Source organism: Mercurialis annua, linkage group LG1-X (genome assembly GCF_937616625.2).
Source record: "Mercurialis annua linkage group LG1-X, ddMerAnnu1.2, whole genome shotgun sequence".
Taxonomy (NCBI): Eukaryota; Viridiplantae; Streptophyta; class Magnoliopsida; order Malpighiales; family Euphorbiaceae; genus Mercurialis; species Mercurialis annua.
The window spans coordinates 18,049,364-18,121,452 of record NC_065570.1 but is presented as its reverse complement, the minus strand read 5'-3'; the positions used below and the strand labels follow the sequence as shown (position 1 = coordinate 18,121,452).

At 34.1% G+C, this 72,089-nt stretch overlaps 5 protein-coding genes, 1 non-coding gene and 1 pseudogene across 9 annotated transcripts; 5 read left to right on the top strand and 2 right to left on the bottom strand.

The window, feature by feature from the left end:
* Window positions 1-9,358, top strand: part of LOC126667829 (protein SIEVE ELEMENT OCCLUSION B-like) — a 9,504-nt pseudogene extending 146 nt beyond the window's left edge.
* Window positions 9,359-24,908: 15,550 nt separating this feature from the next.
* LOC126680194 (uncharacterized) lies at window positions 24,909-34,229 on the top strand. Of its 4 annotated transcripts, XM_050375259.2 has the most exons (12): window positions 24,909-25,150; window positions 26,805-26,891; window positions 27,077-27,179; window positions 29,734-29,805; window positions 29,896-30,131; window positions 30,209-30,418; window positions 31,249-31,341; window positions 31,486-32,055; window positions 32,145-32,216; window positions 32,400-32,478; window positions 32,747-32,820; window positions 33,803-34,229. In XM_050375259.2, exons 4-12 carry the CDS (start codon window positions 29,739-29,741, stop codon window positions 33,869-33,871), a joined length of 1,470 nt encoding a protein of 489 aa, XP_050231216.1. In that variant the 5' UTR covers window positions 24,909-25,150; window positions 26,805-26,891; window positions 27,077-27,179; window positions 29,734-29,738; the 3' UTR covers window positions 33,872-34,229. The 4 variants fall into 4 exon arrangements, with proteins under 4 accessions (XP_050231216.1, XP_050231211.1, XP_055962183.1 ...); XM_050375254.2 differs by lacking the exons at window positions 24,909-25,150; window positions 26,805-26,891; window positions 27,077-27,179 and adding an exon at window positions 29,267-29,560; XM_056106208.1 differs by lacking the exons at window positions 24,909-25,150; window positions 26,805-26,891; window positions 27,077-27,179; window positions 33,803-34,229 and adding exons at window positions 29,267-29,560; window positions 32,551-32,625.
* Window positions 27,393-29,180, top strand: LOC126666401 (uncharacterized). Its single transcript, XM_050359393.1, has one exon. The coding sequence runs from the start codon at window positions 27,393-27,395 to the stop codon at window positions 29,178-29,180; it is 1,788 nt and encodes a 595-aa protein (XP_050215350.1).
* A 5,232-nt stretch (window positions 34,230-39,461) lies between the features above and the next one.
* Window positions 39,462-39,568, top strand: LOC126666367 (small nucleolar RNA R71). The gene has a single exon (XR_007637871.1). It is a non-coding gene; the product is annotated as a small nucleolar RNA R71 (small nucleolar RNA).
* Window positions 39,569-42,268: 2,700 nt separating this feature from the next.
* On the bottom strand, window positions 42,269-49,047 carry LOC126665286 (protein SIEVE ELEMENT OCCLUSION B-like). The gene is made up of 7 exons (XM_050358044.2): window positions 48,886-49,047; window positions 48,646-48,795; window positions 47,839-48,302; window positions 47,680-47,771; window positions 44,539-44,681; window positions 43,087-43,578; window positions 42,269-42,920 (listed from the first exon to the last, which is right to left on the bottom strand). The coding sequence occupies exons 1-7, from the start codon at window positions 49,036-49,038 to the stop codon at window positions 42,312-42,314; spliced, it is 2,103 nt and encodes a 700-aa protein (XP_050214001.2). The 5' UTR covers window positions 49,039-49,047; the 3' UTR covers window positions 42,269-42,311.
* Window positions 49,048-60,196: 11,149 nt separating this feature from the next.
* On the bottom strand, window positions 60,197-60,881 carry LOC126669275 (NAD(P)H-quinone oxidoreductase subunit 2 A, chloroplastic-like). Its single transcript, XM_050362709.1, has one exon. It carries the CDS (start codon window positions 60,809-60,811, stop codon window positions 60,197-60,199), a length of 615 nt encoding a protein of 204 aa, XP_050218666.1. The 5' UTR covers window positions 60,812-60,881.
* A 2,640-nt stretch (window positions 60,882-63,521) lies between these two features.
* LOC126669284 (uncharacterized) lies at window positions 63,522-64,805 on the top strand. The gene is made up of 2 exons (XM_056106207.1): window positions 63,522-64,145; window positions 64,237-64,805. Exons 1-2 carry the CDS (start codon window positions 63,897-63,899, stop codon window positions 64,573-64,575), a joined length of 588 nt encoding a protein of 195 aa, XP_055962182.1. The 5' UTR covers window positions 63,522-63,896; the 3' UTR covers window positions 64,576-64,805.
* The last annotated feature ends 7,284 nt before the right edge of the window (window positions 64,806-72,089 follow it).

Genomic DNA, 72,089 nt, shown 5'->3' with positions numbered 1-72,089 from the left:
CAAAATCAATAGCAATGCTGAAGCAGGTATTAACACACCTCAATTAATGGTGGATCCACAATCAGAGCAAGAAGAAGATTTGGAGTAATAAGGTTGTTAGGAGAAATAAGGATGCACAAAATCTTCATAATTAATCATTAGAGATTTGTTTGAGTGATATGATTGACTTGAGAACAGCTCAATCACAATCAAAGGGATCATTATAGCTTGATTGCAGGGATTATTTTTCTAGCTTGATCAAAGGGATTATAGTCTAAGTTTCTATATTTATTCCTTGTTTTCCATTATAGTTTCTGCATTATTTTTGTATAAAAGGCTGAACAAGCCTTGTTTTATAAACCATCAATATAACAAAAATATTCATCTTATATCAAATTTTCTCTTGGTATCAAAGCAGGTGTGAGAAACACAATATCAAAAAAATGAGTTCTCTCTCACACAACGTAAGCAACTTCATCACTCTCAAATTAAAACAAAACAATTACCCATTATGGCGAGAACAAGTTCTAGCTCTTGCAGAGAGTCAAGACCTGATCACACATCTCACCGGCGAAACCAATACACCAGCAACTGGTGAATCTGCAACAGGTGGTGACTCTACAACAGCAACTGAACAAAATCAATCATGGAGACAATCAGATCGACTCCTTCGTGGATGGCTTATTGGCACCCTCTCTGAAGAAGCACTCGGTCTTGTCATAGGCCAAGATTCAGCCAAATCCGTGTGGGATGCTCTTAAAGAAGCCTATGCTCAAGACTCTCAAGAAAGAGAATTTACTCTGCGTCAACAGTTGACGTATCTCTGCAAAGAGGACAACGTCACAATCGGTGAACATATTCGAAACTTCAAAAGCATCTGCGACAGTCTAGCAGCAATAGGGAGTCCAGTCAATGACAAAGTTAAGGTTTTTTCTCTTCTCACAAGTCTAGGACCAAAGTATGAATCATTCACTACAACCATGTTAAAACCCCCACGCCCCTGCTACAATGAACTGGTGTCCTTATTACAAGGATACGAGCAGCGGCAAAATTGGTTTACAACAAATTCTTCAACTCACCAACTTGCTTTTTATGGACAAAAACAACAATCTAGTTACACCAATCGCAAATCTCCAAACAACTTCAGTTCCAACGGTCGTGGCTTTCAAGCACACAATCAGAGAAACATCATCCATGGTGAACAAACAAATCACATTAACAGTAACCAAGAATCAGGAAATCGCAGACCACCTCCACCGGGACAGCGACGAATGACAACCGCTGAAAGGGAAATGTATCGAAATGAGACTTGCCAAATCTGCGGAGTCATGGGACATATTGCAAAAATATGTTGGCATCTGTCTAAGCATCTACAAACTCAGGATACAGTTCCAAAGGCATTAGCTGCACTCACTCTGGACAACACAGTCTTTGACACTGAATGGACTTCTGACACCGGAGCCTCTCAACACATGACAGGTAATGCTGGTATGTTAAACAATACTCGCCCATATTTTGGTAATGACTCTGTACTTATTGGCAATGGCTCAATGTTAGGAATTAGATCTGTTGGTGATGCTAACATTAAAAATGGTAATCAAGTTCTTCATTTAAAAGATGTTTTACATGTACCAAACTTAAATAGAAACTTGTTATCTGTCAGTCAGCTTACAGATTATTATCCTGTCAATTGTGAATTTTCTAATAAGGATTTCTGTGTTAAGGAAAGGGAAACAGGTCGCAAGGTGATGATGGGACAACGGAAGGGTGATCTTTATGTTATTCCCAATTCTCTTGAATTGCATTTCTCTCATAGGTTCAAATCTGGCACTGCTGAACTGTGGCATCAGCGGCTGGGGCATCCTCAACCATCTACTCTAAGGTTGCTGCAACAAAAAGGGTTGATCGCTGTTCAAGGATCCAATAAGTAACTCTCACTTTGTGATAGTTGTCAATTAGCTAAACTTAGTAGATTACCTTTCTTTCCTTCAGAATCCATTAGTTCATTTACTTTTAACAAAATACATTGTGATTTGTGGGGGCCATCGCCAATTTTATCTATGGGAAAATTTCGTTATTATGCATGTATTGTTGATGATTTTTCACGTTATACTTGGCTTATTCCTCTTAAGACAAAATCTGAATTTGTTGATGCATACTTAGCTTTTGAACAATATGTTGCAAGACAATTTGACAAAAAAATCAAAATTTTTCACTCTGATGGTGGTGGTGAATTTGTTAATTCAAGACTTAGCTCTCACTTTCAAGCACAAGGGATTGTTCATCAAATTTCATGCCCACATACTCCAGAGCAATCAGGTATGGTTGAACGTCGTCATCGGATAATTCGCGAATTGGGTATGGCTATATTATTTCATAGTGGTACTCCTTTATATTTATGGGTAGAAGCCTTTACAACAGCGGTATTTCTTATTAATCGTTTACCATCCACCGCTCTTAATTTAGATACACCTTATTTCAGATTGCAGGGTGCTCATCCAAATTACTCAATACTAAGGGTGTTTGGTTCAAAATGCTTTCCATATACATGGGATACTCGCAAAAATAAGTTTGATCCAAAGTCAATTCCATGCGTCTTCATTGGTTATAGTGATCGGCATAAAGGCTATAAGTGCTTTCACCCGTCCACACAAAAAATTATTATTTCACGACACGTAGTATTTGATGAGACCATATTTCCTTTCAAAAAACACACTCGTACCTCTAATGTCTCACATGAACGATTGATGAGCATTTTTGATTCATGGACTGTTCCTAGTTCTTCTAATGACATGTCTTCTCCACAGGAAATAATGGCTTCTGACCCATCTCTTCCTTCATCAACACCGCAACAACGACAAGCCTCTCTCGCAGCCAATATAGAAGATGTGCTTCTTAATACTGACTCACCTTCCATTTCTGCACAAGACCATCTGAATTATGTGCATGTTGATCCTGCGATCCTTGAAAATTTACATACGACATCTGGTTCACCTAATTCAGATCAAGAAAATTCAGTTGAAGAACCATCTCCTGTTCAATTTCCTGAACGTTTAGAATCATCATCTGATGAGACTGAGCACACTTCTCAACCTGAACCCCAACATCAGCCCATGGTCACTCGCTCTCAATCTGGCATACACAAACCAAATCCAAAGTATGCACTTATGGTTGTCAAACAAGAAATCCCAAGTATACCGAAGTCCATCAAAGCTGCTCTCCAACATGATGGATGGAGAGCAGCTATGCATGAAAAAATGGAAGCTCTTCACTATAATAATACTTGGCAGCTGGTTCCTCGTGCCCCTACGATGCATGTTATTGGGTCTAAATGGGTTCTCAAACCGAAACTTAAACCAGATGGGACTCTTGCTCGTTTAAAAGCACGTTTGGTCGCGAAGGGTTACCACCAAATAGATGGAATTGATTATATTGACACCTTCTCACCGGTTATTAAACCCGGAACCATACGCCTTGTTCTTAGTCTTGCTTTAGTTCAACATTGGGATGTTCGACAGTTAGATGTCAAAAACGCATTCCTCCATGGTCTACTTACAGAGGATATTTACATGGAACAACCACCCGGCATGATTGATCCACATTTTCCCCAACATGTGTGCAAATTACGCCGTGCTCTTTATGGTTTGAAGCAAGCGCCTCGTGCTTGGTTTGATCGATTTAGTACTTTTCTTTTAAAACATGGTTTCTTTTGCAGTCTTGCTGATCCTTCTTTATTTATATTACATTGTTCTCGTGGTACTCTAATTCTTCTTTTGTACGTTGATGATATGCTTCTCACAGGTTCGAATTCACAACTTCTAGCTTCTTTTATTCAGCTCTTACACACTGAGTTTGCTATGAAAGATCTTGGACATGTTCATCATTTTCTTGGCATCAAAATCACGCAGACACACTCCGGATTACACCTGTCACAATCTCAATATGCTCTCACCATTCTCGAGAAAGCCGACCTAGTCGATTGCAAGCCTATGAGTACACCACTTGAAGCTAAATCAAAAGAACATGGCAATATTGCTCCACTTACTAATCCTACTCATTATCGCAGCATTGTTGGTGCTCTTCAATACCTCACACTCACTCGTCCTGATCTCGCATACAGCGTCAACTTTGTGTCTCAATTTATGCATGCTCCCAACCAGTCACATCTTAAAATGGCTAAACGCATTCTGCGCTATGTCAAAGGGACAATCAACCTTGGTCTCGATCTTACCTCTACTACTACACTTGATCTTTATGCCTTCTCAGATTCAGATTGGGCAGGCTGCCCTCTCACTCGCCGCTCGACTACTGGGTACTGCACTTTTCTTGGTCAAAATCCTATTTCTTGGTGTGCAAAAAAACAACATACGGTATCCCGCTCTAGCACAGAAGCTGAATATAGAGCTATGGCACACACTACAGCGGAGGTTACATGGTTAACATATCTTCTTAAAGATCTTGGTATTCCACTGTCTCAACCCCCAGTTCTGTTTTGTGACAATATCAGTGCTTTACATATGACTATCAATCCCATTTTTCATGCCCGTAGCAAGCACATCGAGCTTGATTATCACTTTGTACGTGAACGAGTTGCTCTTGGTCTTTTAGTCACTCAACATATCTCTAGTCCTTCTCAAGTAGCAGACATTTTCACTAAGCCTATGCCTAAAGCTACACTTGCTCTTCATCGTCTCAAACTTCGCCTCCAGCCCCGGCACAGTTTGCGGGGGAATATTAACACACCTCAATTAATGGTGGATCCACAATCAGAGCAAGAAGAAGATTTGGAGTAATAAGGTTGTTAGGAGAAATAAGGATGCACAAAATCTTCATAATTAATCATTAGTGATTTGTTTGAGTGATATGATTGACTTGAGAACAGCTCAATCACAATCAAAGGGATCATTATAGCTTGATTGCAGGGATTATTTTTCTAGCTTGATCAAAGGGATTATAGTCTAAGTTTCTATATTTATTCCTTGTTTTCCATTATAGTTTCTGCATTATTTTTGTATAAAAGGCTGAACAAGCCTTGTTTTATAAACCATCAATATAACAAAAATATTCATCTTATATCAAATTTTCTCTGCAGGTACCTACGATCTGGCAGCACGCTCATGCTTCGTCGAATCCTATATTCGATGCGATCAAGTTGGCGATTAGAGTCATGAGGGATGTGACTATGTGCGTAGTTAAGGCCGGAGGGTTATCCTTTCGAGTGCCTGCATTTTCAACAATTGAAGACCTCATTCCGAGAGCTATCTATTGGACCATAAGAAGTGTCATGGCTTGTGCTACCGCCTTGGCATTGTGAGTATATTTTATGTTCGCACACAACAAACATACATTCTTCACTGTTCGATATAAAAATTTGAGCGTTAGCATTAGTTGGTTCGGTAAAAATATTAAACGATCGCTTTTTTAAAGACTGAACTTGGACTAATCATGCAGGCTTAATACTACAGACCATACAGAGGAGCTATCTACCTTGGCTGACCAAAACCAACACATACATGATCTTCTAAGGAAACAACTGACTATTTGCTACCAAGAAATAGGTTTGGTTTAGAGAAAAAGAATTCAGAATGCAATAAATTAATTAATTAAGATTTGAAGAGATGCAAGTTTATTGTTTAATTTGCAGATGAGAAGAAGTATGAAATGCTGTTGGGTCTTTTCAGAAGCATCCATATGGACAACATAAACACCCTTAAGGCCCTCTTTAATTGCAACACAATTTATGATTGTCGTACCCAGACACAGGTTCGCTCTTTCTATACGTAGTTTTGATATATTTTATCAAAATTACATAGTTTTGTTAAACCTATATAAATTGATTTAATTATAAATCAGTTCGCGAACACCTCATTGATTTTTTACACGAGATTGCTCGCGACTTATATATCTATTTCACGAACTTTTAATCGAACTCATTCACGACCTACTAATCGAGCTCGTTCACGAACTACTAATTGAGTTGTTCGTGAACGTAATAGTCTTTTTGATAATATTAGCAAATTTGAATCCTATTGAACTCATAAAATAATTTAATTTTTATTGAACGCATTAGAATCTCAAAATCTTAAAAATTCATGTTGCTGATTTTTTTTTTTTACATAGATTCAATAGGAATTTTGAATTTTTAATAAGTTAAAAAGGATTCCACCTATATCCATGTCATTGAATGGACTATTAAGTTAAGTGACACATTATAAATTAAGGTACGAATTAAACTTGGCCTAATGGTGCCGAAAAAGTTAAATCTTATTGTTTTTGGAATTCTATTAAAATATTTAAAAGTTGTAAATTTATTTCAATCTCGTCAATTCGGTAGAAATCTATCCAATTTTATAAAATAAATTTGATAATTTTTAAAATAAATTTATTCAAACCAAGAAGCGTCCTTATTGATATCTCTTTTTTTTCAAACTTTTTAAGAAATTAAACATTCAATTACCATATAGATAAAATTAAATGAATTTTGAAAAAGGGACAGATTTTCAGCAAATTGGTTAAATTTGAATAAATTTACAACTTTTAAAAAATTTGGATAGATTATAAAAAATCAAAAAAGTTTTACTTTTTGACACAATTACACTATTAGAATTTAAAAATTACCATGTAGATATTATAAATTTATTTTGCCACAATTAATTACTGCATACAATTTGGATTCAAAATTTAAGTGGTACCAAATTTTTAATTGAATATTTTAAGGATTAAATGAACCAAAAAATCACCAACTTTCATATGGTATTTAACATATTCTTTTAAATTTGACATGTTTAACATGGACTTTCTAACTTTTTGCAATTAAGACCACGTGTGTTTTTTTTTTTTTTTAAATAGTGTCATTTTACATCCAAACGGCATCGTTTTAATCTAAAACGATGTCGTTTTACATCCAAACAGTGCCGGTTTCTTTAATTGCAAAATTTGAAAAGTTCATTTACTTTTTTGCCAAAATTAAAAGATTATGTTACATATTAAAAACATGCGAAAATTGGTGATTTTTGGTGCATTTAAGACATATTTCAATTCGGTACCAAAATATTTATTTGAAAATTTTCAAATGGTCCATAAACTTTCAATTTGTCAATAAATAAGTCCTGGAGTAATTAACCAGTGATTCTATTTATATGTCCTTGAAACAGAAGAACTCATTAATTGTTATGAAGCACTCAAAAATTTTATAGGCATCACTATTTGAAGAAAATATTGGACTAGATTTCAAACTTTGAAACAATTTTTTTTAATTTCGCCATAATTAATGAGTGCTTCTATTCGTCACTATATACTAGAAAAAATACTAGAATTAGCAGCGAACATTATTGCTGCTAATAGTGTTAAAATTGTTACTATTAATATATCGTAACAAAAATAAATTGTGTTATGTTGCTGCTAATAAAACATTGCCTTAAGTAATTGGTAACAAAATTTTCTGTAAAATGCCGCTATAACTTAACTAATGACAGCAACTTTCAAAATTAATGCTGCAAAATATTTTTTAGCAGCAAAAAAAAATTAGCTGCAAAAGTATTTGTTGCTAAATACAGAATTTCTTATAGTGGGATAAATCTTGAAATAATTAATGAGTGCTTTTATTTATATGGGTCCTCTATATCTAAAGTCAGTAAAAAGTTTAAAAAAAATTGAGCATGTACTAAAGTCAATCACTGGCTGCCATTGCTCTTAATTATAGGTTGGCCTTGATGTGCTGAGGAAGAAGAATGTACTATTGCTCATTTCGGGTCTCGACATTTCTAATAATCAGGATGAGCTTTCTATTCTCGAACAAATTTACAGCGCGTCACTATAATATCGTCCGAAGACCAGAGACGGTGGCCATCCATATGAGTTAGTTTGGGTTCCAGTTATGGATCCCACCGTTGAGTGGAACGATAGTATGCAGAAGCAGTTTGAGGAACTACGACACACAATGCCATGGTTCACAGTGATTAGCCCAGCACTACTCGGCAGGGTTGTTATTCGGTTCATTAGAGAGGTCTGGCATTTTAAGAACAAACCTATACTGGTTGTTCTTGACCCTTAAGGCAGCGTGGTTTACCCTAATGCGCTGCATATGATGTGGATTTGGGGAAGCAATGCCTTCCCTTTCACTACCTTGAGAGAGGAGGCTCTATGGAGAGAAGAGATGTGGAGACTTGAGATTCTTATTGCTGGCATTGATCCAATTAGTTTCAACTGGGTAAGTAATATTCAGTTCTTTTTATGTCACCTTTAGGAGTAAATGATTTTGGAGGTCACTGTACTTTTCAAAAAATTTAAAATTGTGACCGAACTTCAAAACGTAACATTTTAGTTACTATACTATTTGCTTATGTTAAGATAGAAGGATTTTTGGTCACTGAAGAAAAATATTTCGAGTCGATTTTTTGTTGATTGTGTGTATATATGAAATATAAACAATCAAAATTTGATTATTACATATGTATAATTTGACCGTAAAACACATAAAAATCTCCTGAAATCACATATTTAAAAGTTTAGTAACCATTTTGTTACGTTTTGAAGTTCAGTCACCATTTTGCAATTCTTGAAAAGTACAGTGACCCCTAGAATCAATAACCCCATATTTAGAAAATAAATAATGTCTCAAGTGTTGATATGAATGTCAGATTAGGGAAGAAAAATACATTTTCTTGTACGGAGGGGACGATATAGAGTGGGTGAGAAAATTCACAAAAATGGCACGAACAGTTTCGGAGGCAGCTGGGATAGCTATCGAGATGGTGTATCTCGGAAAGAGCTACAAGAGAAATAAAGTGCGCGGGGTGATATCAACAATAATGGAGGAGAAGCTCTGTCACTACTGGGAAATGATAATTATATGGTTCTTTTGGACTCGACTTCACAGTATGCTCCTTTCCAAGATTCAGTTGGGCAAGATTGACGAATACGATCCTTTGATGCGAGAAATCAAGAAACTGCTTAGCTATGACAAAGCCGGTGGATGGGCTTTACTTTGCAAAGGCTTCAATATTTTTGTGAATGGCCACAGCAGCACTGTTATGCGTACTCTGACGGAGTTCCAGAAATGGAGAGAGCAGGTGCTGGAAAAGGGATTTGATTGGGCGTTTAAAGAGTATCACGATAATCTTCTTCAAGATGCCGATGAACCTTGCTGCCGATTCGAGTTCCCTAGCACCATTGGTGAAATTCCTGAGAACCTCAAATGCCCCGAATGTGACAATACAATGGAGAAACATATTGCTTTTCGTTGCTGCCATGATTGAGTTTTAACTTACAAGTCGCAAGTTTGAGGGTCCTTATTATATAGGGGTACTAAACAATTGTCTTTAATTTTGTTTTGATACTCAACTTTTCATTCCTATCCCATATGTACCCTAATAATTTTATATCCTCATAAATTTAAGCAGATGCATGCTTATATGGTATTCCAACATAAAATATTAATTTAACTAGGCCTACTATTTTTTAAAAACCTGACCTTGTAATCCCTTTTCGATCCTATCCTGATTGTCTTGGTCAGGATGTCTGACCAACGATAAGAAGAAGAGCGAGCTGCCGCTGCAACACGAAACATTATAGAAGGGGCACATAATGTTCACCCAGAAGCTCAAGATGAGTCTTCTGTTCACGGCGGAGGTGGTGGCCAAGAGGCCCAGGCACAGGCACCCAGAGTGCAAGCGCAAGCCCAGCAACCTAATATTGTGGGTTTTAATCTGAACCAGTTTCTTACAGGAATTGCAGCTATGCAAGCCAATCAGGCTGTGGTGCAGAATATGCATCATGAACAACTACAGCAGCAACAACTACGCAATGTTGCTTTTACTGATCGAGATATCGTCTAGGCTTACATGAGCCTCAAACCAACTAAGTTTGATGGCTCAGGTGATGCTCTAGATTTCCTCGAAGAAGTAGAACGTAACGCTTTGCAAGCTAACGAGAGACAGACCATCATTATGGTGGAAATGTCAATGAGAGGGCCTGCGAAAGACTGGTTTCAACAGCATATTCACCCAACCATGGACACCATGACTTGGGCTGAATTTGTGAATCGCTTTAGAGAATTTTTCTTACCGTATGCGGTGACAGAGAGTTATCGTAATCAGTGGCTGACCCTGAGTAGAGGCAATTGGTCTGTCCAAGAGTTTGTGACAGAGTTTACTAGACCTGACCGCAGACCCAGTCAGAGTAAACTCGAGGTTTGTGGAAGGTTTAGGAGCAAAATTTGTGAGTCTGAACGTCTTATATCGGAAGAACTTTTTGTGCAACAAATCGACAGCGCTAGGCAAATGGAAGTTTCTCTGTTCCGTTTTGGGAAGATTCCCGATCCTTCTAATGTTGCACCTATGAGGAGTAATATGTTCCGCAGCGTACAGAGTGCACCTACCCAGTCATACGTTGGAAGTCATTCTTGACCCACATCACGTCAGCAGAGAAATAAGAGAGCTCGATATGGAACTAGAGTTAGTACTTCAGGCACCGGATTTAGTGCCAGATCCATGAGTGATATGGGAGGTGGAGCACCAATTTGTCTGAATTTCAATAAGAGGCATTATGGAGTGTGTCATAGTGTTACTGGGGCGTGCTTCAACTGTGGCCAACAGGGTCACTTTGCTAGAGATTTCCCGAGACAGATGCCTCAAGGCTCCATGACTATTGTAGTACATCCTTCTTATCAGCAATAGAGGACTGCGCATCAGGCAACTTTAGGATATGATCAAGACGGGGAGTACCTTCACTGGCCAGAGAGGCCATGGTTACACAAATCAAGGAGGACAGAACGACGGAGGTCGTGGTACTGGTCAGACTTCGCAGGCTGGTGGGAGTTAGGCCAGGGTCTTTGCACTGAATCCTCGGGAGGCTCAGGCTTCCAATGCGGTGGTGCAAGGTACCTTTCCTATCGCTTCTCAAGACGCATTAATTTTGTTTGATCCAGGCGCTACGCATTCGTTTGTTTCGCCTAGCTTCGCTAGTAAGTTAGGAGTACAACCGGCGTATCTTAGGAATCCTTTGTCAGTAGCTACCCCAGTCGGCGAGAGTATAGAAGTTAGTATCGTTTACCCATCCTGTCCTGTGAAAGTTCAAGGACGAGATTTATTAGTGGATTTGATTTTGCTCGAAGTATTAGTTTTTGACGTTATACTTAGAATGGATTGGCTAGCGCAACACTATGCCAATGTGGATTTTCGAAAGAAGACGGTGACGTTCAACATGCTTGGAACTGAAGCTGTTTCAATCCAGGGTGACAAGATGGGATCTTCTACGAGTATTATTTCGGCTATTAAATCTTGTCGTATGTTAAAGAAGGGATGTCAGGATTCTTAGCTGTAGTACGAGACGTGGAGAAGAAGAGCGTAAATATAAGTTATGTACCAGTTGTATCGGAGTATCCAGATGATTTTCCAGAGGAATTACCTTGATTACCCCTAGACCATGAGATTGAGTTTTGTATCGAATTGGCTCCTGGCATGAAGCCGATATCGATACCTCCTTATTGAATGGCGCCAGCAGAGCTCAAGGAACTTAAGGATCAGTTAGAAGAATTGTTTGATCGCGGTTTCATCAGACCGAGTGTATCCCCGTGGGGTGCACCACTATTGTTCGTGAAAAAGAAAGATGGATCGCTTCGACTATGTATCGACTATCGACAGCTGAACAAGGTGACGATCAAGAATAAATATATGTTACCTAAAATTGACGATTTATTCGACCAGTTACAAGGAGCGAAGTACTTCTCTAAGATCGATCTGAGATCAGGCTATCATCAGCTAAAGATTCGCAATGATGATATTCAGAAGACTGCTTTTGGAACTCGTTATGGACATTACGAGTTTCTTGTTATGTCATTCGGGTTGACTGATGCGCCAGTAGCCTTCATGGATTTGATGAATAGAGTATTCAAACCGTACTTAGATGAGTTTGTGATTGTGTTTATCAACGACATTTTGATTTATTCACGTTCAGAAGAAGAACATGCACATCATCTACGGATAGTACTACAGACATTAAGAGAGCATCATCTTTACGTCAAATTCTCTAAATGTGAATTTTGGCTAACGGAAGTGACGTTCTTAGGTCATGTAGTTTCACAAAGCGGTATCAAGGTTGACCCAAAGAAGATCGAAGCTGTGATAGAATGGAAGCGGCCTGAATCAGTTACGGAAGTTCGGAGTTTCCTTGTTTAGCGGGATATTATAGACGATTCGTACAGGAGTTTTCGAATATCACTGTACCCTTGACAAAGTTAACTCAGAAGAACGCGAAATTCAACTGGACAGACCAGTGTGAACTCCGTTTTTTGAAACTTAAAGAGTGTCTGACGACGGCACTAGTCTTAGGACTACCAGAAAGAACTGAAGGATTCACAGTTTACTGTGATGCGTCAAGAGTTGGACTAGGATGCGTCCTTATGCAACATGATCGAGTAATTGCATACGCTTCCCGACAGCTTAAGAAGCACGAAATAAACTACCCGACGCATAATCTGGAGTTAGCAGCGGTGATTGATTCATAAATAAGTTAGATACCGTTATCGGAATTTACGTGAGAAGCACGACGGTTAATGAGAGTTCAGTGTGTCGAGTCTTGAGTCTAGAGTCAATCTTAGAATAGAATTCTGATTTGAGTCAAATATTTTAAAATTGTTTTAGATCCAGCGAGGCAAGAAGCAGCTGGACCAGGAGCTCGGGAAGCTTGACGTTTTAAGCCCCGAAGTATTTTTGGATAAGCGTTTTCTATGAGTTTATACGATTTGCTTTTAAAGTATTTACACAATTAATTATTTTACATTGCTTTATGTTTGATTTGCATGTTTATAGTGCGGAATTTTTATATGAATTGCACATATGCTTGATTTGAAACCAGTATTGATCCGATGGAACGTGCTACCTATTGAGCGGCAATAGGACTGTGTGATCACCAGTTTGATTTGATACAGCTGTGAGATTAATTAGGAGTATGAATTTCGAAGTTGGATATATATGAATTTGATACGAGTGAGCACTCGGTTACGGTGTAACCTGGAGTCCCCGTATGTAATGGGTTGGACTCATCAGTGAGTTGGACTCACAACTTGAGATTAAATGATTGGATTGGACGATATATAATTAGTATGTTTGAGGATTAGGGTTTCAATCGGATCCTGTACTAGGCTGCATACGTTTTGAATGCTATGGCATTATTTTATGATTTGTTTGAATACTTATTGGTAAATGTATAAACTCACTCAGTATATCCCCATATACTGACCCCTCACAGATTTCCTTTCAGGTGAAAAACGCTTTGAAGCAACAGACTTCTATCCTACTTCCAGAAGTCTGTATTTTTGAAAGTATGAAAAGAAACAACACTTTACTCTTAGAGCTGCAGTAGCTAGCTAGATGTTATGTATCAAATAGTTTTCTGTATATATATTACCTTATATTTTTAAAGTATAAATGCTTTATACTTACTGCGTTTTAAATGATTTTGATTGCCAGAGGATATGTATACCTGGCTTGTGTGTTCAACATGACACGTGTTTATGTATGTCATGCATGACATTTATATTTGCAAAAAAATATTTTACGTTTTTAGGCTTGCTACGGGTTTCGGAGCAACTACTCCCATTCCCTAGCGCCGGTCTCGGCCCATGAGATTGGGTCGTGACAATTGTTGAGATTGGTTGAGTTAGGTTTTTGCCATGGATTTGTTGAATTAGGTTTTTGCCATGGATTTGTTAAGTCAGGGTTTTGTTTCAGGGGGAAAGAAATATTATTGATCAGTTAGCCATTCGTTTCAGGGAGGAGAGAAATATTTTTGATAATATATTTGATAAATCATAAGAAAACGACAACACCATTTGTGTTTTGCAGTTAATAAAACACATCGGTCACAAATTCCGCCACAAATTTGTGAGGGAATTGTGACAGACAATCACAATTCAATATTTTGTGACGGTCGTATCCGTCACAAATATTTATGACGGATATATCCTTCACAATTCCGTCATAAAAAAAGATTTGTGATGGATAATAAATCCGTCATTAAAATTCCGTCACAAATTCGTCATCGTTATCTTCCAAAAAATCTCGCAAACAAATTTTTTTCCGTCAATAATTCCATAACAAAAATATAAATCCTTCACAAATCCGTCAAAAATAAGTGACGGATGTTTCCGTCACAAATTTCTGTCACAAAATCATTGTTTTTTAGTAGTGAAGCAATGGACCAATTATTGTCGAATGCATAAAAACCCATATCAAAACATGCGTAAATCCTGCCATCATCTTCTCCAATTAGAAATTTGGAAAGTCTGGAAGCGGTTTCTGTTGATCCTAACAAAGGTCCTCCATTTTGAATCGGATTACAAATTGCTCGACCCGGACCAAAATCCCAGTCAATGGCTCCCTGTAGTGAGTGGTCATCTGCAATATTCTTCGCTACAAACTATAGATCTCTTCGTGCAACGCCGCTGCCGTTTTTGTATTCCTGCTGCTGCTCGGCAAAAATAATATGGCAGATCCGGTGAGAAAGAAGCTGAGCCATTTGTCCGGCCAATCGGACGTGGAAATAGAAAAAATTTAGAAGATAATTGTAGAAATTGAAAAGATATAAAGGATTATCTGTACAAGTAGAGACATGGACATTTTATATAAAAAATTAGAATAAGTGGCGTATAGTGTAAAAAAAATGGATATTAAATGTAAAGAATCACATAAGTATGTAATTTTGTAAACAAATAGCGTGTTTACAATATTTGAGTAATTTTCTCTTTTTTAAATAGCATTTGATGTTATAAATCAAATACAAACGTTTTCTTCCCCATAAATTAAAATAATAATATAATAAGGGACGATGACAAAAGTACCTAAAATTTTAAAAATATTTATAAAAGTACTTGTAAATTTTTTTTATTTACAAAAATACGACTGATTTAAAATTAATTATAAAAGTATCAAAAAATGAAAATTAATTACAAAAGTACGATTTGTATAATGTCGGTATAATTATGATATAATTTTGGAATACTAAAACTATAAATCAGATAATTTAAAAATAATATTTGTTTTATTATTGGTATAATTTTAGTATATTTTTGGTATATATCGATTATAAATTTTTATATATATTTTCTAGTTGATAATATGTATATTTTTTTAAATGTACTTTTTACTATAGTTGGTAATGAATTAGAGAATTTGTATATTTTTGGTATAATTTTAGTATATTGTTAGGTTAATATTTAGTATGCGATGTGGTGTAATGTTGATGTAATAATAAAATTTCAGTATATTTTGATGTGTACACTTTTGGTATACTGTTAGTATAATTTTGATATATTATTAATTCAATTTTTAGTACACGATTTGATGTAATTTTGGTAAATTTTCAGTTAATAGTAATAAAATCTCAGTATGTATAATGTCGGTATAATTTTGGTATAATGTTAATATAATGTTAGTTTATTAGTATACTGACATTATACTCACAGTATACATCGTATGTTTGATATTATTTTTTATTTTTTTGTACTTTTGTAAATATTATTAATATTTTTGTAAATGAAAAAAGTCAACATGTAGTTTTGTAATTATTTTCATTTTTTTGGTAAATTGTGTAATTTTCTCATATAATAATTAATCGTATTTATTTTTTTATGTTTATTCCTACATTTGAACGACTTCGTCGCCGCCCTGCTCCTCATATGTCTTCGCTGTATTCGACCCAATAAATTAATATATCATTAAATAATTTTAAAATAAATAAATAAATTTTAAAATATAAAATTGAATGTTTAATTATTTTTAAAATTAAATTAATTGAAACTCGTTCGTTTGACATGGGTTCGTCTCGAGAAATACGAACCAGGTATAGAACTGGTGATCTGGTTCGTCTTCCTCTGAGGGAAGACGACTAAAAGACGAACCAATCGTCTTCCTCCATGGAGGACGAACCAGTCGTCTTCCACGAACCAGCCTTCTTCCACTGAGAAAGACGAACAATGTTCGTCTTCAATGGTGAAAAAGGAGTTGAATGGTGGAGTATTTTTTGGTGATTATTGCTAATTTATATCTTTTTCTGTTAAAAACGACATGCATCAACTTGACTTTGTTTAAAAATCATATTTTGAAATATAAATTAAATTTATAGTTCAACAATATAAGTTGAAATTTTTGTATTAAATTAAAATAAAGAGTAGTGCTTTAACATCATACAGACTAATGACCTCAAATTTAATTTTCCAAAGACATGGTAATTGTTTGCAATTCGTATTAAAAATTGATTGGATGTTCGTGTTCATATCATGTTGATCTATTAAATTGGTATGATTAGCATCAACACGAACACAATATTTTTAACTAATCGTGTCAAAAATTTCAAATCGAACACAATATGGATTTAAAATGGCTAACATGATATAACACGATTAATATGTTAAGATAAATTGATAACATGACTAACACAATCGATTTAGCTTACAAAATTTTTACATTTTTGATGAATAAATTTGTACATTAAAAAAGCCACAAGAAATGAAAATCTCCACTATTTAAAGAGTTTACGCACACAAAAGGTTACGACTCCGAAGAAGGAAAACACAAATGAAACAGAAAAATATATTAGTGCAGCATAAATAAATAAGAAAAGAGAAAAACCATAATCACACCAGATTTTACGTGATTTGTTCAATGTAATCTACATCCACGGGCAGAGAGAGAATTTTATTCTATATGTTTGTAGTGAGTTTACAATAGGGCTATCACTTGTATTTATAGTGAACCTTTTAGATACAATTTAAGTCCTAATCCATCATGCAATTAGACTTCTAATCCTAAAAGGAAACCAATACCAAACCAAGAATTTAGTATCCTATTCCAATAGAAAACCAATTGGCAAATATGAGCCATAACTCAACAATATCCACCTTGGCGAATACACCAAACAAGATTAATCTCGAAACCTTTTTCAGCAAACCACAAAAACCACCAAATTTCATCAAAGAAGAAACTCTCCACCTTGAGTATTAGTTACTCCAAACAAAAGTTAACCAAGACCAACTATCTCTGTCACGACCCAAATTCATGGATCATGACCGGCGCTAGGGAATGAGAGTGGTTGCTCCGAAACCCGTAGTAAGCCTAAAATCATTTATAAATTTTTCGCGTTTTAAAACATAATAAGGTTTGCAACCTCGTTGCAGAAATACTTTAACACCTTTATTAAAAACGCGATCGTAATTCAAGACCATACATCACGTATGATCTGTTTTCAGAAAATACCGTTAAAACCTTTTCTCGTTTAACGAAAACATATTTATGAAAACTGGATTCTTAAAACCCCGATTGTATTTCAAGAAACCAGAGCGCAAACATCAATCTCATATGACGTACATGCTCTGTTTCCAATACAATCCTAAAATGCTAAAAATATGAAACCAGTGTATCTCTCAAACAACTGGTTAAAGCATTTAAGAAAACACGCAGCTTTTCAATCATATATATATATACAGTAGTTCAAATCAGAGTTTATCAAAATAGTTTGAACTGCTGTAAATAGAAAGACAGACTTCCCAGTACCCAACTACTTGCAGCTCTAGAGGTATGACTGACATTGACTTCCGGAATAATTATGGAAGTCCGACCTCGTACTTGATTACCTGAAAGGTGAATGTTAGGAAGGGTCAGAAATATAAATATTTCTGAGTGAGTCTACAATTTTACAGTTGAATATTCAAATCGCAAATACATAAAACATTTGTATATGTAAAATATTACCAATTAGTCGATCCAGATGAAACCCTACAAGACAGACTATTGTATGGGTCTCAACCTACACAATATAGGCCTTAGACCGTGAACTGAATCACTGCCGTCTAAGCCGGGTGTCTGGACCGTAACCGTGAAACTGCCATCACAGTACTGCCTGTGACCGTAACCGTTACTGCCGTCTCAGACTGTTAAGTCAGGGTCGCTAGCACTTCCAACGCCCAATGACATTAACTGACCTCTATGTCAGACACAGGCTCGTATCGAGAAACACTACTGGTGATCACACAGTCCTATTGACAACCAATAGGAAGCTTGTTCCAATGGATCTTTCATGGTTAAGTTATACTAGTGCGATTTGTTATTTAAAAACAGTTTAAATATAAATATTCAAAAGTAAAAACCACAAAGTAAAACTCACAGAACCGATGCCCCCATTTTAAAAACGTAAGCTCCCATCAAGCTCGTCAGTCAAACACGTTGGTGTTAGCTCGCTAGATCGACCACTCGTCGGATCTAATTAAAATTCAAATGTCAAAGCACATTAGACATTGAATTTCTAACTCTAATCCTATCGTATAAACGATAGACTCAAATACCATTTATGTTTATAGACGACTCTATAAACATAACGTATAAACTAATCTTAATATTGAACCTCTCGTTCAATATATAATACCACTCTTGGTATTAACTTATAATTATTTTAACATTAATCACTTTGATTAATGTAGGGTTTTATTAAAACATCACATCGTTTTAATAACCCGACTATCCTCAAATGTCTAGGTTCTTTTAAACCTTTTTAAACATCCTAATTCATGTATCAGAGTTCGATTGATCAAATTCGAGTGTGCGACTCGAAAAGAATCAGAATGTCCAACGGCCGACAAATCGGCGTCATTGTGCGTCCGCACAGTGGAGGCTGTGCGTTTGCACAGCAGAGTACTGTGCTTTCGCACAGTATTATTGATGTGCGTTCGCACAGCATGTATACTGTGCTTGCGCACAGCTCCGAGGTCGTTCCCCGGGCTGATTCCGACCTATATCAATATTTAAATATATCCACACACCTCAACTCAACATAATCTAATTTTAATCCGCAATTTAAACGTCAAATCGATATGAATTCAATTAATTCCATACGCTCGATGTTATAAATTTAATTATAATCCAAATTAATAATAATCGAATTCAAATTATCGATTAATACCTCGTATACTTGCGGACTATTGAAGAAATCGGAATTGAAATCGCGAAACAGATCGAACCGTGACGAACCCTTATGTTTCACGCCCACTGAGAGAGGAAGCAGCTCTCTTCCTCTTCTCATTTTTAAACAAATGAGTTCTGTACTCATTTTTATGCATCAAACCATATATATATAGTATTGGTTAAAATACTCTTTAGTCTAAGCAGCTCAATCACGTACTTTAACTCTGATTTTAATTAGTCGTCCGTAGCCCAAACGGAGACTAATTTCAAATTTCACGGAACTTTATCAAAAAATTCAATAAAATATAAAACGAATAAAAATATAATTTTTATTCGAATCCGACTTATATTTTATTTTTAATAAATCCTGAAAGATTTATTAGGTCCAAATCAGTCTCGCTTAATTAAAATTACTATGTCCAAATTCTATAAAAATTTGACGGTAGTTTCGTCAAATTATTTCGCAAATATTAACACCAAAATTATTCGCTCGTGACTTATAAACTATTTAATTTTAATTTGGACTAACGAATAATATTTAATTAGTTAATAATCAAAAATTAATTGAAGTAGAAGTTTAAGAACTAAAATGGACAATTGTCCTTACTTGGCCACCACTCTCCACCGCCTCACTCTTTTCTTTTCTTATTTTCCTTTCTTATTTTCTTTTAATATATATATTTATATATATATCTTAACTTATATTCGTTAATAACTCGTCGAGCTTTCCGAGTTTCGACATTTTAATTTTGGGGTTTTGTCCGAAATCTTAAACTCTCCATTTAGAGTGGTACATTGATATATTAATTAACAATATATTTTTATTTACGACGCCCAATCGTATTCTCTATTATTTTAATCTCGTTCATATCTCTTTAATAAAATTTAAATTACCGATTTAAATTTTAAACTTCAATTATTATAATATTCTTTTACGGATACGTATAAATTAAATTTATGTTAAATTTAATTTACGTATTCCGAATTTATTAAATCACTTCTCGTAATTAATTTAATAAACTTAAATAGTCAAACCTTACTATTATTCTTTAACTATTAAACTTAGTTTTTTCGAATATTTTTCTTAATATTCGAAACCTCAAAATATTATTTTTAATATTTTAATTACTCCAATTTGATCTCGTGGCATATTCTAATCACTTAAAATTACGGGGTATTACATTCTCCCCTCCTTATAAAAATCCGTCCTCGAATTTAAAATTTTAGCCACATAACTTTACCAACTTTTAAAATCTTTCATACCTTGATCCTTATTCTTTATGTAGCATAAGTTTATTTCTACTAGAGTTAGATTCTAAAATTCATCCTTACACTATTCGTGTACGATACACGAAATACTTATCACGACGCTAGCTCGTCGGTTGCATCTTTATGCAATTTCCTTATACGTCACGATTCATCGTGACTTGGAGTTAACACTTCACATTTCGTTATAACCTAGGTTATATTTTTTATCATATTCCTCTCAACTTCTTAATTACGTTTCCTCCTTGAATCAATATCTTTCACTGAATGTTCTTCGTCTGTTAACGAAGTGTAAGTTCTCACACTGTTCAATTATATATACTTACACGATCTTTATCTTTTTTTCACTTTCCTTTCTATTTGGATTTATACATTTCATCCATCGATAAAGTTTGTTTTCTCACACTATTCCATCGTGTATATTTACACAACTTGTGTACTTTATTGCCTCTCTTTCTTTTACTTCTCTTAATACAAAGGAGATCAATTACTTTGATCTCATAATGCTGCCTCTTAGCATTATTCTATGATCTTCTCATTATCGGTTAGGTTAACCTAACTCCATATTCTTTTATACACTTGGAATGTGTATATTCTTACTACTGGGTTTACCTCTTTAAGTCGTTTGTTACTTATGGGTAACAAACGATACTATTGTCTATTTACTGATCTAAAACTTTTCACAAGTTTTAGTCGTCTACGGACTTCATCTTTATCGTTTACACTCTCATCAGCTTGCTATTATTGGCAAAATCTTGAGAGTATGGAACATATGATCTTCATCATATCGTTCACAATCACTTATATTGAGTCAAAATTTTCTCGACACCAAGATATTTTGACTACACATCCATTAACATCTTTTCTTATTTCCATTCTAGTTTTGGCAATAGTTGCCAAATCAATATAGTCTCTGGTATCCCAGTTTGACTTTCTAGTCCTTTAGACACTTTACTGCCATTCTTGTCATATCGTTCTATTGATAGACTTCTATAATCTCTTAGTACCTCTTCATGGTACTAATACGAAACACTTTATAGTGACACAGACTACACATGTCTGGTTCACACAATCTATTGTCCTATTTCAGTATTTCATCAACAATACTGAATTCGCAAACTTTTCTTTGCGTATCAATACTTATTACATACTCTAATTGTTATTTCTAACTTATACTCCCTTTGAGTTAATCATTTCATATTGGTCTCATACTTGGCTGAGCCAATAGAATTCTTAAGTTTAAGACTTTACGTCTAATACCTGATCATACTTGGCAATTCAAGATATGAACGTCTTGTTTAATAATCATTAGCACAGTAGTGTAGTATGCATATACTTCTGCAAACTTCCACACTTTCACTGCGCTACTCTGATTCACAATCCACTAACTGCTATCTTTACAGTTAAATTATAAGATCCTTATATGATATTCTTCATATATCAAAAATCTAATTTTCATTGTCTTTTGATCTGTAGGCAACTCACTCCTTGTATACTACAAGTAGTGCCTCTTGACTTTTATCACAATACGTCTTATTCTCGTAATTAGTACACACTTCATATCACACTACTAGTGTCATTTGACTTCCAGTGCGACTATCACTATTGCCAATTCCAATTCAAAAATTGACAATTTACCTCGTGCTTTCTCAGCCATCTAGGAACATTTTCTATATCTCGATTATGTTATATATCATAACATATCTCCACTTAATTCTTTCAACATCTTATGAATAGTGCTAATACTTGCACTATTGCCAATAATTCCTTTTAAATCTCCAAAATCTACTTTACGTTGATCTATCCAATCAACATTCACACTTTCTTTATTGAATTTCATTACTAATGCAAAGATTATTGAAAATCTTGCAAGCAATATTCACAGAATACTGTGAAACTAAAGAAATTACTAATTTCTTTAATCACACTGATTACTTCCACTTGTTAACCACTTGAATCTTTCCCAGATTAACTAGATGTCATTTATGACTTTTAGTGTTTCCAAAATGTCACACGCTTTTGAAAATCTTAACTTAATCTTGACGTTCTCTCAGAATTTACAACACTAATCGCACACATTGTACGTCTCCTTTCTTTATTAGTCACACAGACTCATTATCCATTAACACCGCTTCCAGAATAATCCAGAAGTAGCTTGACTACTTGTTCTCATATATCTCATAAGAACTGCTAAAGTGTTCGCTCACTCCATGTTCACATCAGAACTAGTAGTACTCATACTACGTTCTGTAACTCCACTTATACTTAGTTTTGAAAAATCCATCACTCGGATCTAACTTACGCTATCTTCACGTTAGACCTTAGTTTAACTTCTTTTGTGTCCACGTTTAACAAGCGTGTGAGACGTATTTCTATTATACTTCTCTATCTCCCTTCGTGTAATACTCGTTTGCACTCTTATAATTATGTATACTACTGACACCTTCATTGTCAATGTATCTTATCCCAATCTCAATTAAGCTTAAATTTGTGACTTTACTTACATTATAGCTAGGTAAAGTCAAACTCACTATTGTACGTATCGATAAAACATTTCCATGTTACTTACAATATCGATATATACCAATCACAGCTTATGTTTTCTCTTCTTATTCTGCGTCTATAGCTTATATAGTTCTTTAACAAAAGCTCTTAAACTATGTACTTCTTTTCCATATACTTTCTCTTTTAATGTAATAAGCGATTTACCTTTCACTCGTACGCCCATTTTATCGTAACTCGTTTCATAGGACGTTACTTTCTATAACACTTCTGTATCTCCTCATATATCTTTACTAATAGCTTTGTCCCTTCACGGGTCTATAGTCTTTTTCCTTTCATTATCGCGGAACTCTTATCTAGATATATCTACTTTCATCATACTATTTATCTCAAACTATGGCTTACTCAGAATATTTCATTCATTCTGATGCATAAAATTCTCAGACCTTACATCTTGATCTGACTATCGCTATGTATCACCTCTTAACTTTATACATATATAGCTTTCTTACTCACAGCTAAGAGTCATTCTCAATGCTCTATAGCCATTACTACATTTAATTAACAGACTATCAATTTCTCGCTCAATTTTCAAAACATTCATATTAAAAATAAAATATTTGTTTCACCATTTCCACTTTTGGTCGGCCATAATTTACACATTTCTGGCCCGACTTTCAAAGACATGTACTCTACATGTATATTCCGTCACCAGCCAGCCCAGACTTCATAGTCAAAAGGCCCGGTTATCAGAATTTTCACATTTTGAAACTACTGTTTCTCAACAGTTTTCAATTTCATTTACATATATATGGAGCTTACATTGATAATCCTGAGTTAATTAAACTTGATACTTCATAATTTCATCACTTGCACTTTTGGCTTACTGCCAAAATTCACGCAAGTTTCTCATGAATACTTTCAAAAATATTCATCGTCTAACTTTCCGTTCGACGATCGCAACGGTTAATCTCCAGATAACCGTCTTAGGAATATCATATTCCAAAATTAAACTGATCCAACGGTTCAATTAAAAGTTATCAAATTTTTTACTACACCCTATCGGTTTTCAGACATCATCTGAAACTTACTTTATCAATACACTATGTCAATCAACTACACTTTGAATCGTGTGTCTCCACTTTCCTTGAGTCTTCCTAAACTCAAGTTATGCTAATCACTAGTGAGAAGTCACATATCTCTAACGTCTTAATCACTACTTGATCAGTAGGTTTTATTTCTCCTTTCTTACTCCTAGTGTCTTAGGGTACAATGCCTTAGACATCTTGTTTAAGGATATATTTATCCTTAACTTGTCGTAACTCGGAAATATATATATATATCTCTATCCGATACAAGTTGTAGTTCATTTAACTACAGCTAGCTTCGTGCTTTCTTACCATCGCTTTATTCTCCAACTTCCATTCTCATAGGCTTCTATTTCCCCCTCGAGAATCGCTTACTGCTTGATCTCGAGTATTTACTTTTATTACAGAGTTCTGGTCTAGGTATACTTACAATAAAAACAAATCTGTATGAAATATTTCAATCATTTGCGCGCATTTTCAAAATAATTTGTTTTAAAAATCACTTTTAAAATATTTGCATAGTTGTGCATAGGGTGATGACGTCTCATGTCTAGGCACAATTATGCTTTTAAAATCATTTAAATGAATAACCATAACAGGTTATATCATTTGGTTTTTTGTAAGTTTCCTCCTGACCCTAAACTCTGTAACCAGTAAGATTTCTCCACAACAACTCCATTTCTCTGAATTCATACTTCTTTCATCAATCGTCTCCTTGTACTACTATCGAATGACTTCGACAGTGTCTTCACGTTATTTCCATGCTTGATATTCAAGCATCGTTATCGAATTGTCTAGACCGCACACACGCGTATATCGCAGTCTTATATCCCAACAAGGGAAACAATATGTATTTTTTGTGGCAATTTTTTAGTGGAAAATTATTTTTTGCCACTAAATTAATTAAATTTTAAAACTTTTGTGGTGAGATTAAATTATGCCACTATACTCCGTGCAATAATGGAATAATTATAAAGTGCCACTGTTATCTTTGCATTAGTGACAATATTACGTTATTTGCCATTAAATTAGAAATATTTTAGGCGCTAAGTAGATTTTTTGGCACTAAATAATTGATGAAGGGCGGGAGTTACAATAAAAAATGAAAAATTCTATTGAGCAGTTTCATTATCTCTCTAATTGTATGATAAGTTGGACTCTTTGTAAAACAAAACACCGAAACCTAAACAAAATATATCCACGATTCCAAACCAACGATTCTAAAAAATTTGACAATTTCCTAATTCAGCAAAGACGAAACATTTCGAATTCGTTGTTGATTTACATTGGAGGCTCTTCTCTCTTAGCTATTCTCATCAATTGTTTCGCTTGCAGTGTTGCTCCTGTTGTCAATTTCAATAGGTATGTAATGATGTAGGTGTCCTTCTATTTTTACTCAAGAACACGTATGAACTTGAATGGTTTCCTTTTTTATTGTGGTGTAAGGAAATTTGGGTATCTGACATCAAAGAGTATAATTATAAAATTATAACTATAGAATTTTAATTACGAAATTTGGGTATTTAATGGGTATTCTTTGTGATGTAGTGAACTTTGTGCATTTGACATAAAATTTAATTCTAAAATTTCTAAAATTTTCAAAAGCATCTTCAATTTTCATGAGACCTCTTTGCGGCTCTGTATTTCATTTTCATAGGCTGAAATTCTCTTTGTGAAAAAGTGCAATAGGATGATATAGTGCAAGTTTGAATTAAGTAAATTACAATTGTATCTATAATCCTGGAAAATGTCTTTAATCATATTTATATTTATATATATATATAGATAAATAGAAAATATAGGTTAGCTATATCATTATTTTCTTGGGTCCTCTCCACAGTTTGTGGATTTACATGTTAAATTTTAAATCAATTGTTCATATTATATTTTAAAATTGGATTCAATTCCTTGTTAACTATATTCAAGGAGTACTTTGATATTAAATTGACAATTTAACTGTATCTCAGGAGTATAAAATTGTTGATTTGTTTAATTGGAGAATAAATGTATTATGTAGAGTATAAATTAGACTTATGATTGGGGATTATATGCAATTGATTTTTATTTTAAATTTAGTTTAGGGTTCACATGGTTTATATTATTGCTATGTTTAAAGTTTGGATTGTCATTGTTTATGATTGGATCAATTATCAATTTTTGTAAGAGAATAGTGTACTTCTTTATAATTATTAATTAATTTTAAAAAAATTAAGAATTGTTTAGAGGATAATTTAAGTAATGCAGGTTGTAGTATTGCTAAGGTTAGAAGTTTTACATGTGTGTGTTTATGTTTATTATGTTTTCATTTTTAAAGTTTAATGGGTTTTGATAAAAAAATAAATGGGTTAACTCATTACAGAAAAATACAGAATGCAGAGATTCTGTAATATATATATATATATGTGCTTAATAACTATTAGATGAATTTTTCTATAGTCAAAATCTTTCCCCAAAAGTTCATCTATTTTTGCTGTATCTATATACTTTGACCTCATGTATCTCAATTTTTGACATGCATTATTATTTTTGATTCTTACAAACTATTATGCTTGTTTTGAAATGGAAGCTGACCTACTTTTGTATATGAGATTGTAAAGACACAAACTTATAATTTTTCATTTTCATTTTATTGTGTTACTTCCATATCCCATTGCAGGGGAAGTCTTTCGGTGATAATATGTTTCTTACATTATTTTTTATTGGCCAGCCTAAACAACAATATTTATGTACTTAAAATGCAAGACTGTATATATATGTGGAGCTTATAATGGGTTGCAAACGAATTCCAAATTCTTGTCTTTCATTGTTTACTTTTCTTTTTAAAATTTTCAGTAATGCTACTTAATTTGGAAAAAATCATTGGCAATTTTTAGGCTGTAGTTACCATATCCCTTTCCTCTATTTTATCGTTGGACCACTTTTTTTTCTTCAGAAATTAGTGAGACTCAGATGTTTAGATTGCAACTATTCTTTGTTTGCTTTTTTTTCTTTCATTGAATTCCTTCATTTTTTACAGGATTCAAGGCTTCAATTAGAGTTGAGATCATTTAAAATCTGCTCGTTGGAACATATTTTCTTGCTAACAAGTTTTGAGGTAGTGCAGGTATGTAATCTACTGTTTTAAAACTCTCATATATTTAAAAAAAATTATGAACTGCTGCAAAATTAATTAGTCTATATCTAATCAGCTGCAAAATTGTATGTCTTGTATGTGGATTTTAAATGAATAAATACAAATGGAAACTATCTAAGTTATTACTTTTATGATTGAAGTTTTTTTTAATGCAGCATCTACTCGAAGTAAGCTTTTGAAATTGACGAAATTGCATTTTTAAGGATTCTTCTAGTGAAGCTTGGAGTTAAACAGTGACTTTCGTTGACTCAAAATCTAGTAAGTCGTCTTTGAATAGTTGTCCATTATCTTTCTCGTATATATTTTAATACAGATTATTGTTCTGTTTTTGATTATTTTGTCCAACATACAAATTTAGTGCTGAATGTATTTTCTAAATACGCGCATAACTGTATCATTAAATATTAAGGGAGTTTTTTTACTATGTTTTTTTCATTTAACTTAGATACATTTTCTTGAAGCAAATTTGATATGGATAGAAATTGGATAAATCATAAGGGTATAAGTGATAGAAGAAAGCCGGATTACATTAAGGGAGTTAATGAGTTTCTAGATTTTTCTTTTATTAAGGTAGGGAGATGTGGTAAAATACGATGTCCATGCAATATTTGTATGAATGGAAAATTTCAGACGCGAGAATCTGCATTCAACCATTTGATTGTTTATGGAATATTAACTGATTATAGGAAATGGTCTTTTCATGGAGAAGAGAGTGACGAGGAGTTAGAAGACGATGAAGATGATTTAGAGGTTGATGAAACAATTAAATTGGTTCATGATGTCACTAATGTTAGAGCGTCAGATTTTACTTTTAGGGAAAGCGAGATGTGTTGTGAAAATATAGAAAATGATGTGCCTGAAAAGTTTTCCAGATTAATGAATGATGCTGATAAAGAGCTCTTTCCTGGTTGTAAGAACTTTTCAAAGTTAGAATTCATTCTACATCTTCTCCACATCAAGTGCATCAACAGTTGGAGCGATAAATCCTTCACCATGTTACTTACACTGTTAAAGAAAGTATTTCTTCATGATGAGACATTTCCACATAATTCTTATGAAGCAAAGAAGTACATGCGAGACCTGGGATTAAATTACAATAAGATTCATGCTTGTAAAAACGATTGCATCCTTTATCGGAAAAATTATGCAAATGCAGAAAGTTGTCACGTGTGTGGTTGCTCTCGGTGGAAAAGTAATGAGGATAAAACTGATATTGAAAAATCAAAGGCAGTTAAAGGAAAAAAAATTCCTAACAAAGTCTTGCGTCATTTTCCGCTAATACCAAGACTTCAACGGCTGTATATGTCCTCAAAGCTAGCATGCCATATGAGATGGCATAAAGAAAAACGTTGCGATGATGGCATTTTGAGGCATCCAGCTGATTCAAAGGCTTGGAAAACTGTTGATCAGACATATCCAAACTTCTCATCAGATCCACGCAATATTAGACTTGGTCTATCAACAGATGGGTTTAACCCATTTGGAAATCTAAGCACTTCATATAGCATTTGGCCTGTCATAGTAGTTCCATATAACTTGCCACCATGGATGAGCATGAAAAGTGATTTTTTAATGTTATCATTGTTGATCCCAGGGGATAAAGCCCCGGGAAATAACATTGATATTTATTTGGAACCTTTGATAGAAGAGCTAGAAGAATTATGGGAGGTTGGTGTTGAGTTTTATGATGCTTTTAGTTCAACTACTTTTAGTCTACATGCAGTTTTATTGTGGACTATAAGCGACTTTCCGGCTTATGCAAAATTGTCCGGTTGGAGCACAAAAGGGAAATTGGCATGTCCTTCTTGCAACATCAACACATGCTCCCTCCAACTGAAACATTGCCATAAGTTTTGCTACATGGGGCATCGTAGGTTCTTAGAAGCTAATCATAAGTGGAGGTTTGATAAAAAATCTTTTGATGGTAATGTGGAAACGAGGGCTGCTCCTAAACAACTCTCAGGTGATGATATCCTTCGTCAATGGCATGGTTGTGAGAATATTGTTTTTGGAAAGCTGAATAAAAAAATAAAAGGAAAAAGGAAAAATCAAAGTTATGAACATGAACTGAAATATAATTGGAAGAAAAAAAGCATATTTTTTCGACTTCCGTATTGGAGTAAGCTTCTTATTCGTCATAACTTAGATGTGATGCATATTGAAAAAAACATTTGTGACAGTATATTAGGAACACTCATGGGGATTGTTGGAAAGAGTAAAGATACTGTGAATTCTCGAATCGACAAGTTTATTATATGATGAATCAAGTAGACCCACATTGGCGGTTTGTAGTGAAAACTTTGCCTCGCAACCTTTATAATATGTCTTTGGAAAGTGAAAAAGATGCTGACGTAGAGGCAGAGTGGAGCCATATGGAATATTCATTGGGTGAGAATTCAAATTGTTCTTTAGTTGAGGCAGAGGATGTTAAATATCCTGTTGTAAGAACTGATATAGAGCCAGAAGTTATCGATCATATTCATATTACAGAACTAAAAGAAAAAGTAAGACAATATAAAAAAAAAAGATAAGGAAGTGGAGGATGTGGTGGAGGAAGAGGGGGAAGAGGAAAACGAAGAAGACGAAGAAGAAAAAAGAGATGACGAGTATGAAGAAAAAGAACAAGAAGATGATAATAAGTGAGGCTACAGTACCATGATTGTTTTATTTGATTTTAGATAACAGTATTTGTAATTCTATATTTGTGTTTTAATTCAACTAATTTTTTTTCCTTAATATGCTTTTCTAGATTATGTAAAACCTTATAATTTATATTTCAATCTTATAATTTTATTGTTTTTGAATTATGCAGTTCAAATGGCTGTTGAAATGAACTCCTCAAGTGGACTAGATGGTGCTTCGAGATCAGATAAGGAAAATCAATGTATGTTGTTAATCTTCTCTTTTTTGTTTTTACTTTTATATTAGATATATTAATATGTTTAAATTTTATATTTCTGATTTTTCTTTTCAGTTGAAAAAGCTAAAAGAGGAAAGACTCGAGGTGCAAAATGGAAGGAAAAAAGGGACTTGGAGAAAACAAGAGTGCATATAGATATACCTCCATGCTTGCAGCGAGTTGTAGGACCAAATGCACAACAATTCATTACCGAGACAAGCTATATTGTGAAGCAATATTGCCCGCTTAATGTTCCGAATTGGGCTGCAATAAATAAAGATAAAAAGAAGAAGTTGATGGATGATGTTAAGGTTAATTCTGCATTTTAATTTTTTTCAGTATCTTTTAGATTATAAAAACTTATTATCAGCTTTTTGCATTATTTTAGGGAATGTATGTCTTCCCGGAAGGTTCTTATGTTGACCGAGCTGTTCGCAACGTACTTATGAGAAGTTTGAGAACGTGGCGATATAACTTGAGAAAAAGTTATTATCGAAAGTATAAGACTGACAAAGAAAGGTTAAGTCATTGTCCACCTGAAGTTGATCCAGAAGATTGGAAGTGGCTAGTGGAACATTGGGGAACCCAGAAATTTCGGGTATGGTTTTACTCTAAAGGTTTGCTTCATCTTTTTGTTAGATTTCTTTTAAGACTACCCAGTAGATACCTAAATGATTTAGATAATGTGACTGCTCTTTAAGGTAAATTACATCAATTATTTCATCTTCATCATGCTGAAGCTATTATTGAATTGGAAAATCATTTTGATTATACTGTTTGTTTATGTGAATTTGAGCCCGAAAATAAACTCAGATTGTTACCTAAATATACTCATGCTTTTCATATGGACCGTATTGATACTTGGTTATTGTCTCACTCTACTTGTCTTATTTGTATAAGTAATTTGCTGCCTGAATTCTCAGAAAATAATAAATTTCACTAAATTCAGATGCGATTTTGACTAAATATAATAACAATGAGTGTGGCGATTTTGGTAGTACTACTACTACTACTACTACAATAGTGATGGATTTAGGGGGAAAAGTTGTTTGTTAAGTTAGGTATATTTATAGCTGTTGATATTATTTAATTGGGTGGTAGCTAAATTAATGATATAAAGTGTTTTTAAATAGGTTCATTTGAGTATTGTGTTTTATCATAAACATTGCTTATCTGGAATGATTTGTGGCTTGGTTAGTTGATGAAAACTAAAAGTTAGAATTACTTTACTCTATCAGTTAAGTGTTGAAATTTATAATGATGTATGATTCTCCAAGACTAGGTCTGTGCATGTCCTATACTTATTGCATAGTAATCCCATGACTAAACTGAATTTTAAATTGTGTTGCTCACTTGTATTTATGTCTTTATGATATTTGCAATTTAAATCCACTAATTATCATTTCCTGTTTTTTTTTTCAATTGAAGAATTTAAGTGAGACACTTATGGCAAATAGGGAAAAGCAGAAGATGTTTGCTTGTGTAGGGACAAAGTCTATCTCAAGAATCGCACACGAAATGGTATATTTTCTATTTTTATTTCTAAATGCGGAATATAAACTTTATCACGTAATATTAATAATTGTTATTTTCAATTATTGTATTTATGTTTTAATTTTATTTTATTTGAATACAAACAACTTGGGACTTTTAAACTCTTTTCAGCGTAGCGTTCCACCTCGAGAAGAAAATGATGAACCAATCCTATCGGAATATGTAAGGCTTTTTGAGAAACAAAAAAAGAAAAAGAATGGCAATTGGGTAGATGATGAGGCTGAGGAAGCATATAAAAAGCTATTGGATTTACATAACGAGCAGCTCGAGAAACATGGTGTAGATAATCTTTTAACATCAGAGGCTTATACAATTGTTTTAGGTCACAAATCAGGGTATCAGAGAGGGTTGGGTCAAGGACCTCCACCTTTTAGAGGTGTAAATGCGGGTGGACAATTTCGCTGCAGTGACATTGTGGATCAAAATGCTATAAATGCTCGAATTCAAGCAGAAGTAGAACAAAAAGTTACTGAGTTATCAGCTAAAAAAGAAGTTGAATGCAATGAAAAGCTACGAGCTGAATTAGATGCATTCTCTAGAGAAAAAGAAGTGGAACTTCGAGTGAAAATTCAAAATGAGCTAGAAAGTAAATTGCGTAATGAGTTGCAACAAGAAATGCAAAATCAAATGCGCTTAATGTTTGAACAAGAGTTTTCCACCATGAAACAAGCTCAAACTGCTGTAAGTTTTACTTCTTTTTTGTTTTCAATTTTTCATTTGTATTGTCTATAAAATACTTGTTCTACTGTAGTTAATGTGTCTTAACACAGGATTCACATTCATCTTCAGAAGCTGCTGCAAATATATTGGATAAAGGGTCCAATATAGCACGAAGCAAAGTTGTACGTTAAATGATTAATGTTTGTTTTATTAATATGGTCAATATGCAATTGTATAATTGTGTTAGTTTAGTTGCAAAAGTGCGTTACAATTTTGTATATTATAGAGTGATTACAAAGTTTAGATATGTCAATGGTTGCTTTTAAGATTTTATTTTAAAAAATACTGACAAACTTTTGCTACAGATTCCATATTATTGCAAAATGTGTGCAATGTCATTCAAAGATGTAACAACTTATATGACTCATATTCGGGGAGACCAACGTGAGTTAACCACTTATGTTAGCATGACCATTATATTTGTCAGATTATATTTACCTTTTATTTTATTTTCAGATAAAAGACATGTATATATGGAAATTCATACGATAAAGAAGCAGTCAAGAAACGATTTATTCCACCTAATAAAATGTTCTTTATCCTTTCATATATTAATTTTTTTTATGTCTTGTGATATTATTATATATGTACTTTTTGTTAATATTTTCAGTTACATATTGTTATTAACAACTTTTTGGCTTTTTTTTTTTAGAAAAATCAAACTGGAAAGATGAAGTGTGTGGCATCTCTCATCGATTCTGCATTAATTTGAACGTCTTAAGACAAGTGAGTTTATTTTTATTTTTTTTGTTATTCAATTTACTGCTTATGAAGTGTTTAACAGTTATACTAAAGTTTGATGATGGTTGCACTTGTCAATTGTTGGTGTAAACTTTTTAAATTGCATGATAGAATGATATGCTTTTATGTCCATAAGCTTGTTTCTTTTACTATGATGATGACTCTTCATACTGTTATGTGAAATAAAGTGTATTTATTAGCTAATTAATCTTATGCCTCAATGACTACGCTGGAGGAATTTATTTATTTTTGAATTAGGTTGTGTTGGTTTTAAACCACAAATATTTATGACATGGGAGTAGGAAACTTGAATCTTAGTAGAAATTTAAGTGATATTTGTCTTGTGCTAGAGAAATAATAAAAATACTATTAAGTACTGCTAAAAGTAAAATTTAGAACTGGGATTAGGTGGTGATTACATGTAACAATCTGGGTTATGGGAACCTATGGCTATGCTGCTCTACAGTAAATTTCAATAGGTGATAATTTATGTAGCAAAATCTGAATTAGTGTTCTATGTAGCATGCAACTCTTGAAATCACATGCAATGGGTTAGGATAGTTGATGAAAATATTGTCAATTAATACAAGAAAGAATATTGTCACTTCTTGAAGTTCGGTTAAATCTATTGTTTTTCCATGAATTTAAATTACTTTTCATTTTTTGTTAACATTTTAGTACATTTTTTTGTTTCAGATCAATTTGTCTTCCTTTAGAGACGTTATTAACTGGAAACTTGTTAGATGACATGGTTACAAATTTAATTTAACTAACCAAAGATTATGGTGATGTATGGTATAATTCACATTTTATATACTTTTCTAGGTAAGTTGTTTTTATAAAATGCTCATGTCATTTATTGCTTTGAGACCTTTAGCTTGGTTCTATATGTGTTATCTGTAATGCTTGCTTAGGGTCTTTAATCTATTGTTGCTAGTGGATAATTTTTTGGAGATTTATTTTATAGGTTGCGCCTCTTCAGTTCTTGCATTCACTCCTTGCTTTTCTTGGCGAGTTTATTACCAGTGTTACATAGTCTCAAATCATCTCGGGGTTCTAGTCCATCATCAATGCCATCTTGGAACTAAAGCACCTGTTAAAGGTTTTGGTAGATTTTGCATCAAACTTCAGATATTCTTTCAACAAGAGTAGAAGTAGTTGTTCTTTTTATTTAATTTGTCATATGAATCAGTTGTTTTTATTTGGTAATACAAATTATAGCTCATTCTCTGTAGCTTATTGGGAAGGATTAATGTATAGTGAATTTTAGTTTTGTTGGAATATAGTAAGTACGATAGAATTATTAGTCAATAATGATTATAAATTTCTTGTAAAGTCAGATGTATTTTTTGAATTCTTTTCAAAATATTAGATTGGAATCAAAAGTTATTTAATGTATGTATTTAATGGTATATAAATATTTGTCAATAAATGTTCTCATAAGTTTGTTATAATTATTTGCCACTAAAGTGATAACAAATTAATTTAGTGTCAAGAGAAGTATGCAGCAAAGTTTATAAATTTAGTGATACCATTAAAAATTATGCCACAAAAAATTATATTTTATGATAAAATTATATTGCCACTATATGTTAGTGACAAATACCGTTTTGCCACTAAAACATTTTATTAGTGGCAAATCCTGAGTTGCCACTAAAATGTTTGATTAGTGGTAAAACCGTTTTGCCACTAAAACGTTTTGTTACTGGCAAGAGTATATTTTGCCACTAAAATGTTTTATTAGTGGCAAAAGAAAAATTTTCAACTAAGACCTTTAGTGACTCATTTTCAGTGGCAAACCAGTGGCAAAATACATTTTTGCCACTAATGGTTTTAGTGGCAATATTTTAGCATTTTGTGGCAAAAAATTTTGCCACAAAAACTCAAATTTGTTGTAGTGAACTTATGAAACATAAGAATATATGTTGGAGACATGACTCGAATCCTATGTGCTGCAGTAGTTCCTATGAGTACCTATGACATCTACCCCATACTTTATTTCCATGTATAAGCAATGTTTTTAAATTCTCGAGTCCGAGAACTATTGCTCTGATACCAACTTTGTCACGACCCAAATTCATGGATCACGACCGGCGCTAGGGAATGGGAGTGGTTGCTCCGAAACCCGTAGTAAGCCTAAAATCATTTATAAATTTTTCGCGTTTTAAAACATAATAAGGTTTGCAACCTCGTTGCAGAAATACTTTAACACCTTTATTAAAAACGCGATCGTAATTCAAGACCATACATCACGTATGATCTGTTTTCAGAAAATACCGTTAAAACCTTTTCTCGTTTAACGAAAACACATTTATGAAAACTGGATTCTTAAAACCCCGATTGTATTTCAAGAAACCAGAGCGCAAACATCAATCTCATATGACGTACATGCTCTGTTTCCAATACAATCCTAAAATGCTAAAAATATGAAACCAGTGTATCTCTCAAACAACTGGTTAAAGCATTTAAGAAAACACGCAGCTTTTCAATCATATATATATATATACAGTAGTTCAAATCAGAGTTTATCAAAATAGTTTGAACTGCTGTAAATAGAAAGACAGACTTCCCAGTACCCAACTACTTGCAGCTCTAGAGGTATGACTGACATTGACTTCCGGAATTATTATGGAAGTCCGACCTCGTACTTGATTACCTGAAAGGTGAATGTTGGGAAGGGTCAGAAATATAAATATTTCTGAGTGAGTCTACAATTTTACAGTTGAATATTCAAATCGCAAATACATAAAACATTTGTATATGTAAAATATTACCAATTAGTCGATCCAGATGAAACCCTACAAGACAGACTATTGTATGGGTCTCAACCTACACAATATAGGCCTTAGACCGTGAACTGAATCACTGCCGTCTAAGCCGGGTGTCTGGACCGTAACCGTGAAACTGCCATCACAGTACTGCCTGTGACCGTAACCGTTACTGCCGTCTCAGACTGTTAAGTCAGGGTCGCTAGCACTTCCAACGCCCAATGACATTAACTGACCTCTATGTCAGACACAGGCTCGTATCGAGAAACACTACTGGTGATCACACAGTACTATTGACAACCAATAGGAAGCTTGTTCCAATGGATCTTTCATGGTTAAGTTATACTAGTGCGATTTGTTATTTAAAAACAGTTTAAATATAAATATTCAAAAGTAAAAACCACAAAGTAAAACTCACAGAACCGATGCCCCCATTTTAAAAACGTAAGCTCCCATCAAGCTCGTCAGTCAAACACGTTGGTGTTTGGCTCGCTAGATCGACCACTCGTCGGATCTAATTAAAATTCAAATGTCAAAGCACATTAGACATTGAATTTCTAACTCTAATCCTATCGTATAAACGATAGACTCAAATACCATTTATGTTTATAGACGACTCTATAAACATAACGTATAAACTAATCTTAATATTGAACCTCTCGTTCAATATATAATACCACTCTTGGTATTAACTTATAATCATTTTAACATTAATCACTTTGATTAATGTAGGGTTTTATTAAAACATCACATCGTTTTAATAACCCGACTATCCTCAAATGTCTAGATTCTTTTAAACCTTTTTAAACATCCTAATTCATGTTTCAGAGTTCGATTGATCAAATTCGAGTGTGCGACTCGAAAAGAATCAGAATGTCCAACGGCCGACAAATCGGCGTCATTGTGCGTCCGCACAGTGGAGGCTGTGCGTTTGCACAGTCCTACTGTGCGTTCGCACAGCAGAGTACTGTGCTTTCGCACAGTATTATTGATGTGCGTTCGCACAGCTCTTGCTGTGCGTTCGCACAGCATGTATACTGTGCTTGCGCACAGCTCCGAGGTCGTTCCCCGGGCTGATTCCGACCTATATCAATATTTAAATATATCCACACACCTCAACTCAACATAATCTAATTTTAATCCGCAATTTAAACGTCAAATCGATATGAATTCAATTAATTCGATACGCTCGATGTTATAAATTTAATTATAATCCAAATTAATAATAATCGAATTCAAATTATCGATTAATACCTCGTATACTTGCGGACTATTGAAGAAATCGGAATTGAAATCGCGAAACAGATCGAACCGTGACGAACCCTTATGTTTCACGCCCACTAAGAGAGGAAGCAGCTCTCTTCCTCTTCTCATTTTTAAACAAACTAGTTTTGCGTTACGTGCTATGCACGTGGCTCGTAACGTAACTCGTCAATAAACATATTAGTAAATTTATTCGGTTATTAAATTTTTTTCCATGCTAAATTTATTCTTCTTTTAGTTTAATAACCATAATTAAATAATTGACTTAATTTTATTAATAATATCTTTAAAAATAATAAGATATAAATTTAAATAATAATATATTGACCAAATACAGTATTTTAATTTTGTAGTTAAATCAAACTAAAAGATAGATATTACTAATAATTTGGAGACAATTTAGTTATTTATTATATACTAAAACTGAATTGGAGATAATTTAGCTACCTATTCTAATTAGGACTTTAATTACAATAGTGATTAATTAAATAACTAATTAGTTAATGACTATAAAACCTTTATTTAGTGATAAACGGAAAAGGATTATTCGGTAAATTTGCCTGTCCCCCCCCCCATCCGTGCTTTTATATATAGTATAGATGAGTTCTGTACTCATTTTTATGCATCAAACCATATATATATAGTATTGGTTAAAATACTCTTTACGTACTTTAACTCTGATTTTAATTAGTCGTCCGTAGCCCAAACGGAGACTAATTTCAAATTTCACGAAACTTTATCAAAAAATTCAATAAAATATAAAACGAATAAAAATATAATTTTTATTCGAATCCGACTTATATTTTATTTTTAATAAATCCTGAAAGATTTATTAGGTCCAAATCAGTCCCGCTTAATTAAAATTACTATGTCCAAATTCTATAAAAATTTGACGGTAGCTTCGTCAAATTATTTCGCGAATATTAACACCAAAATTATTCGCTCGTGACTTATAAACTATTTAATTTTAATTTGGACTAACGAATAATACTTAATTAGTTAATAATCAAAAATTAATTGAAGTAGAAGTTTAAGGACTAAAATGGACAATTGTCCTTACTTGGCCACCACTCTCCACCGCCTCACTCTTTTCTTTTCTTATTTTGTTTTCTTATTTTCTTTTAATATATATATTTATATATATATCTCAACTTATATTCGTTAATAACTCGTCGAGTTTTCCGAGTTTCGACATTTTAATTTCGGGGTTTTGTCCGAAATCTTAAACTCTCCATTTAGAGTGGTACATTGATATATTAATTAACAATATATTTTTATTTACGATGCCCAATCGTATTCTCTATTATTTTAATCTCGTTCATATCTCTTTAATAAAATTTAAATTACCGATTTAAATTTTAAACTTCAATTATTATGATATTCTTTTACGGATACGTATAAATTAAATTTACGTTAAATTTAATTTACGTATTCCGAATTTATTAAATCACTTCTCGTAATTAATTTAATAAACTTAAATAGTCAAACCTTATTATTATTCTTTAACTATTAAACTTAGTTTTTTCGAATATTTTTCTTAATATTTGAAACCTCAAAATATTATTTTTAATATTTTAATTACTCCAATTTGACCTCGTGGCATATTCTAATCACTTAAAATTACGGGGTATTACAATCTCTCTCTCTCTAACTGTCATCCATGCTTTTTAAGGGCCTCAAGCAATGCGGACATTAACCAAGTCCAAGCTGAGCTTGAACTTTTCAATATGCAACGGTTTGTCAACATATCTACTGGATTAACTGCAATGGCTATCTTCTAATAAGAAATCTCTTGTCTTCCACTACAGCCCTAATAAAGTGATCATCCTCACATCAATTTGCTTTGATCTCATGATAAACTAGATTTTTCGCCAAGAACAAAGCACTTAGGCTATAACAATAAATCACAGGCTTCTGAACTTCTAAACTCAAACTATCAATCATTTACCCTCCTTAGCCCCTTTTGTCAATTACATGTATTCCGCTTCAGTTGTAGATAAAGAAACAGTAGATTGTAAAGTTGCTTTCGAACTAATAGCACATTCATATAGGGTAAATATATAACATGTTAAGGACCTTCTTCGAATAAGATCTCCTCCATAATCGAAATATGTGTAACCCACAATTCCATCAGAACCACTACTAGAACCATAAACCAAACATATGCCACTCGTTCTTTTGAAATACCGCATAACCCACTTGTTCGCTCCAAGCTTGCCCCGTGGCATAACACTCTCCACTACTATGATTAAAATCTCCACAATGTTCACATCCTACTTGGACATACGCCACCGGAGCATTCCGGGGAGCCACTTACTTCTTCAAGGCGTCTAATTGCCTTAGCAAGGAAGCATTCTTAGCTTTCATAGCTTCAAACTCTTGGGATTGGTCAAGTGTCATATCAATGCTTTGTGAGCTGGTGGCCTTCTTCTCTCTGATGACCAACTGCTACTAATTATAGCCAATTTCTCAATCAATTCATTCGCCTTATCATAGGTCTTTTGCATCAAGGAGCCCCCCGATGCCGAATCGATTGTAGCTCGTGTAGTCTCACTTAAACCATCATAGAATATTTGTATCACATGCTCTCTCTTGAGGCGATGATGAAGGACATGTCTTTGGAGGTCTTTGAACCTCTCCCAAGCTTCATAAAGTGACTCTCCCTCATATTGGTAAAAGTCGATGATGTCTTTCGTCAACTTTGCGGTTCTCCCTAGCGGAAAATACTTATTGAGAAAGGCTTGAGCGAGATCCCTCCAATTATGGATCGATGCTTTAGGGAGCGAATGAAGCCACAAACTTGCCTTGTCCCTTAGTTAGAATGGAAATATTTGGAGCTTAATTTGATCGGCGGTGATATTATGAAGCTTGAACGTATTCAACACCCCCAAGAACTTTGCTATGTGGTCATTCGGGTCCTCACTTGGCAACCCGTAGAAGGCGCACCGATTCTCAAGGAGTTGAATCGCGGTAGGCTTGATTTCAAAGGTGGCCACTTAGACTGGTTGAGCAAAGCATCCATATGTGCCATTATCCACATCCGGGAGGAATAACTCTCCCAAAGTTTGCCTCTGCGGTTGATGTCCTTGTGCTTGGGGGCAGTCTTGCCCTTGGTGCTCTTGTCGTATTCCCTCATCAAGTGGAGGAGGAGGATGTTGTCTCACTTCATCAACTTGAGGATTGTACCGCTCTTCCTCATACTCGTCTTCTACATTTGCCATGATGGCGGGTCAGCGATTCACACGTCTCACACTCCTTTTGTAGCTCCCAAGTTCGTCTTGGAATGGTTCGAGAGGGAGGTTAGCCCTTCGTGTATTGTGCATACACTAGAGTTGATTTCCTACACAAACAAAAACAAGCAAACCACGCGTAAACCACAAAAACAGAAAATAGAACAATTGTAAAATAAAAATAAAAGCTAGGTCGACCAAGATTCAAAGTACTCTCAATATTCTTAATACAACACTATCCTCGATAATAGCGCCAAAAACTTATTGATAATTTTACTCACCAACTCGTAATATAATGGACTTTAAGTCCGAGTATCGTACCCACAGGGATAGTTGTTAAGTGAGAATGATCTTCGTTCTAATCCTAATTCGTCTAGCGCGGAAAGGGAGTTGGTCCACACACAATTAATCAACTAAAAGTAATGCTACTCAATTTAACCATTGCAATGAAACAATAACTAATTAAAAACACTAATTAAGCAAGATTTAAAGATGCCTAGAGGTTGTTAATCACACCGATTGAATCCTAGGTAAAAAGGTCAGGTCTATGGATAATGGTTTGGATCAAGCTATTCAAGAGTATCAAAACCCCTCTCTCGAGTCGGAGGCTGAAAGAATCGTTACTTGATTAAAGCACCAAAATCTAACTCATTCTCGCACAATTAGATTTTGATAGAACTAATCAAGCCGATTAATTCGCAATCTACACAACCACACAATCCCTAAATCACCCTCGTGCATCTAGGTTTCGAGCTTATGCGAACTAGGTCCGCTCAATTAGATAACTCTCGTTCTACTAATTGAACAACACTCAAAGATTAAGGGATCAACTTATTTTAGGCATTAAGTCCAAGTTAACACAACAAAACCCTAATCCAAAACCCAATTCTAATCACCTATTCATCATACATGACATTCATAATAACCCCTAGACTAGGAGTTTAGCCTACCATTACTAAGCTATCATCAACAACTAGGCCATAATGAATTGACATAATAAATTTAGAGAAATTTACCTTAATAAGTAATGAAGAACAATCAAACATTAATAGATAATAAAGACCCAATTAATAATACTTGTATTGAAGGGGCTTTAATACCAAAAATCTGGAAATAAAGTGATGAACACCAAGAACAAAGTTGATTCTATGCTAAAAGTAGAGAGAACAAAGGAATAAAACTACAACTTCTTCATTAATCTCTCCAAAGTGGCTAGATTATATGACCTAAAAAGATAAGGTGCTATATATAGTCAAGCCCAAAAAGGAAATTAAAACATCCTATTAGAAGTTGTTTGGCCAAAAGTGGAAGTGGGCCAAGAGAGCACAAGAACCCAAAAGGATTTGAAATGCTGAGAACAGGGCCTTCTCGATCGAGAAGCTTCATTTAACTCAGCTTCTCGATCGAGAAGCAAGGATTTCCAATTCCCTGCATATTTTTGGCTATCTTCTCGATCGAGAAGCAATGTGAAAATGTGCTTCTCGATCAAGACCAAACAAATAAAGGCCTTCTTCGATCTTCAATTTGCTTCTAGCTTTAATTCATCTTCCGACTTCCAAATATATTCGATACTTCGCTCTTTTGGACTCAAAACCCTTCACATACGCTATGCTTATCCTGAAATACCAACACACGTAATAAGAGACATAATCACTCAAAACTCATGATAAAAAGCATGCAAAGCAATGTAAAAGTGACTGGTAACATAGGAGTATTTTACTCCTATCAATAGACATAAACATTTCACATGATCGATTACTATTTTCAACTCTAATTGGGATTCATAATATGATAATGTTGATCTTGGTATTCATGTTTTTTATTATGAATTGCATACGTGGGCTGGGGAATAAAGTCGGTCAATAGTAGATCATGATACAATCAACATCAAGCGTTGATATATTTTGAGTGCAATGTATATTGTTATTTTTATATAGCAATCAAAGATATGTAGCTTCTCTATTTTTAAAATTAAAATTATTTTATATGCTAAATTTTTTAAAACTTTTATATTTAAAGTGAGAGTTCTTCTAGTGATAAAATTATAAATTACGCATAATATCAACTAATTGAAGTTTCGTATTAATATTTCATAAAAAAGAACTCAAAACAATATCAAACAACATAAAATAGTTATGTAATTTAACTCGCGCAACGCGCGGACATCGACCTAATCAATATAGTAATTCTGGGATATGTCCCTTATGGCAGCAGCTTAAGATGATTTTTTTTCCATTATCCGATGACACTCAGGGCAAATCATGCAGTTAGGAAACCTTGTGCCATTGACAGGAAAAGAGAAGCAGCAGCAAGAGTCATGAACATCATCAGAAGGGACGTTTTCATAATATTGTTTAAAAGATAAGTTAAAATTGTGATTCGGCGAATCGCTGTACTCTGACAATGCTCGCAGAACTCTATTACCGTTACCGTTCACCAGAATCTTAGATCCTTTGCTGAGAATAGCCCATTTTCCTTGTTTATCATGGTTAAGAAGTTTCTTGATTCCTTGTATAATGCTGTCATTTTCATCGAACTTATTTATGTTATTGGCGAGCTGAATCTTGGAGAATAGCATGCTTTCTAGTCTACTCCAAAATAACCATATAAAAGTAAGGTCTTTCCAGTACGAAGTATTGAGTTTCTCGTTGTTTATTAGATCTATTGCTTGCTGAATCTTCTCTCTTTTGCTGCTGTTTCCCACAAACACTAACTCCAACTGGATATTCGCTGCATTTCCAACATCTCGTGCAGTGCCTATGAATGTCTTCACCCATTCAACATCCTCTCCTCCGTACAAGAATATATACTTGTTTTCATAAATCTGTTTTATAATGAGATTAGGGTTAAAATCCATAGTGATACCGAGCCTAATATAATAACCAACATGCAAATAATATGCATACTGCTATGCAACGTGATAAGAATATGCTCCACCTAGTCGGATTTTGATATAAAAAAATTAGTGATAGATGAAGAAATGGTGTTACCCATCTGAGTATGGATGCATCAACGCCGTCTACGAGAAGCTCAAGCCTCCAAGTCTCGGCTTTCCACAAAGATTCTTGATTGAACCTGGTGAAAGGAAAAGCATTGGAGCCCCAAATCCAGAGCAAGTGTAGTGCATAAGGAGAGACCACTCTGCCTTGAGGGTCAAGAGCCACAAGTATAGTGTTGTTTTTGAAGTGCCACACCTCTTGAATCAATTTAACCGCCACTTTCTCTATCAGATGTGGATATTGAATAGAGTACCATGGCATTTTATTTATCAGCCTCCTAAACTGGGTTTCCATTTCATCACCGCCTAATGAATGATTTTCAATTATGGGGATCCACACCACCTCATATTGGTGTTCCTGCCTGGTTGTGATGATATTAGACTCATTAAAAATCAGCTTCAGGATTGTAAGTTCATCTTCTGAGATGTTTAGGTTTGAAATCAACAACAGAACCGATTTCCTTTTCAGCACATTAATGTCAACCTATCAACAATAAACATTCAATTGATTTGTAAAATGATGAGATCGAATTGCTTTTCATTTGTTACAATTATTGAAACTGAAAATCCATTAAGATACATCCAATTTTATAACTCTCTAGACCCTCCGATCTTTCGGGGAACCTAGATAGGAAGACGGGTTATAAAAACTTTGAATTATCATAATTTTAATATTTTTACAGAATGGTTAATGATTTTAAGTGCTTAATTATATTAATACTAACATTGGTTTTATTAATAAATATATGGAAGGTTAGTAACAAAAGAAAACTGATTTGCCTGGCTAATGAAAAATACTTATTTTTCTAATTTTTGCCATCTAATTTTAAAAGTCAGTATTTATTTTATAATAAAGTATGCGGTTTGACAATGTTCAAATAAAATGTACTCAAAGATTCTATCTTTATGTCCGGGTAAGCAGAAATTAATTAAAAATTATTTAGTGATATGACATTATTGATAAAATTAAAGTTCCCAATAATTTGAAAATCAATAAGCGATCGATAAAAACAGAGTTTATTGATTCTAGGGATCACTGTACTTTACAAAAATTATAAAATGGTAACCGAACTTAAAAACGTAACAAAATGGTTACTAAACTTTTAAATTTGTGATTTTGAGAGGTTTTTAAGTGTTTTATGGTCAAATTATATATAGTAATTAAATTTTGATCATTTATGACTAATAATTCTTTATATTTTATATAAATACATTATCAATAAAAAATCGACTCGAATATTTTTTATTCAGTGACCAAAAATCCTTCCTTTTTTAACAAAACCAAATAGTATAATAATTAAAATGTTACGTTTTGAAATTCGATCACCAATTTTTCAATTTTAAAAAAATATAGTGATTTTCAAAATCAATTACCCAAAAAAACGCTATAGTTTGGTAATGGTAAAAAGATTGAACTCATAGGGAGAGAGTTAGCATATAAAACCTGTTTCTTAGTAATGCCATTAAAAAGTGGGAGATCACCGTCCTTGGATTTGATCAAAGCTTTGATGCTCTCCATGTTGTCGTTATTGGCTGTATCAAAGCAATTCAGAAGCTTTAGATAGGCTTCAACATTCTTCTTCTTTTCTGCACATCAAATCAAGTATTCATAAGTTTAAATTAAACTAGTGTCCCTTTACGTGTTTTACACGTGACTCGTAGTATGACTCGTTAAATTATCAAATAAAATTTAAAATTATATTCCCTCCGTCCCAATAGAATTGTCCACTTTGGCAAAAAAAAATTATCCCAAAACTCTTGTCCACTTCCAAAAAATAACAAATTTAAAAACCAATTTTTCTATTCTATTCCTATTTAAATTCCACTAATAAAATAAATTGAAAGTGGATCCTACATTAAATAAGGGTATAACTAGAAAAGTAGAGAAAAATTTATAAGTTCCATAACAATAATTATATTTTCTTAAACTGTGTGATAAAGGCAAAGTGGACAACTCTATTAGGATAGAGGGAGTAGTTAATTTCAAATAGTTTATCTTATTAAATACTTTAGATGACTGTTTTAATGATTTCAAAAAATTGATTGATACTCAAAATTTATAATTATAGATAATTTTAATAGAAAATATAAAATTACAATTAAAATAGTAGTTCATTGAAATCGTTTGGGTTAATTGCAAATTTATACACGAACTTCACCCTAATTTGCAATTACAACATAAAATTTGAAACTTGGCAATGTTAGTAACCAATTTTACATTTTTGGCAAATCGATACACCAAATACGAAAAATACTAACGTGGACATAGTAATATACCACCATGTGTCATTGTGTCATTGTGTGATTGGTCGGTGTACCAATTTGCCAAAAAATAAAAATTGGTTACTAACATTGTTAAGATTCAAAGTTTATGTTTAAATTGCAAATTAGGGTAAAGTTCGTAGATACATTTGCAATTAACCCAAATAGTTACTTTTTTATAATTTTATACAATTAAAAAATAATTAAAGTAGTAATCATTAAATAGTCAAAGTAGTCTATTTGATTTGTACTCTATACAATTATCCCAACGTAGTAGTTTATTTTGGTTAGTACTCTAACTTATGTTAACCTAGTAGTTTATTTTAGTTAGTATTTTAATTTTAATGATTATCTTAATAATTTTTAATTAATAATAAAATTTTATAAATGAAAAGGACATTAACGTAAATGTGCCCCCCCCCTTCTCAGTGCTTTTATATATAGTACTAACGTTTCGCCACGTGCTATATATTTGAGCGACATTTATATGACCCGTTGGATATCTAGCAATAATAAAATACAAAATAAAATAATTTAGTTGGTTATAATTGTTATGAATAATTTTTTTATATGTGATATGCATGTGAGTGATAATTATATGACCCGTTATTTAATTTAAATACTAATTAAACTATTAAATATAATATAGCTATAAATAAATTATTATATATTTTTTATATTTAGATTGAAATTATAACACGCAAGTGATATTTGCATGAGTGCTCAAACAACGGTATTAATAGTATATATTAAGTCATTTATTATTAGTTTTTATTAGTTATTTATATGATTTGTTAGCTAATCTAATGATTATTTTATTTTTGATTGTAATATTTTGATTTATTTTTTAGGTACTGATGATTTAAATGGTCCATTATATACATTAAATATTAATTAAACTAATAACAAATTTATTATGAAATTGTCTCAAAAGAGTTTGTATTTTAATTAAAAATTTATTATGAAATTGTCTTAAAAAGAGTTTGTATTTTAATCAAAAAATAAGGAATCCAACCTATATCCTACACCAATTAATTTTGCATTAGTTCCATATAACTGGAAATTATTTATATTAATTTCCATTAACCCAACAACTTCCGTCTACAATTCAATATTTTCTTCTCATCTCTCCTTTTTATTAGTCAATCCTTAAAATTTATTTTTATCTTTAATATCTATAAATTCAAATACCATATATAAGTAAACTTGCATTATTTCTATGTGTTTTTTCCCAATAAATATCCTTATAGTGGTTAAACTCTTGAATAATTATACAACACAACGGTTGCGCCACGTCATTTATATAACAAACCAATGAGGCGTTAGTCATATGCAAATATTTAATTAGCTTATTGTAAAAATGACGTGGCACATCCGTTGTGCGGGATAAACACTCTAAACTCTTTGCATCCTTACCATAGCAGAATTCATTAAATTTTTATCGAAATTAAGCTATTAATAAAGCCTATTAAACTATTTTGCCCGTTTATTATAATTAAACTATTAATGAAATCTATTAGCGTAATTTTGTCTGTCCCTCCCCCCTCCCCTTTCCCACACACGTGCTACGCACGTGAACGATATTTATATGACCCGTTATATATTTAAAATAATAAATAAAATATAAAGTAAAATATTTTAGTTAATAAACTATTATAAATAATTTTTTATTTAATAATTAAATTATTGAATATAGTATTTTAACTATAGATATATTATTATATTTTTTAATATTTAGATTAAAATTGTAAAATGATATTTACATGACCCGTCACATATAAACATATGGTAACATCAAATATATACATATGGTAAGTTATATTTAAGAAATATCAGACATATTATTCTTTTTTATTTTATATTAAATTATAAAATTTACTTTACTCCTAATTATATTAATAGTAAATGGCTTTTTTAGTTGTCGGCATCAACTTATTAATTTTGAATATGATTGATTTAAAGTTAAATTAAAATTGTAACACATATTTAATATTTATTTTGACCCGCTATATATATATATATTAAATTTTAAATTAATTATTAATTGATATTAATATATAACATGGTATATATTAAATATAATTATTTTAATGAAGTGAATTTGAATGATAACTCTTATTTTGCCTCTACCGAGTAAACCCTAGGAAATTTAGTTCATAATTTGGAACTTTATATCACAAAAAATAAAATAAAAAATTAGATAAAGTAGCAACCTGTAAAAGTTTAAATTTATTTTATTGTTAGGCCAACTACTATTAGGAACTAGGAAGCAATGCAAATGCTTAAAGGAAGATGAAAAAATGAAATAGCAAGCAGAACATACCTACGTGCTCGTTGCAAATATGAAGATGTTTGTTTAGATCATCATATTTTTGGATTAATTTGTCAGCAAGTTCGGATAGCTCCCGCTCGCTCCTGAAAATATTTGGTTATTTATTTCTACAAAAATCTGTGAAGTTGGAGTTTGTGGTTTAAGGGTTACCCATGTAACATGTTGGCGAGACTAGCAGACTGGCTTGCACAAGCGACGACGCTTCGAATGGTGAAGTAGACAGCAACCGGGATAGCGGATACAGCGGCCGACAACGATGAGGCTTCAGGAGAAATGTAGACAGATGGTAGCTCCCTGAACTTAACCACAATCCTAGTCACATCCAACATGGCCTTAATGAGTTTATTGCTTGCATCAACCCAAGGGTTAATCAATTCAACTGTTCCTTGGATATTGCAAGGCAATCCCTTGATGATTGATTTTGTCTTCACAATTGTGGGATTTGTAGATTGATAATAGAGGTGAATTAGGAGGGAGAATTGTGCATAGTTTAAAGCAAAAGCAGCCATAATTAGCACCAACTTTGTTTCCCACGAATATTTGGCTACCATATCGAATATCGACAGGGTTGCCACATCCAGGTCTGCTCCCCTACTTTGAGTCGAGTAGGAAATCTGAAATAACACAAACTAAAATATATTTTAAATTTCTGTCGATAAAAAAGCTAATAAATTAATATTAAAAAAGGGTCATATGTGCTCCTATCGTTTAAATTAAGGATCATCTATACCGTTATGGTACAGGCTACTAACGTTTTTTAAATGGACTCCTTTTAGACCCTCGCAATTAACATTGTTAATTGCATATATGATACTTTTCCGAAAAACATTAGTAACCTAATTGAGCCCATTTAAAAACATTAATGCCATGTTTGCACCTTTTCAAATTATGAGGGCATAATTGATCCTTAGCTTAAACGTTAGGTGATATTTTCCGTAAAAATAATGATCAATGAACCTCTATCAAAATTCGCTCAATTTCAAGTGATACTGTAGGATCAAGGGGGTTTTGCTCCTTTTCCATTTGTGCTTGTGCTTGTGCTTCTGATTCTGCTTGCAATATAGTGGTAACAATATTTAGATTTGGATCAACTTGTTCTCCTACCTCCTAATTTAAATCAAAAGCTACAGCCTGCTATGTTACATTTAAGAAAATCAATAAAATTTAAACGTATAAACATAGCATGCTCTTAATAACCTCTAACTGCAGGATCCGATGTGTCAAAGCAGTCTCGACCAAGAAGAGAAGAGGTTGGAGATGAATCTCTATGGCATTGGGTAAATGAGTTGACATAATTTTCTTAATCTTCTCATCATCAGTTAACAAAGATGATTTGGCCCACCTAATCATTGTGCAACATCAAAATTGATGATTTTGTTACCTCTAAACTCACTCCAACTTCATTTATAGCATTCAGAAATAGAATAAAGTTCTCCTCCTATACTTAATTAATTCCTTGCTTCCATTGCTGTTAAAACAATAATAAAGCCATAAAAATATTATACCTTCCTACCCCACCTGCTTTTCTACTACCATAGTAGACAAACACATTACTTTATTTACTTCTTTCTAGAAATGAGCAACACAACACTACACTATGTAATCCAGATCAATAGCATTACCATACTGGAATTAATTAGGTCTAATGGTAAAAAAAATCCAAACCTTTACGACTTGTTGCAATTTTATATAAATCTTTTTGCAATAATATCTAAATTATTGTATTTTTTGTAGCAATAATAGTCAAATTGATGGCTAAACTTGTTGTTTTCAATTAAGATATTAGGCTATTATTATGTTTTGATGTATAGTACTATAGTAAAAGTTCCAAAAAATGGCAAAAAACTAGAAAAAAATGACATAAAAAGTGCAATTTCGCTACTATTGCAATAAAATAATGCAATTTGGATATTATTACAAAAATTAAAAGGTTTGAATAAAATTGCAACAAGTTGTAAATGTTATTAAACCAATTAATTAACTAAAGCCGAAAGCCACGTAGGAGCCTTGTAATTTATCATTTTCGGCAAATTTATAGTCTCTCTACTATTAGAATTTCGATTTTCATGTTTTCTAATTGGACGGAATTTGAGAAGCGTATCACGCTCGCCGTTAATAACAATGTGTGAGAAAAAAATGTGACATGAGTTTGATTTTTTGGCCAAGTGGAATAATATAAATTCAAACAAGCCAAGTATTGATTTCCTGTAAATGGCTTTAGACATGTGCAAAAATGTTTGACCTTGAATACTGTCTTTGCCCTTGCTCCTACAACATCAAACCAACACTACTACTTCAGAAAAAAGAAACCGTGATACTTAAATTTTTACCATCCAACATAAAAGTCTCGACCTTTTTGAGCTGCATAGATGAGGACTTTTTACGAACATATTAACTTCTAATTTTTAAAAATCATTTATTTTATTAAAGTTAATCTTTTAAAAATTGAAATTAATATAGAATTTTGATAAGCTCACATTTTATATAAAATATTTATTTAATTTTTTAGCATTATAGTTTATTTAATTTTTCTCTATTTCTAAAAATATATATTAAAAAAGTATTTTACTAGAGATAGTGAATACTTTTTAATCACTTATTTTAGTGAGTGTTATAATCTATATCAAATTCTAATCTCTATACATTATAGTGCTCTAATATATATTAACTTCTAATCTCTACAAATTATTTATTTTATTGATTATTATTTTTTGTATAATAAAATTAATATACATTATATTATATATAAAATATTTATTTAATTTTTATTATTTTAATATTATAGTTTATTTCATTTAACCTAATATATAAAATTTATTATTAAAAGATGTTTATTGCCAACGCTAAAATAGATGTTTATTTTTTAAGTTTGAATATGGATGTTTTTTACATTTCTTTATATATTTTTTAATAAATTTATTATTTAAATAAATATTAATTGGATTATGTGTAAATATGTGGGCCTTACGACTTTAATATTATAATTTATTTGATTTAACTTAATATATAAAAGTTATTATTAAAAGGATATTAATATTATAAATAGTTCATACTTTCAAATAATTTATTGCTAATGCTAAAATAGATGTCTATTTTATTAGTTTGTATTTGACCATGTGCCCTTTTAAATTCTAATTTTGATATATACAATCAATTGGCAGTGTTATGTTTCTTATAACGTTCTTTTTCTGGTAGAAATTCAGTCTATATGTTGTTTTTAGCATTGTGAATGATCTTTCAGAATATTGCACGATCGTTCACTTTGTTCTAAAAACAAGGTCGTTGCAACCCCTTGGAGATTTTGTCATTGCCTTGGTTGAACGATCGTTCATGCTCTTTTGGCATTTCAACACAGAAACTTGAACGATAAAATGGACGATCCAATGAACGACCGTGCATATGCTTTGAACGATCATTCACAATCTTGAACGACTGTTCATATGACATTTTCTCGAGCTTTTTATGACCGTTCTCTTTTAATGAAGATCTTAAAGTCAAAATAACGGGATTATTTTGTTTTGAACCAATGGGACTTTGCTACATCAGCAAGAAGCCTTTCAAGTCTTGTTCTAACTCATTGAGCTAGGTTAAATTATTTATTTGCAACATTCAAACCTCTTAACAACTCAAATGAATTCTCACAAATTTATTGTGCATCAATTTTTTAACATTGAGTGCTTGTTGTTCTAGTTTGTTAGAATATTTATTGTTTTCTTTGTGAGTTGTTGATTAAGCTTTGTAAAAGTGAATTAGTTGTATGTTAGGGGTTTATCTTTGGAGAAAATCTAAGTTGGATATTTAGTTATAAAGCACCATGTTTGTAACTTTTAATCAAGTTTATTTCCAGTGGAAAATCTCAATCTTTGATTGAGTAGCTGATGTAGGATTTGTGTTTAATGCGAACCACACTAAAAATCTTTTTGTGTTCTCCCTTAATCCTAACTTCATCTCTTTTTTATCCTAAACAAATTTTAATTAGCCATTACACCTAATTCACCCCCCCCCCCCCTTAGGTATTTCAATTGGTACAAAAGCTTAGTTGCTCATTGTTTTGCTTAAGTGCGAGTTAATCGATCTTGATTGCTACCGAAAACTACTCATACACTCTTAGGCCATTCTTCGATGGCTCAGATTTTTCAAATTGGAAGTTCCAGATGCAAAACTATCTAGAAATGGAAGGAGTGAATCTTTGGCAGGTTATCATCAAAGAATACAAACATCCTACTCAAGAAGTTGATGGTAATGAAGTTCCATGGCCAAGAGATGATTGGACAAGAGAGCAAATTGAAGCAAATGGTCTCAACCGAAAAGCTATTTTTGTTCTCTTTGGTTCATTATCTAGAGATAAACAATCAAGAGTTCAACATTGATTTTGTGCTCATGACATGTAGAAGATTCTAGTGAATTATCATCAAGGTACGGTTCAAATCAAGTACAAGAAGGTAAAGTTTCTCATTGGTTAATATGAAGCATTCAATCACAAGGCAATGAGAACATTACCAAAATCACAAATAGACTTCTTGCCATCACCTACAATCTCAAGAAGCTTTGTAAGCACTGTACTCTTGGAGAAGTCAATGGAAAAATTCTCCGTTCATTGCTTATCTTGGATTGGCAACCGATGATAACCGCCATTGAAGAAGCTCATGATTTGAAGAATTTGAGGACCGGTGAGCTTATCAGAAAATTACTTCTTCATGAGATGACTTACATAAAGAGTATTCCAGAGGAAAAGAAAGCTCGAAAAGAAAAGACCAAAGGAATTGCTTTAAAAGCAAGTGCAATTGAGTTTGAGATTGAGGAAGAGCTAAATTTAAGTGATGATGAAGATGATGAGGATAAGGTGATGATGGCCAAGAAGGTTAGAGATTGGAAGTCTAAGAAGAAGTGGCAAGCTCAAAGAAATGAAAACAGAGGAGACTTCTCTAACTTCAAAAGATCCTCTACTCCTAGAAAAGAGGCTCATACTCCTAGAAGAGATGTTACTTGTTATAGTTGAGCCAAACCGGGTAACACTAAACCAAAATGCTGATAAGGAGTTAGGAAATCCTTTCAAAAGGACAAGAAGGGATTCATCACTGCATGAGATGATGAGAGTGATTCTTAATCTGATGATGAATGTCAAGGAGAGGAAAGAGCCAACTTATACTTCATGGCTTTTGAGACGGAACCAACACCCAAGGTAAGTCCTTTACATTTTCTCTCTTGGGATGGTATAGGCATAGAAACACATGCTAGCTTTAGTGATATTGTTGTCATGAATGATGTTGCTAGTATTGATAATGTGTTGGTTGATGATACTTTGGTTGAAGATAGTGCTCTTTTTGATGTTGATGTTGAATGTAATGACATGATAAATGAGTTAGCTTCAAAATGTAGTGATTATCACACCGAAATGAAAGTTTTTGAAAAAGGAAGTCTCTAAGGCTAAAATTGAGATGCTCAATTTGAAGAAAGAAATTGAAAACTTAAAGTCTTCGTTAGAATCTATCCGTAAGCAAGATATCAATGTCTTGTTTAAGGAAAATGAAACTAGAGAGTAAAATTGTTTCTCTAAATAGCTCAATCTCAAAATTTCACAAATGGAATGAATCTTTGGACAATCTTCTTGATTCCTAAAAAAACTCACCCATAAAATTTGAGTTGGCTATAATCACAACCCCTCTACATCAAGTGTGACTATATTTGTGAATGCCTCTTTGCCTCAAACTTCTTCCAAAGAAGTTACTCATACTTTGGTCGAACCAAAAGGGGCAAAGAATGGTCATGCTCAAGCTCCTAAGGCAAAGCCACCATTGAATCCTAAGCCTAAGAGCAAGATGGGTACAAGACCCCCTAGACATGACCATGATTCACAATATGGTCACAAATGGGAGAGGAGAAGCATGAAAAAGAACTGTGCATTCTTATCCATATGCTCATTCACATACCAATGCACATGCTTACACTTATGATCATTCATGTGCATATTACTATTCTCACACTTGTGAATAGGGGTGAGCATGGTTCGGTTCGGTTCGGTTTGGTTTAGTAAACTCCAAAACCAAACCATATTTTAAGGGAAAATATAAAAACCAAACCACGCCAAATATTTACGTAAAATTTCGGTTCGGTTAACCAAACTTTAGCATCGGTTTTGGTTCGGTTTGGTTCGGTTTGATTAATATAGATTTAGATAAATATTATATATAACTATACGTAAAAATTAAAATTATACGTAATAATTTTTACTTATATATGTGTATTAGTTTATATATTTTATTTTCATATATGTATCTATACACACATATTATATTTATATATAAATATTTCAATAAATAAATTTTATATTTATTATTACATATATAAATATTAATAAAAATAATATTATTGTAAACTTCGGTTTTTCGGTCGGTTCGGTTAACCACTAGTTGAAACCAAACCGAAACCAAAACCCATACTTTTTTATAATTTGAAACCAAGCCAATCCATTTTAACCAAACCAAAATTAATTTCGGGTTGGTTTGGATCGGATTAATGGTTTGGTTCGGTTTTTGCTCACCCCTACTTGTGAGGCTCCTAGAGCCAAAACCTCACCAAGATATTCTTATAAGTCCCATAGACTTCAATGTGTTTATTGCATGAGATTTGGACATAAGAATATAGTTGCTATATGAGAAAGTCCAATTGAGATTGATTCTATTGGACTACTCTAGCCCTAACTTTCAAGGACCCAAATTAATTTGGGCACCTAAGGTTTGAGTTTGTTTCTTCTAATTGTCAAAGGAGACCGTTTCGCATAAAACCAAATGGTAGGTTGATAGCGGTAGCTCAAGGCAAATCATTTACATAATTGACTTTGATAAGCTTGAGAACCGAGATGGAAAGTGTTCACTATCACTTAGCGATGAGTCTCGGTTGCGGCACCAAAGACTTGGTCATGCTATCTTAGACCTCTTAAATGAGGTAAGCAAGGATGATATTGTTAAAGGTTTTCCCAAGCTAAAATTTTCAAAAGATAAAGTGTGAGGACCTTGTCAAATGGGAAAACAACACAAGTCTTCTATTAAAGCAAAAAATGTTGTTTCAACTTCTAGACCATCGCAATTGCTTCACATGGACTTGCGTGGATCTATGAGAGTTGCTAGCTTGCGTGGCATGCACTATGAGTTTGTTCTTGTTGATGATTACTCGAGATTCACTTGGGTTATATTCTTGGCTTATAAGAATAATGCTTTCAATGCTTTTGAAAGTGTTGCAAAATGTGTTCAAAAAGAAAAATATTTTTCTATTTCAAGCATTAGAAGTGATCATGGAATCGAATTTCAAAACGAGTTTTTCAAAAGTTTTTGTGATGAAAATATTGTTTCACACAGTTTTTCTTCTCCTAGAATGCCTCAATAAAATGGGGTTATAGAAAGGAAGAATCGCACTTTGGTTAAAATGGCTCGATCTATGCTTAATGAGTATGACTTACCTCAATAGTTATCGGCCAAAGCTATTAGCACCGCCTGCTATGTTTCAAACCGTATTTTCAAAAGACCTACTTTAAACAAAACCTCTTATGAGCTTTGGATAGGAATAAAGCACAAGATATCTTATTTTCAAGTATTTGATGCAAATGCTTTATATTAAACACCAAGGATGACCTTGGAAAATTTGATTCCAAAACCAATGAAGACTTGTTATTTGATTATGCCTGTACTAGCCAGTCTTTTAGAGTCTTTAGCAAACATACTTTAATTGTTGAGGAGTTAATGCATGTGGTATTTGATGAGTCCTCTAAGGAATTTCCGGAAAAGGACTCGTTTGTTCATGACTTTTTAAGCGCATTTGAGGATCTCACAATTGCTGAAAATTAAGAAAATCCAACTACTAATGTGGAGATTCCTTAACCAACTCAAAGAGTGGATAAAGTGGAAACTGCATCACCTCATCCGGCTCAAACCCATGTGGTCACTTACGATTTACAAAAGGATTGGGCTTTTTAGAAAAGTTATCATCAAGACTTAATTATCGGTGAGACGTCAAGGGGAGTAAGTACTCATTCTCACTTTCGTAATTTAGGCAATATTGCATTTCTATCTCAATTTGAGTCCACCAAAGTTAGTGAAGCTCTAGTTGATGATTGTTGGGTGATTGTTATGCAAGATGAACTCAATAAATTCGACAGGAATAAAATATGGGAACTATTCCCTCCTCCTAATGGTCACAATTGGGACAAAATAGGTTTTCCGAAATTGTTGGATGAAAGCGGAATGATAATCCGGAACAAGGCCCGATTGGTTTCCCAAGGCTACAACTAAGAAGAAGGCATTGATTATGAAGAAACTTTTCGCTCCGATTGCTCGTTTAGAAACCATTCACATGCTTTTAGCATATGCATCTTGTATGAATTTTAATCTTTTTCAAATGGATGTTAAAAGTTCCTTTTAACTGTTTTATTGAGGAGGAAGTTTATGCTAAGCAACCTCCCAATTTTGAAGATTATAAACATCCAAATTATGTTTTTAAACTCCACAAGGCTTTGTATGGTTTAAAACAAGTTCCTAGAGCTTGGTATGACTGATTGAGTGGATTTTTACTTTAAAATGATTTTTCCAAAGGCAAGGTTGACACAACTCTTTTCACAAAAACTCATAAGCATAATATTCTTTTTGTCCAAATATATGTTGATGATATTATTTTTAGTGCTACTAAGGAACATCTTTATGAGCATTTCAGTAAGTGTATGACTAGGGAGTTTGAGATGAGTCTCATGGGAGAGCTTAATTCTTTCTCGGACTACAAATCAAACAAGAAAAGGATGGACTTTTTATAAATCAATCCAAATACACGAAGGAGATGCTTAAGAAGTTTGGGATGGATACCTCATCAAGTAGCAAAACACCAATGAGCACCACAACAAAATTGGACAAAGATGAATCGGGTAAATGCATTAACACTATAATGTATCGAGGTATGATTGGATCTCTACTTTATTTTACTGTAAGTATGCAAAATATCATGTTTAGTGTTTGTTTGTGTGCACGTTTTCAATCTTGTCCCAAGGAGTCGTATTTGCATGTCGTTTAACGTATTTTTAAATATTTGCATGGCATTTTAAACCTAATCTGTAGCGGCCGGGTGTTGTTGTGCTCAAGTCCTTTGAATTAAGCAACAACTCGATGATTACGATATTGCACTTGCCAACTTTCCCATTAAATGCGACAATACAAGTGCAATTAACCTTTCCAAGAACGATATTCAATACTTTAGGAGTAAACACATATATATTCGCCATCATTTCATTCATGATCATGTGCAGAATGATGATGTTGTGACTGAATTTATCGACACAACTAGTCAACTTGCGAACATCTTTACCAAACCTCTAAATGAAGATTGTAGGAACTTCATTTTTAGGGAAATCGGTAATGCTTCATGGTAATTCGTTATCTTGATTTTTCTGTGTAAGTTTTCTTTATATGATTGACATGTTTTTTTACTTATTATCTTTGCTAAAATTGAAGTATTAATGTTCAATTTCTTAGTAATAAGTATGATAGAAAGATTGTCCAAAAAGTGCTAAGTGTTTGTGTGAAAAATGGTGTTAAAATGCCTTAAAAAAATTATGAACGATCGTTGGTGTTTCTGCACAATCGTTCAGTTTCTTTAAATTTGTCTATAAAATCTCGTTTTTGTTATTTTTGAATGATCGTTCACCCTCTTCTGAACAATCGTTTAACTACGTTTTTAAATGATGTTTGAACTCAGTGACTTGAACGATATGCTGAACGACTCTTTGGACGACCGCTTACTCTCTTTGAACGATCGTCAAGTCTTTCAAACGATCGTTTACGTCTGATTTTTTTATGTTTTTCAACAGTTCTCTTCTTTCTTTCTCTTTCTGTCCACTCAACCTCTTTGTCGCCGGTGACTTTTCCTCACCAAACCTTGTCGTTTTTAACATTTAAAACCTTGAAATTCTTGCGCTTTCCATCTAAATTTCTTGTTTTTCGTGCTTTTCATCCATCAATTACAAGATTCTACGGTTTTTGTTTTGCTTGTTTTAAAAGAAAACCCTATCTTTCCTCTATTCCTCTTCATCTTGCTTCAATGTCGCCTGCAATAAAGAGAAAGCAGACTGCCAAGAGGAATCCCACTATCACTCGTGCTTGAACTCCGACCAACCTCTCTGAGAACACTAGTAACATGTGTACCGCCCTTGCAAATCGTCCTTTCATTTGTTCTCGTGTTCATTCTCCTAGTACTATCGAGTCCTTAGGTTTCTCTAATGAGTTTAGCACATGGGTGAACAATCTTAGTTGGTCTGATTTCCTCAATGTTGAAAATGTTAGTGATAAAACTCTCATTCTTGAATTCCTATCAACTTTGCAAGTTAGCAAACGACTTAATGGTCCTAATCGTCCCTACTATTTGATGTCATTTAGGTTGAAGAATGTGATTAGGCTTGTCACTAAAACTAATATTGATGCTATGTTTGGTTTTCCTTCGGAGGGTTTAACCTAGATTCCTCGTAACTTAAACAAGGATGATCTCTATCTTTTGTATCTCGTAGTCATCTTTGGAATGTCCTTCTTAGGAGTACAAATCAGTTTAGGTTTATTGCTTTGTGGTATTTTCATCGTGCTATCACCTATACTATCAATTGTTGTAGTTTGTCTCATGAAAAGTTTTCCAAACTTGATCTTATCTTGATGGATTGTTCTGTCAAAAACATTCAAGTGCAAAGTGGTTTGTTTTTCATTGATTGTCTCATTGAGATTGCGACGGACACTACCTCGCATAAAAAAGATTAACATTGGTCGTTTTGTTACTCGGATAACGAGATATCTTAGAGTGTTGTCACTTAATGAGTCATTTCTTACTCTCGCTCCGTTAGAAGGTGCTTCTTTGGATACTCATTTCCTTTTGAATGCCAATTAAATTCGTCTTGATTCGTTCTCAAACTCTTATGTTGTCACTCTATTTGTGGGTGTTAATCGTGATGATCGGGCTCCTAGTAATGGCGAGGTGCCTACCGTTCCTTCCCATGGCAGGGCTCCTCGTACCTCAAGCCCTCCCATGTCTTTTATGTCTACTTCTCGCCCTTATGAGGCTCATTTTTGACCTCTACCTCTTTGGATTCTATTACCCTAGGTCTTCAAGCTCTTAGTTCCTCGGTTGATACTCATTTCACTCACATGGATTCCCGCTTTGAGTCTCTTGGTACTTTGGTTTCTAGCATTCACAACGCTTACGATCTTCGCTTTGAGGCTTTGAAGAGGGATATGCGTGCGATGAATTTACATTTTAGGATTAGTTCTACCTCCGGCGCACTGATGTAAGATGATACAACGGGTCATGAAGATCACACGGAAGATATTGTTTGATTTTCTTGTTTATGGTTTTTTCTTTTTGCTTTAGCACCTATGGACACATGTGCTCTATTTTGATTTTGTTTATTATTTGGCACTGTATGCTAATGCCTCTATTTTAGTTAGTTTTTACTTGTTTCTTTTTTGGATGATGTTTATCCTATGACTTATGTTATATCTATGGTTGTTTGACATGGTTTCTATCGTTCTTGTGTTGACTTGTTTTTTGGTTGATTATATATGAGTATTTTCTTATGCCTTATGTTATCGCTTTTGTATGCCTTTTTGCATATAGTCAATCGGGGGAGAACCTTTACCATTCAAATGCTAAAATTAATTGTCTAAAAATTAATTAAAAATGACTAGAAACCTTTTAAGTTGTTATCACATTAAGGGTTTTAACTCGGGTTTTAATTCATTTTTAGGCCAATTGATTGCCTATATCAAAAAAGGGGAGAATGTTGGACCATGTGCCCTTCTAAATCCTAATTTTGATATATAAAATTAATTGGCATTGTTATGTTTCTAACAACGATCTTTTTCTCGTAGAAAATCAGTTTATATGTTGTTTTTTAGCACTGTGAACGATCGTTCAGAATATTGCATGTCGTTCACTTTGTTCTAAAAACAAGGTCATTTCAGTCCCTTAGAGAATTGGTCATTTCCTTGGTTGAATGATCGTTCATGCTTTTTTGAACTATCTTTCACTTCAGAAATCCTTTTGGCATTTCAACACAAGAACTTAAACGATCAAATGGATGATCATATGAACGACCGTGCATATGCTTTGAAAGATCGTACACAATCTTGAACGATCGTTCACCTGGCCTTTTCTCAAGCTTTTTATGACCGTTGCAGCTGAACGATTGTGCCTCTCACCTTGAACGATCGTCCACAATGTTCTGCAACTCTTTTAATGAAGTTCTTAAAGTCAAAATGACGGGATTATTTTGTTTTGAACCAATGTGACTTTGCCATGTCAGCAATAAGACTTTGACAACTTGTTCTAACTCATTGAGCAAGTAAAAGTTATGTCTTGGTCCGAGTGGGGATAGCATTTCTCTTCTGCATGTCCATGGAGTTTTGAAAAATCCAAGCATCTCAGAGATAGATAGAGAGGTAGGAATTTTTCGAACGAACCGCACTCCTTCTTATACGTCAGGAGTCCATTAATGAGAAGGGGCTAGGGAAAGCTTGAATCCAATTTCTACAGTGATGAATATAAGCGCAATTGAAATTTCTGGGGAGTTATATATTTGTGTATTGATAAGGCCATTCACTATTTCTTGAAGCTCAATCTCTACCCCGGACGAACCATATAGCCAAGAGAAAGCATGAACCAGAATAGAAGAGCTCGCCCCACCCATGAGTAAATATCTCATAGTAGCCTCATTAGACCGTACATTTTTCTTGGTATATCCAGATAATAGGTAGGAGCATAAACTGAAACATTCTGGAGCGACAAAGATAGTTATTAAATCGTTAGCACCGCATAAAAACATTCCTCCTAGAGTAGCTGTTAATACGAATAAGAGAAACTCTGTTATAGCCATTTCTGTACATTCAATGTACTCTACGGATAGAGGAATACATAGAGTTGAACATAGTAAAATAAGAAATTGAAAGATTTCGTTGAAATTGTTCGTTTGGAAATTTTTCGAAAAGCTAATCATAGGTTCTTCTCCCCATCGGAACAATAGGGCCGTTATACTCATTACTAAACTTGTTGAAGAGATGAAATATAACCAAGGTATATCTTTTTGATCAGAGGTTGAATCGATCATCAGAAGAAAAATTAGGCCAAAAATTAGGATACATTCTGGGAAAATCAAACTTCCATCGAAGAGAAGCAAATGAAAGTTAGAACATTTATTTACAACATTCAAAAATCTAAAAAACTCCTAAAACTCTCTCAAATTTATTATGTATCAATTCTTTAACATTGATTACTTGTTGTTCTAGTTAGTTAGAACATTTATTGTTTTTATTGTGGGTTGTTGATTAAGCCTTGTAAAAGTCAATTAGTGTTAAGTTAGCGTAGTTTTGGAAAAATTCAAAGTTGGGTGTTCAGCTATAAAGCACCATTTGTGTAATTTATCATCAAGTATATTTCTAGTGGAAAATCTCAATCTTTGATTGAGTAGTGGATGTAGTAAACCAAACCATTCAAATAATCTCTTTATCTACTCCCTAAACCCTAACTTCATCTTTTTTTATCCTAAACAAATTTTAATTAGTCATTAAACCTAATTCACTCACCTCTTAGGTATTTCAGTTTGTATATGAATTTTTTTTTTTACATTTTTTATATATTTTTAATAAATTTAATATTTGAATAAATATTAATTTGATTTTGTGTAAATACGCAGGACTTACGACTCCAATATTATAGTTTATTTGATTTAACCTAATATATACAAATTATTATTAAAAGAGCATCAATTTTAGAGATAGTTCATACTTCCAATACTTTACAGCCAACGATAAAATAGATGTTTATTTTACTTGGTTGAATATGATTTTTTTTTACATTTTTTATATATATTTTTTAATAAATTTATTATTTAAATAAATATTAATTTTATTCCGTGCAACTATGCGGGGCTTACGACTTTAATATTATAGTTTATTTGGTTTAACATATTATAAAAGTTATTATTAACAAAACATTAATAATTGATGGAGTCTGCCTTCTGAACCGGTGAATGAGACCTGTAAAACAGGGTAGAAGCTAACCGGACGGTGATTGTCCGATTAACTCTCCGATGCTAAAGTCAGTTTAGAGTTTTGAGCAGCGTTTTGAGTATATGAATGTAATGGTGTTTCTAGGCATACCTCATGCTCCTTTTATAGTAAATGAATGCATACCTTGTAGAGTTGTAGTAGGTAAGTGAATCCTACTTTGTAGGGATTGACCCTGATTTAGCGTGATATACCTTATTCAGACGTGAGTCCTATTTAGAAACTTCTTCCTAAATAGTCTCGTCTTCCTAAGATAGAGCTTATCTTTCTATGTTGGAGATTGTGTCCAAATAGGAAGATACTTCGAGATATCATAGTAGATCTGGCGATCGGTCCGGATCCAGGATTGACGCGCTTTGGGCGGATCCTAAGGGATTCGGTATTCATCTTATTGAATGATACATCGGCGGATCCTATGGATTCGGCCTTCTTCCTCATATATCCAGGTCTTCCATTAGGAGTCCGATATCACCTGAGAAATGATCTCCTGTGACTCGGCTCCATTGTAATTTGCGTAGGATTCGGTATCCATCATTAGCCCCCCCTCAAGTGAGCTGGAGTAATTGGTATTTATGCCTTAGTAAATTTCGGCTCTTTTGGAGCTGAGTCTTTTTATATTCTGGGCGAGTCGCTTCGCATTTTGGCGAGTCGCTTTTCTTCTTTAGTAAGATTCTCTTTCTTGCCACGTGTCACTTTTTAATGAGTTGGTGTTACTATGTTCCTCGTATTTAAACTCTTCATATTTTTCTTTTCTTTTTTCATTTCCATTTATTTTCGAAAGTACTCTCATTCTCTGATTATATTCTCCCGACTTTCTAGGATTGTTCTGTTCTTCGTTTGCTCGTGGCCTTCCATCATTTTCTTTTCCAGATTTCAGGTATGTTTCTTTTGTTTGTTTGTGCTTTGAAGATTTAAAGCTATTTCTCTGTTTTCTTCGATTTCTGTAAATGACATTCTGGAAATTGTTTTGTTGTTCTTGGTGTCCTTCGATATTTTCCTTGTTTGATCTTTAGTTTTCATTTGTGTTTGTGATTTCCTGTTCTAGGATGCCTCTTAGTCGAGCAAAAAATGCATGAACCGCCATAGCCATCACCAGATCGGGGCTTCGTAGGAACGAAGTCTTAGATATTTATTTTAAGTATAGTTTTCCTTCGACAATAGAGTAATATTACCAGTGCCGATATGGCTGCTTCTGAGTCCCCTGGTTCGTCTTGTAGGGCGATTGTTTTTGAAGAACAATTCGCTGCTGGTCTTAGGTTCCCTTTAGATCCTTTTTTAGTAGAAGTGTGTAGGGATTTAGGAGTTGCTTTAGGACAGCTCTATCCTGGTACGATCAAGATAATACTTGCTTTCGTGGAAGCGTGTAGGCTTCGGGGTCATACCCCTTCTCTTAATGTCCTTCATTATTTCGTAGATTTTAGAAAGTGTGACGGTTGCTTCGTGTTTGCACTTGGTAGGAGAGGTCGATCCCGTATTTATCTGCCTTATTTAAATAATCGCTGGCGGAGGCGTTTCTTTATAGTGTATCATAACTTTGCTTTTCTTCATTTTCCGGATGGTTTTTCTACTCATCAAGTTCAAAACTATCCGTCTCCTTTAAATTTGTCTGAGTCCATCCTTGCTTTTGACTTGTCATTCCATAGTGTCTTTCAACGTCTCGTTTTAAACATTTTGATTAGTAGTCATCTTCGATATCGATAATTTCCTTTAGAGGATGCTTCTCGAGGTGTGGCGGATCTTCATTGTTCCTTTCTTCAAGGTATTTTTATTATTTTATTAGTGTTTCTTTATCTTTTGTAGGATGTCTTCTTCTTCTGACGATTTGCTTTCCGGGTTTCAATTAGATTTGGATATTCCAATGGGCGGTCCTGAAATCCACATCGCCGAGCCTATTCCAGGAGATCAGGCTTAAATTACTGTAGTTCCTGGCGAGGCAGTGTTACTTGCTGGTGACGGAGTAATCGTCATAGCAGATGGCGATGCGGTCGAAGAGCCATTAGGTGATGAGGTTGTTGTAGCTCCACCTCCTCCTCCAGCTCCAGTGAATATTCCGGAAGAAAATGGGAAGTAAATTCGGGCGAGGTGATTGTTATTGATTCGGAGGAGGTTTTACTGAGTCAAGACATTATGGATTCGCCGTCCAGGAAGCGGCGTCAGGTTAGCGACGAATCTCCTTCAAGGGAGAGTCTTCCTGGAAGTTTTTCTTCTGCTCCTAGCTTGGTGCAGTGGGTTAAAGGTCATGATCCAGCCAGCTTGCTGAATCCTAGGGTTTTGGCGGAATACATCAGGACTTTGGCGATTCTTGAAGATATTACTTGGTTTGCCTCCAAGCCTGGGCATGAGCTTTCGGACATTGCTTTTTTTCATGGCTTCTCTGTAAGTTGATTGTTATCTAAGTAAACTGCTATTTAGAGTTACTTTCTGTTATATATTTTTATGATTTGTTTTTCTTCGTGTTGGATGGTAGGCCCTTCAATCTGTTCTGGTGCTGAACGATCGTCGTCAATGTGCCGAGGAGGAAGTCGAGCGTCTTTCTACTCTTCTGGCGACCTCTGAATCTGAGAGGGCAAAGCTGAAGGCTTCATTAGAAGAGCATGATTCGCTCCTGTCACAGCTTAAGGCGCAGGATGCGATTAATTATCGCCAGGTCAAAGTGATTGAGAAGAAAACCAATGACCTGACTCAGGAGATTGCAGAGCTTATCCAGATCAATACTCTTGTTGGCGAAGAGCGAGATAAGCTGAGATCTGAGGTAGAGGGCCTTCATATTCGTCTTCTCGATACGAAGGCTTTTATTCTGCTTTGATCAGCGAGTATTGTCTCGCTATCGGGAGAAAACTTTTGGATCAGAACCCAAACATTGATCTGTCTGGAGTCAACGGGTTGGATCCTCAAGCCATTGCTCGTCATCTTCTTGAGAAAATGTCAAAGGACCGCGCGAAATAGATTTTTGTTTTTGCTTTTTTGTATGGGACAGTCTTTTTTTGTAATATTATTTTGTATTATTGATTTATGAATACATCTCCTTTTCTTCAATGTCAGATCGAATTTTTGCTTTTGTTTTTATTTCATTATGTTCCTTGGTGTATTTAATATTTTCCGAGTTGATGCTTGATTTAGAGTTAGTTTAAACTCTAAGTTTTAGTATTTTTGCCTCGAGAGTTAATCTAAACTCTGTTTTGTAATTTTGCTTTGTTCGAGTTAATCTAAACTCTTTTGTAATTTTTCTTTGTTCGAGTTAATCTAATCTCTTTTGTAATTTTGCTTTGTTCGAGTTAATCTAAACTCTTTTGTAATTTCGCTTTGTTCGAGTTAATCTAAACTCTTTTGTGGCGGTTCGCCTTTTTTGAGTTAATCTAAACTCTTTTGTAACTTTGATTTGTTCGAGTTAATCTAAACTTTTTTGTGGTGGTTCGCCTTTTTTAAGTTAATCTAAACTCTTTTTATTATTTTTTGTCTTTGGTTTAATCATTCATGATAGATCTTGATTTTCGTTTCTTTTGTGATTCGTCCGGCCAATCATATAGTAGGAAAATTGAACTTTTATTGATAAAAAGACTGCATAAAATATTAAAGATAGCTGTGACGCCATCGGGTAAGACATAAAATCTTTACTAGCGATGGGTCGTTTTTCCTCCCTATTTTTCCTTCTTCTCGGTCTTATTTTCTTGGAGATCCACCACGGACTTCTCATAGCATTTCTTAGCTATATTCTGATCTCTTCTCAGCGTCACCACTCCCTTTTCAGTTGGTATTTTCATTGCCAGTGCTCTTATGCTAGTCACTACAGCTGAATCGTGAAGGAAAGGCCTTCCAAGGATGGCATTGAATGTTAGCTCCATATCCACTATGTTAAATAGTGGCATAACCTTTTTGTTGATTCCTCTCTCCGGGCCGATTATTACTTCCAATGTGACTGCTCCTGGCGGATTGATGGAGGGGCCACCGAATTCTGATAACGGGATCGGGACTCAGCACAACCTTGACGCGATTCCTCCAAGCATCTTGTACGCCGCGTTTGTCATAAGATTCACTACACTTCCTTCGTCGATTAGGATTCGCTCCATGTTCCAATTTTCAATGATAGTAGTCACCACCAAGGCATCATCATGGGGTGCTTTCACGTGCTCGTAGTCTTCAATATCGAAAATTACAGGTGGCATGTGGGTTTCTCTGATGTTCATCACTTCTTTTCTTTGCTTTCTTCTAATCGTTGAGCTGCTATGTCCTCCTCCGTTGATTATGTGTATGGTTCCCAATATTTTTGATGGGCGTTCTTCTTTTTTCTCTTTTCCTTTGTCATCTCTGCTTCTTTTTCCTCCTTTGTCATTGTTTTTCGTTTTGTGGGCCATAAATTTCCTTAGTTTTCCTGTATCTATCATTCTCTTGATTTCGACTTTCAAATTTCTGCAACAGTCTGTTTCATGTCCGTAGTCTTCGTGGAATTTGCAGTATTTTCTCGTGTCTCTTATTTCGGCTTTCATCTTTGGCAGCCATACTACGTTTTTGACGTTTTCTTTGATCCATATGAGGACGTTAGTTCGGCTGGTATTCAATGGTGTGAAGTTGCTTTCATCGTCTCGGGGGTCGTACCTAGGTTCATACCTCGTTTGGGAGGCAAATCGCCTGCTCTCTTCTGGCCTTCCTCTTCTATCTTCAGATTTTGACTTCGGTTTTTCCTTGGATTTTTCTTTCGACTCTTTTCCCTTTGCTTCTTTCCCGCGAATCACCCTCCGACCCTCGTCTAGCTCGAAGTATTTTTGGGCGGTTCCTATGAGAGTGGTTGGGTATACTCGGCATAGAATTGCGTCTGATACGCTTCGTAGCCCCATGATGGCTGTGAATCTGGAAGTATGATCCCGCAGATCTCAATCTCCATTGAACGTTGGCAAGACTAGTAGGTTCATGTTGTATGGAATTGTTTCCTCCATGATTTCAGGCGAAAGGGGTGATCCCTTCTGCCTGAGGTCGTCTATATCCGGCTCTTCTGACTTCAGTTTCTTGAGTGCCTTGGCTATCTTCTCCTCCAAATCCTCTTCCACTACGTATGTGGCTTTGCTTTTTTGGTGCGATTTTGAGGACTCGCCCTCCCCTTCTTGGTGTTTTTTTTCCGGCTACTCTCTTCGTGCATCTTTGTCCTGTCGTTTACTCTTGGGTGGGGCATCTTCTTTCTCCCTTCGCTCCTCTCTTTTCGAGTTTAGCCCGCTTCGGGCATCATCCTGGTTCTGCTCATTTCTGGGTGTTTCTCCGGGGGTTTGTTCGTCGGATTTTTCTATTTCATTTTCTTGATTTTCTAGACATTCTTCGTTGCACCTGTTCTCATTTTCTCATTGGTTTCTGTCATTCCTTCCCTCGTTTCTTTCTTAGTTTCCTCCGTTTCTGGGTTCCCTTCTTCTGTCATTTCCTCCTCTAGTTGGCTCTTGTCGGATTGGGTTTGTGTTTTCGGTTTTTCCTCTCCTTCTTGCTACTGTTGGGCTGAAATTATCCCTCAGGATTTTCCTTATTTCTTCATGCCTGCCGTTTGTTCTTTTTCTTCATTGGCCAATTTATTCAGGTTTGCCTGGACAGATTCTAGTACTTTTCTCAAAATCTCATTGTACAGATCTTGTGTTGCCATGCCTAGCGTTGATTGTTCATCAGTTCTCAGATTGAAAGCGATTGGGTTGCTTCCTCGGGTTGGTTTGGTACTAGGGGGTTGAAAAAGAGGGTCCTCCGGTATCACTTCTCCCTCCAGAGCTGTGCAGCCCATCTTCAGTGACGTTGATTATTTCTGGCGTGCTTTTTGGTACCATTGGTTGTTTTTCTTTCAGGTTCATTCCTTCAGAAGTCATCTTCTTCTATGAAATTTATTTGAGTTCAGAAAAGCTCCTTCGAATTTGAATTTGAGTTAAACTTTTCCCACAGACGGCGCCAATTGATGGAGTCTGCCTTTTGAACCGGTGAATGAGACCTGCAAAAACAGGGTAGAAGCTAACCTGACGGTGGTTATCCGATTAACTCTCCAATGCTAAAGTAAGTTTAGAGCTTTGAGCATCATTTTCAGTATATGAATGTAATGGTGTTTCTAGGCATACCTCATGCTCCTTTTATAGTAGATGAATGCATACCTTGTAGAGTTGTAGTAGGTAAGTGAATCCTACTTTGTAAGGATTGACCCTGATTTAGCGTGATCTACCTTATTCAGACATGAGTCCTATTTAGGAACGTCTTCCTAAATAGTCTCGTCTTTCTAAGATAGAGCTTATCTTTCTATGGTGGAGATTGTGTCCATATATGAAGATACTTCGAGATATCATAGTAGATCTGGCGATCGGTCCCGATCCAGGATTGACGCGCTTTGGGCGGATCCTAAGGGATTCAGTATTCATCTTATTGAATGATACATCGGCGGATACCATGGATTCGGCCGTCTTTCTCATATATCCAGGTCTTCCATTAGGAGTCCGGTATCACCTGAGAATGGATCTCCTGTGACTCGGCTCCATTGTAATTAGCGTAGGATTTGATATCCATCAATAATAGAGATAGTTCATACATTCAAATACTTTATTGCCAATGCTAAAATAGATGTTCATTTTATTAGTTTGTATATTAATTTGTTTTCATATTTTTTATGTATATTTTTTAGTAAATTTATTATTTAAATAAATATTAATTTAATTCCGTGCAAGGGGCTTACGAAATTATTATTATAGTTTATTTGATTTAACATAAGATATAAAAGTTATTATTAAAAGAGCATTAATATTAGAGATAGTTCATAATCTCAAATAATTTAGCTAAATAGATGTTATTTTATTAGTTTTTTTTACAGTATTTTATTAGTTTGTATAAGTTTTTCACTATTTTTTTATATATTTGTAATAAAATTATTATTCAAATAAATATTAATTTGATTCCGTGTAAATACACGGGACTTACGAATCAAATATTATAGTTTATTTGATTTAACCTAATATATAAAAGTTATTATGAAAAGAGCATTTTAATATTAGAGATAGTTCATACTTTCAATTAATTTATTGCCAACAGTAAAATAGATGTTTATTTTATTAGTTTGTATATGAAGTTTTTTCACATTTTTTATATATATATATTTTTAATAAATTTATTATTTAAATAAATACTAATTTGATTCCGTGTAAGTATGCGAGGCTTACGACTTTAATATTATAGTTTATTTTATTTAACATAATATATAAAAGTTACTATCAAAAGAGCATTGATATTAGAGATAGTTCATATTTTCAAATACTTTATTGCCAACGTTAAAATTGATCTTTATTTTATCAGTTTTTATATGATTTTTTTTCATATTTTTTATATATATACTTTTGATAAATTTATTATTTAAATAAATATTAATTTGATTCCGTGTAAATACGCGGGGCTTACGACTTATAATATTATAGTTTATTTGCTTTGACGTGATCTATAAAAGTTATTATTTAAAGGGCATTAATATTAGAGATAGTCCATACTCTCAAATAATTTATTTTCAACGCTAAAATAGATGTTTATTTTATTAGTTTGTATATGAATTCTTTTCACATTTTTCATATATATTTTTTAATAAATTTATTATTTAAATAAATATTACTTTGATTCCGTATAAATACGTCGGGCTTACGACTTTACAATTATATTTTATTTAATTTAACCTAATATATAAAAGTTCTTATTAAAAGAACATTAATATTAGAGATGGTTCATACTTTCATATATTTTATTAGTTTGTGTGAGCGGAGCGGGGTTCCGGAGGGAATAATCTTTTTCTTATTTCTGCCTTTCTTTCCCATGACGACTAGGAACGGGCAAATCAAAAATTTCACTTCGAATTTTGGACCTCAACATCCTACTGCTCATGGTGTTTCACGATCAGTATTGGAAATGAACGGAGAAGTGAACGTGCGGAACCACATATTGGATTACTCCAGTGCGGCACGAAGCCGCTGACGTCGAGTCCGCTCCTATGCCGCTAGCTATGCCCTGCTTGGTCCCCCGACACGGTGGAGGTTCCGTAGCGCGTCATGAGAACCGCGAGGGAATGGTTCTTCGAAGCCTTCCCTCTCGTCTTCTACCGCTTTGGTGGCGTCCCGCTCCTACGGAGATCGCTCCGAAGAACTACGCGGCGGTTGTGGCTGGTCGTCCTAAAACGACCGAAGAGTCTGCAATATACTTGATTTTGAGGCAATTTTTTATTGAAACCCGGCGGAAAAATCTCGTAAGACTGAATTACCTGGGATGCCTGTGCCCATAAGAAATCGCAGAGCCACAAGTCTTATGGCTAACTTCTCGATCTGAAAATGGTTTGAAAAATGAAGTCGGCACCTAGTTCAACTAGAAAATGCCTTTTAACCGACTAGATGGCCTTACTCGCCTCCGGTAAGACTATCGTGCATCGGATCAAAGACTAGGGTTTGTGGACCTCCCCGAGACTCTTGTGCTAGCTTATCTGTTACCGACTTTATTTTCTGGACATATTCGATTTATATCTAATCTCAACAGTATATGCAGTTCAAAGGATATGCAAGCTGTAAATAAATAAGTATGAAAGCAGTAAACACGTTTGACGCGCATATGACTCGATCTGGACTGGCATTTGAGGCAAGTAGCAGGTACACCTAAGCATACATCTAACCTTAGAGGTTTCTAGCAAATAGCCATAAGTTTGGCTGGTCTGAATTGATTACATGCTCAAAGCCTAAAACCGGATGTATAAGTATGATTGATTGATTTTATTAGGTGAGTCTTGAAAAACCTATACAACCGTTACTACTTTTTCATATTAGTCCTACGATGTCTAAGTGATGGGCTGGATTTGCATTAATGGGCCAATTTTAGGTGATTAGTCCTTTAATCGGTTCATTACTAGATTTGGATGCTTTTGGAAAGCTGTAAACAGTATCAGCATGGTTAAGGGGCAGTTGGATATACATAAAAGGTTAGAAATACTTTTAAACCGCGTTGACTGTGAGTGTCTGGCACTCGTGCGGGTTTCGGCCATCGGTCTGGTCAGAATGGGCTCTAGGTCAGATCACGGGAGTCGTGCGACTCCTCGATTTGGTTCTACTAGTTCAATCCGGAGTCGATTCCGAGTTCGGGTTGGCCCAGAATCGACTCTGGAAGTTGCTTGTTTGCTGGGCCTCGGGCTCGTGGGCCCGGTATATACACTATGTTATATTTTGGGACTTCTGAGTCCGTTTTACATTGGGCTTAGCCCGTTATAAAGCAGAAACATAAAGTACACGAAAAACAATAAATCTAGATCTAAACAGAATCTAATTCCGAGCTCAAACGAGCAAGGAAACCTAATTTGAAGATCTGGAGTTGTCTGGAGGATTTGGGAGTCATTCTGGAAACTTGATTCCTCAATAACACGACGCCAAGAGGAGTCGGCGGCACCTGCAGGTTGGAGTGGCGGCGGCGCCGGTTCGTCGGCAGGTTTAGAGCTCGTTTTGTTTTGCTTCGTTCTCACTCGTTTTAGGTCCGTTTTTCATGCAAAAGTAGTCAAAGAAGAATAAAATCGAACAAGGAATCCAAAAAAACATATAATCAGAGTGATAAGAGCTCTTCTAGTCAAATTTAATTTTCTGGGCAGCAACTCGTTTTTAGGGTTTACTTAAGGCAAAATTAGCTAAAATCTACCTAAAGACATGCATTCTAAGGTGTTCAATCGATTGTTTTCTGGTTTTGAGCATTAAAAACAGCTAACTACAATGATTAACATGCTTTTTCATCGAATTTTATCGCGGTTATTGAAAGCACCGAATTAATTATTGTGGTAATTTTCAATGGCAAAACTAACAAAATAATATAAACATGCAACCTAAGATAAATTACAGCAATTATGGCAATCATATGTACAATGGAAAAATCTAAGGAATTATGATAGACGGTCCTCAGAAGTACCGTTCTCAGTCCTTGGCTCGTTTGCCAACGAAGTGGATGTGGAATCCGGCTTTGAATCTGGTGGTTGCGTTGCGTTATTGGAGAATTAACACGTACTAGGGTGATTCAGGACTGGATTTGTGTGTGTATGTGTGTCATTTCCGGGTTTTCTACACTAATGATGGCCGAATTTGATGTATGATTTCCTAGGATATGTGTGCCACCTTTAGCCAGGCTGGCTTAAGGCTGTATTTATAGGGATTAGGGGTGACCTAAGGTTTGATTAGAGTCTTCTAGTGTTTAAACTGTTAACTGATAAGTCATTAGGTGTTAAGATTAGCTTTAAACTCTATTTATTTAATTTTTCCTTTTAATTTTCGGATTTTAACTTGCTAGCTAAGTAAAAAGGTGCTAAATGACTATTTTCGT

Bases quoted from the DNA above. Each gene is read 5' to 3' on its own strand.
- LOC126666401 (XM_050359393.1), top strand. From the start codon at position 27,393: ATGGATAGAAATTGGATAAATCATAAGGGTATAAGTGATAGAAGAAAG.
- LOC126680194 (XM_050375254.2), top strand. From the start codon at position 29,464: ATGTGGTGGAGGAAGAGGGGGAAGAGGAAAACGAAGAAGACGAAGAAG. The intron at 29,806-29,895 runs GTATGTTGTTAA...TTTTCTTTTCAG, and splicing joins ATCAGATAAGGAAAATCAAT to TTGAAAAAGCTAAAAGAGGA. The intron at 30,419-31,248 runs GTATGGTTTTAC...TTTCAATTGAAG, and splicing joins GGGGAACCCAGAAATTTCGG to AATTTAAGTGAGACACTTAT.
- LOC126665286 (XM_050358044.2), bottom strand. From the start codon at position 49,038: ATGATTAGGTGGGCCAAATCATCTTTGTTAACTGATGATGAGAAGATT. The intron at 44,682-47,679 runs GTATGTTCTGCT...TTTGATGTGCAG, and splicing joins TATTTGCAACGAGCACGTAG to AAAAGAAGAAGAATGTTGAA. The intron at 42,921-43,086 runs GTAACACCATTT...ATTATAAAACAG, and splicing joins ATGCATCCATACTCAGATGG to ATTTATGAAAACAAGTATAT.
- LOC126669275 (XM_050362709.1), bottom strand. From the start codon at position 60,811: ATGATCGATTCAACCTCTGATCAAAAAGATATACCTTGGTTATATTTC.
- LOC126669284 (XM_056106207.1), top strand. From the start codon at position 63,897: ATGGATTCGCCGTCCAGGAAGCGGCGTCAGGTTAGCGACGAATCTCCT. The intron at 64,146-64,236 runs GTAAGTTGATTG...GTTGGATGGTAG, and splicing joins CTTTTTTTCATGGCTTCTCT to GCCCTTCAATCTGTTCTGGT.